The sequence below is a fragment of the Mercurialis annua genome, linkage group LG3 (assembly GCF_937616625.2).
Source record: "Mercurialis annua linkage group LG3, ddMerAnnu1.2, whole genome shotgun sequence".
Lineage (NCBI taxonomy): Eukaryota > Viridiplantae > Streptophyta > Magnoliopsida > Malpighiales > Euphorbiaceae > Mercurialis > Mercurialis annua.
The window spans coordinates 8630830-8702918 of NC_065572.1; the positions used below are offsets into that span (position 1 = coordinate 8630830).

General features: G+C 32.6%; 3 protein-coding genes across 5 annotated transcripts; 1 reads left to right on the plus strand and 2 right to left on the minus strand.

Moving 5' to 3' along the window:
* The first annotated feature begins 5422 nt into the window (after nt 1-5422).
* On the plus strand, nt 5423-6586 carry LOC126671007 (FCS-Like Zinc finger 2). Its single transcript, XM_050364697.2, has 2 exons — nt 5423-5881; nt 6208-6586. Exons 1-2 carry the CDS (start codon nt 5538-5540, stop codon nt 6383-6385), a joined length of 522 nt encoding a protein of 173 aa, XP_050220654.1. The 5' UTR covers nt 5423-5537; the 3' UTR covers nt 6386-6586.
* An 11144-nt stretch (nt 6587-17730) lies between these two features.
* On the minus strand, nt 17731-20205 carry LOC126674049 (60S ribosomal protein L7-4-like). The gene is made up of 6 exons (XM_050368416.2): nt 19969-20205; nt 19726-19823; nt 19585-19642; nt 18407-18486; nt 18211-18313; nt 17731-18112 (listed from the first exon to the last, which is right to left on the minus strand). The coding sequence occupies exons 1-6, from the start codon at nt 20143-20145 to the stop codon at nt 17897-17899; spliced, it is 732 nt and encodes a 243-aa protein (XP_050224373.1). The 5' UTR covers nt 20146-20205; the 3' UTR covers nt 17731-17896.
* Nucleotides 20206-28025: 7820 nt separating this feature from the next.
* LOC126675471 (stromal processing peptidase, chloroplastic) lies at nt 28026-45433 on the minus strand. 3 transcript variants are annotated; one of them, XM_050370117.2, is made up of 25 exons: nt 45090-45432; nt 44746-44986; nt 43738-43967; nt 43089-43290; nt 42607-42654; nt 42374-42481; nt 42077-42265; nt 41690-41983; nt 41477-41578; nt 41105-41239; nt 40224-40448; nt 38957-39160; nt 38672-38842; nt 36930-37079; nt 36385-36522; nt 35924-36151; nt 35685-35837; nt 34710-34836; nt 32905-33037; nt 31520-31640; nt 31352-31432; nt 30365-30466; nt 30049-30199; nt 29648-29793; nt 28026-28431 (listed from the first exon to the last, which is right to left on the minus strand). In XM_050370117.2, the coding sequence occupies exons 1-24, from the start codon at nt 45299-45301 to the stop codon at nt 29702-29704; spliced, it is 3837 nt and encodes a 1278-aa protein (XP_050226074.1). In that variant the 5' UTR covers nt 45302-45432; the 3' UTR covers nt 28026-28431; nt 29648-29701. The 3 variants fall into 3 exon arrangements, with proteins under 3 accessions (XP_050226074.1, XP_050226075.1, XP_055961167.1); XM_050370118.2 differs by lacking the exons at nt 28026-28431; nt 29648-29793; nt 30049-30199; ... (1 more) ...; nt 31352-31432; nt 31520-31640 and adding an exon at nt 32209-32383 and having other exon boundaries at nt 45090-45433; XM_056105192.1 differs by lacking the exons at nt 28026-28431; nt 29648-29793; nt 30049-30199; ... (1 more) ...; nt 31352-31432; nt 31520-31640 and having other exon boundaries at nt 32901-33037; nt 45090-45433.
* Nucleotides 45434-72089: the final 26656 nt, after the last annotated feature.

The window sequence follows — 72089 nt, forward strand, 5'->3', positions numbered from 1 at the left end:
CACCGCCTCAACTTGGCACAAAATATCAAATAACTTATTTTCGCCGTTTTTGGTACAAACAGACCCAAGACTTGGATTTTCGTATCAAATCAGCCCCTCTCTCATTCTTACCCACTCTCAATTCGCGTTTGAAACACACTGTCATGATTAAAATTTTAAAATAATCTTTATTATTTAACAAATTAAAAATTAATACCTAAATTTTAAAAAAAATGGAGGAGAGCTGCTCCTCCTCACCTCCTCAGGCAAGGAGCAAACCTGCTCCTCGTCTAAGGAGTTATTGCTCCTCATTGAGGAGCACTGCTCCTCCTCCATCAGAGAAGCAGACCCATATCATCTGGTTTGCTCTTTCACGACGATTCAACAGGAAAAAAAATCTGATTGAAAAAAAAAATTATGTGAAAAAAGAGGGATAAATTAGAGTATTATTTTATTAGGGTAAGAAGATAATTAGAGTTAATTGTGTTTTTATTAGAGTATAATTAAAGTTCTTTTATGAAAGTATAATTAGAGTTTTGATTAAGTAAAATATAATTAATTTAGTTAATTAAATAAAATTAAGAAACTCGCTCTTTTAAGGGCTTTTTTAATTTAAAAACGTAAACTTTGAGTTTATTTATACCAAAACAGACGAGATTGACTCATTTGATATTTTGTGCCAAATTAAGGGGGTGAATTGATCATTTATTCTATGATGAACACATTGTATATCTACATTAACTGCATTATACAAGTATTTTATAATTATTTTAGATGTTTTTTGGATGTTTTTTTATGAATGTTTAGTGTTTTTAGTGTATTTTCAATTTTTTTTGTATATGTTCATTTTTGTTGATTGTTATGCTGAATGGCTGTAAATGTTTATTATGTGTCTCTTAAGAGTTTTGTGTGTGTATGTTTTCAGTGTTTTTTTGATATATCTTGGCGAAAATAAATAAAAAATAAACTTATTTAATTTTTGTTTATTTTTAGTATTTCTCGATGCAGTATTTTTATAAATATCTTGTTTAATATTTTGGAAAACTGTTTTTCCTTGTCTACTGTAGTTTTTTTAAATATAGTTTTGAAAATTTTCGATTTCCAATAATGTAAATTTAACTTTAACTAGTATTTAATAGACAAACTAGAAAAGGGGTAATAAGGTTAAAAAGGAAAAATGGAGAACATAAATCAGAAAACAGAAATAGAATTATAACATCACATGATGATCGCTCACAAGTTTGTCGTTAACCCAAATACCCAAATTTCCAAAAGAAAAAAGCAAAACAGCTAAAAATATACCATCACACACACCCCATAATTATTCATCATAATCATACAAAACTAATCAAATTCATGAGCTAGAGTTGGAGATGGTAGGGTCTGCATTCGGCAAGCGGGGTCGAATAATTAATATTTTAAGGAAGGTGGGGTCTCATGAGCCGTGCTTTAAAAATCGAACCAGTTAACAAACTTGTGGTTACTGATAGAGTTGTGGAAAAACTGATTAAACCAAACTAAAGTGATGATAAAATTCGGATGTTTAGTTTGGTTTGATTTTAATTCTACTATTTTTTTAGTTAGATTTTAATATTAATCGGATCAAAAAACTGATTGAACTGGCCGATTCAGGTTTAAAAATTAATCTTTTTCGGGATTTTAGTTCAGTTTTATATTAAATATAAAAAAAATTATTAGCTTCGGTTTGAACTAAATACGCATCCTGATTACTGATCCATAGTCTAACGGATTTAATCATTAATCTATCAGTTTGAATTAAAATAAAAAATAAAATTATTTATATAATACAATACTTTTAAGATATAATTACAATAATTTTGACCGTTTTTTATATTTTTAGTCGGTACCCACGTTTCTAAAAATAATTTTATTAGCTGAACCAAAATAATTTTAAAAATGGTTTCTCTTAAAAACATAAAGCCGAACCAAAGCGAATTGATTTATGTTTTTATGATATTTTCGTTGTGTTTTTGTCACTGATTTCATATAAACAAATTGATTTGTGTTTTATGGGGTATTTACACTAAAAACATGCAAAGACACCATAAATACATTATAAAAAAACACTATAGAAAACACTATAGAAAACACATCATAAAAATACCATAAAACACTACCAGAAAATACAAAAATTTATAAAACAAAAACATAAAACATAAACAAAAGAAAAAAATATTTTTAAAATTATAACTTTAAAGCAGGTAGCTCATGCAAATAAAAAAGATATGAGATATAAATAGATTAAAAAAAGGTGTATAAGTAATTATATTTCAAAAAGAAATATTCTAAACAAGTTTCTCATAAAAAGATCTTACAATTAATTTTAGTCAATATAAATGAACTTATATTTTTAAATATTACTTGCTCCATCTAATTTTAAAAATCTTAATTTACGCTATATAAAAATTAAAAAGAATTTATTAAATTCTTTTAACTACCGATTATTATTGGAAGTAGAATTTTCTATCAAACTTTTGACCCGGCTGCAAAGAAGGATAGAAAAGGAGATTTTTTTTTATCAAAAATAGACCTACTCTAATTGTTCACGAGGATCATCAGAAGTTAATTATTCGATTATATATCCAAAAAAATTCATGTTTTTTATTTTTTTATGACCGCATTTTTTAAAATTTTCAATTTTAGTACATTTTAATTTTCACTTTCAATTATAAATATTTAAATTTGAGTGAAAAAGGACACAAAAATACTTCTCATATTGCCTTGTTTTTAAAATTTATTATTAGAACAATATAAAATAATATAAATGATATAGTTGAATTTTTAGTATTTTAATATGAATAATGGTTATAATTAAAAATGAAAATGACCTAAAATTAATTTTTTTGAAAATTAAGGTCATAATAAAAAAAAAGCTGAAGCACTTTTGGGTGATTATAAAAAGTAAAATTTTTCAAATGAATACTTTATTGTTAAATTTATAAAATTAAATATTTTCTCCGGTCTAACTATTTTAATAATTCATTAAAATATAACGGTTTGTCGATTTACAGCTGAATTGGTTGAACCAATCGGTCCGATTTAATTTTTAAAATAATGCTCTCATGGGGTTGAGTAGTGGGTCCCATAAGAGAAGAGGGAAAGTGAAATAAAATTAAAATTGAGGGAGAAAAAAAGGACAAAGTGATGTGTACGTTGGTGGAGTGAAGAAGAAGGTGGAAGAGAAAAAGTGGAAATGAAACCCATGGTTTTGGAAGAAAAACACTAATTAATTATTTTTGTTTATTATTTGGAAAGACTTTGTATCTTTACTCTCACTTTTGGAGCGTGCACCTAAACTTTAACAATATTCTTTTTCTCCAAAAATATCTTCTTCTTTTTCAATAAATATCTTTTCTCTAATAAATATTTACATTTTTTTTGCAAAAGTTATATTAAATTGCATAAGGAGAAATAATACTTTTCTTAATTAGTTTTGGGGTATATTATAAAAATTAGCGTTTGAATTCTTTTTATATCAAAATGCACGTCGAGAAACATTGCTATTAGATTGAACCTCAAAATATTTTAAATTAATATAAAACATTATAAAATATTGGTCTTTTTCTTTAACTAAGCTATTTTTTCTTAGAAAGGTTATTTATTATATTTTCTTCTGCTTTAGTAAAATAACATTTATCTATCTAAATAATAATTTTGTTTAATGTTAAAATAGTTTGTTTTAGTATATTTTTGCTAATTGATATAATGTTGTTTATGTTCTGATACTAAATATATTTAATTCACTTAATCATAAAAATGTTAAATAGTATTATCTTAAAAAACATATTATAAAATAGGCTCAATGAATAGATAAATCCAACATCTAATGGGATTTCAAATTGTATCTAAACTTTTTTAATTGCAAAAAAATAATTTATCTATTTAGCCAGTTGAAATAAAATATATCTAAACTTTTAAATTATCTTGTCTGTAGTTGAAACAAATAAATCAATTAGATTATAATTGTTATAGTTAAAATGTTTGAAAATAATGGAAACTCTCATTCAACATTTGGATTTATTTATTTGGTCAGTGGACTATATAAATACAAGCGGCGATAACCAAATTTCTCAATTTTAATTAAACAACATTAAAAACAGTTATAGTTGTTTACGACATGTGTTTCTATGTATTGTCTTCATAACGAGTATTCTTCTGTATTTTAATATGTTGTTAGTTTCAGACTTTTTTTTTGTATTCTGTCATATCTTATAGTTTTGATTGTCTTCATTAGAAAACAAACTTATGGAATCTCTGCAGTTCGTAAGGAATTGTACATGTTTCAGTTTCATGAGATAGATATAATTAGGAAAGATAATCCAATAGGTGCATATTTCAAATGTCGTTAATTTGGACCCGAATGACAAATTTGCAAATACAAAAATAGATAGACTTGGATTTTTAGCCAAGCTCCGGTCCTGTACTTAAGTCAGTAGTGGGGGTAATATAATTAAAATAATGAAAAAAATAAAGATAAAATATACTCGTGAGCAGTGATATTTTTACCTTTTTTTTATAGGCCATTAAGCTAGGTCACTGTTTTTTTGGAGATGTGAGATTTTATATGGTGTTCCGTCATTAATTCTCGCCCAAGAGGTCTGTTTCGGCTAGATAATTATGTATAGGTAGATGCAATTCGGCTCCGTTTTGTATTAGAAAAACTGATCGAAAATACAAATTATTTAAAAAAAATTAAATAAAAAAATATCTTGGTTAGTATGAAAAAAATATCAATTAGAATATTTTTCTCCTATAATTCGCCTCCTTAATAATATATTGTTTCTACGACCGAACATATTTTGTAACTAATTTTCCGATTGCATAATGCAATTATAATTACTTAAAGTTGAGATACTAAATTGCAAATTTGTATGAAGTTGATACACCAAATATATGATTATTTCAAAAAATAAAAAATAAAAAACTTAGCCCGAATAAATATTTTGTCACTAATTTTCCGATTGCATTAAAACACTAAATTGTAATCTTGTATGAAGTTGATATACCAAATTTATGATTATTTCAATAAAAAAACAAAAAACTTAGCCCAAATAAATATTTAAAATGACAAATAAACCCCTTGACTCAAGTGGTGTAAGAGAACGTTACAATAGACGCGCAGTGCAGGAGCGTAAAGGCTTCTATTTGAGACGTTATTTTCTCCGCCACTAGTGGGGTTAGTGGAATAAAGATCTACCGTCTCAATAACCCACATTACATATATCAATTATACCCCTCATCATTACCTATAATTACTCCCAAGCCATTCTACCAAAGCACACAACACTCAACCACAATGGCAATTCCGTAATTTATCATAAAAACAACGGCATAAAAGTCATAAACCAGACGCCAGTGGATTCACTTGCACGGATTCTTGAAACCTGCCGTTGTTTATATTATAGTCCAAAAAATTGATCATTTTTAGCTATAAAAACTTGCCCATTTCCTTCACTTTATTAAAAAAAAAACCCCAAAACTTCTCACTTTCTCTCAAATTAACACTACAAAAACGCAATCAATCTAAGAAAATTATAATGGATTCAAGTAATTCTTCTTCAAGAACACGAAGATCGCCGTGTTTTATCGAGGAAGACGACGGATTAGCCTCTGTCGCCGGTATGGAAGCTGGAATTTCCGGCCAAAATCACCACCACCACCACCCGTTTTTCTCCAGGTCACTGTGTTGCTACGGGAAGAGAAATAGTATGAAGAGTATGACGTCGCCGTCTTCGTCGGTTGTTTCTTCTCCGAGATCTGTTAGATTTTACGACGCCAGATCTGAAGATTACTATCTTTATCATCATCAACCTCATTTCTTAGAATCTTGCTTTCTTTGCAAGAAACCTCTCGGGGGTAATAAAGACATCTTCATGTACAGGTAATTAATAATTCTTCCTTTTTCTTGTTTTTCAAATTTGAAATTTTAATTTTCAATTATTAAATCATATTTTTAGGGTACTAAATTATAAATATCGCCTGCACGGATTTAGTCTAGCGGTCTAAGTGTCAGCTATCTGGGTGTTTTAGTCGCGGTTTGACCCTCTTTTTAACATACGGAGTGGTTGAAACTGGACTGCTGGCTATTATAGTTTGAATTTGTCACGATGTGGACTTACGGGTCGTCCATATTCGGAATTTTAGAAAAAGTTTGAGATCTAATTTTTGATTTTGAAAATTAATTATTTTGAAATTTGATTTTTGCAGAGGGGACACTCCGTTTTGTAGTGAAGAGTGTAGACAAGAGCAAATTGAAATAGATGAAGCTCAAGAAAAGAATTGGAATTTATCTTCTTCAATGAAAGCATTAAAGAATAAATCATCAAATTCTCCATCTAAAGCTCAGAATTATCCTTCAAGAGCAGGCACTGTAGCTGCTGCTTAAATTACCTATAAATATATTATAGAGTTTTTTTTGCTTTTTTTTTCCTGTTTATGAACATTTCCACTCATAAAAAAAAAGGAATTGTAGAAGTAAAAGTGAGAAAAGGAAAACTTGTAATATTATGGTTTATTGTTAATTTTTCACTACCAAGTTAATGAGCAAGTTGAAAAGAAAGGACTAACAATGTCCATTTTGAGGATTTTGTTTCTTTTTGGTAATTTTTATTACAGTTATTTAAATTTATAAATATATATATGTATGTATATTATGTTATTTTAATGTAATTTTATTTGTTGCCGTGAAATAGGTTTAACTATGAATTATTATTGGTCTAAATACTTAAAAAAAAAACCTACTTTATAGTATTTTTTGTTTATATTTTGATATAGAAAAAAGTTCATTTATACTCTTTTTTTGATTTTTTATTTCGTTTCTATCCTTTATTTAAAAAATTTGACAATTTAATTAGTATAAGAATAAAAACATTAAAAATAATTAAATAGAAAGTTATCTTATTTTTTTTTGATTTGAAAAATTATAAATAGGTCCTTCAATTTAAAAAATATTTAAATAAATTCTAAAAGTAATTATATTTAAAAAAATTATTTAAAAAACTATATAAATTAAAAAATATTCCCAATCCACCACCGTATTCCTCCGATTTATGAACCGCTGCAATTTTAAAAAAAATATTATGTCCTCGAAAGAAGGAGGAACCCGTGCTCCTCCTTCATGAAGGAGGAGAAAAAATTGCTCCTCTTTCATGAAGGAGTTGCCGCTCCTCCTTCAGAAGAAGGAGCGGCGACCTGCTGCTCAAGGAGTGGCCGGTTTTGTATTTAAAAAATATTGATATTTAGTATAGATTAAATAATTATATTATAAGTTTAATTTCTTTTAAAGAAGGTATTTTTGTAATATAAATAACATTAAAGTCTAATTAGAATATAGGTTAAAAATTGAAGAACTAATTTAAATTTTTTTAAATAAAAGAAGTTTAATTTAATGCTTTAGGGTAGAAAATAAAAAAAAATAGAGTACAATGAACTTTTTCCTAGGTCGGGTATAAACGAAAAAATGTTAGAAGGTGAGGTTTTTTAAGTAATTAGGCCAATTATAATTATAAATATAATTTATTTTAATATATTTATTTTAATTTTAAAATTTTGAGTTATTTAATTTTAATTAATTAAAATTAAATAATTTTAATTAATTAAAATTAAATAATTTTAATTAATTAAAATTAAATAACTTTAATTAATTATATTTAACTTTGATAGATTATAAATGTATGAATCAAAAATATAATTCTCTAAATTTTCATAGTTTGAAACTCTTTTAATAGATATTTAAAAAGGCCCCTTATGTTTTGCTCGGAGTTCGAATTAATCCCTCGTGACAAATTTGGCCAAAAACACACTTTGAGTTCATGTGAAGTGTGTTTTTAGCAAGTTTGTCGCGTCCCGGAGGGGTTGATTCAGGCCTAGAGCTAAACATGAAGGGTGTTTTAATTTTTTTTTATATCAAATGTGGATTTTTAGCCTTTGCTATAAAATTCTTTTGCCGATAAAAAAAATAAATAAATGTGGATTTCTTTGTCAAAACCTTTACCGTGAGTGAATGTTACTGTCAGTCTGTGTTACTTTCGGTTTCTTAATTTTTACTTTTACTGGGGTCTTTTTGGCCTTATGACTTATGAGACTGGGAAGTTTCAAGAGAAAATCAGTAAAATAAGTGTAGTGGGGTGGGACTTTTCCTGGTAAGTCGGGGGAAAGTGGTAAATCTTGAGCAATAATAATGTGCTTTTGCATTATCTATCTATACTATATATAAAAATACGGATGGGGGTACAGACAAATTTACCGAATAATCCTTTTCAGTTTAAACTAAATAAAGGTTTTATAGTCATTAACAAATTAGTTATTTAATTAATAACTATTGTAATTAAAGTCCTAATTAGAATAGATAGCTAAATTATCTCCATTTTAGTATTTAGTATGTAAAAGATAATTAAATTGTCTCCAAATTAGTAGGAATATCTATCTTTTAGTTTGATTGAAATACAAAATTAAAATACTGTATTTTGTCAATATATTATTACTTAAATTTCTATTTTATTATTTTTAAAGATATAAATTAATAAAATTAAGTTAATTATGTTTATTATGTTTATTATAAAATCAAAAGAAATTCAATATGAAAAAAAATTTATAACAGAATATATTATATTTACTTTTACAAAAATTCTTAACTAATTTAATATTAATTATAAATAAAAATTGATATAATTATACTAAATTTACTAATATGTTCATTGACGAGTTACGTTACGAGACACGTGCATAGCACGTAATGCGAAACTAGTTGTTAAAAAAGAGCTGGCAATGGTAATTGGAGGCGTGATTTTTTTTTGAGCTTATAATTATAATAATTTATTTTATGAAATTGATATATTTATTAATTGAAAAAAGTATGTTATTTTATTAACCAGCAAAATTTGTCGATTTTAAAATAAATTAGAAAAAGTAGAGATTCAATGAAAACATAGACTATAGAATAAGCAACGTCTCATTTCTTTCTGAATTTTAGGAAGAAAAAAAAATCAATTAAGGGTATATTTGTGGATTTACAAAAAGCATCACAAATTTAATATTTTAATTTGTTTTATCCGTTTACATGAGATGCTGAAAAAAATAGAGTATTTTATACATATTGAAATTGATGTAGTAAAATGTTATTGGACAATTTTAAATTGAAGGGTATAACGAGCCAATATACTAAATTCATAGTGTATTTTTTTCAAAGCTATATAATTGATCTTTGTGCTAACTTCGGGTCAAAAAAATAAACTTTTATTGATAAATAAAGTATATTAAACTTTAATTGTTATGAGTATAATTTTTGGTTCAGTGTTTATAAATTATAAAATTTTAGCCAGTAAAATTATATTTTTAGATCAAGAAATATATGAAAATTCATTAATAATTAATCAAATTATTTATCCGCATTTTTTTAAATTATAAGCCAAAATTATGAATATAAAAGGACTCAAGATAAAAATAAATCCAAAATTGATAACCTAAAACCGAAATAATATAAGAAAAAAGATAAACAATAAACTCTATAATAGAACTTTTAAAATTGAATTAAGTATAAATTAACTATAAATATTAGTGTATTTTGTAATTACAATATAGATTTTAAAATTTAACAAAATCAGTCACAAATTTTTATGTTTTGATAAATTAAAATATCAAACTATTTTTCGTTGAAACAAACGCTGATAAAACATTATAATATACATTGCCCTAAAATTAATATCAATTGTCCTGACATCAACATTATTATTTGAATATAGCTCATTGATTATTTTATTATCTATTTTTTTATTAAATATTCAAAGTCCACAAAAATAGTGATTCAAAGTCTCACAAAATAACAACTCAAAGTCATTTATATGACACATATCATTTATGTGACCGGCATATGTATTCACAAATTGCTATTTGTGCATTTCGTACATGTGAATTTATTTATGGTGTTAATGAGCTTAGTACTTTGACTTAGTGTTTTAAAAAGAGCGTGTTTAAATAATTTTATAATTTTTGTAAAATTCAATTGAATTTTTATAAAATATACGATAAGCCACAAGATAGCCGAACAGGTTATTCAAGCTTTTCGAGACCTCGGAATAGAGAAAATAAAGGTTAAAAAGAATGCCAATGGAATTCACCAACTGTCCATTCCGACATTCAACTCAGTTTAGTGAAGGAAATAAAAGAGAAGAGAAAGTAAACAATGATGAATAAAAAAAATACCTTTAGAGTTTACACATAAGGCGGTTTATAGAGGCCAACCCATGCAACTTTGTTGAGATTCTCCTCTTTATTTGGTCCTCACTTTCTGTTAGCTGCGGTGGCACATTCTGTTATAACTCGAATTGTGTGTCAGATACGTGTAAGGCGGAGACATTCTCGTGTGTCAGAGATTTTTCTATAATTCCCGAAAGTTGTTAGACATATATACTTCCCGAGATAGGTGTTTACCGAGATATCAGCTATATAGTTTATCTTGGTTGCCATACTTATAATACACCGAGATACTAGCTATATGCTTTATCTCGATTACCCTATTATGCATCTCGGATAGCCTCTTGCTAGACACTAGCTATATGCTCTATTTCGGCAGACCTGTCTAAAGTTTGTCGGTTATTCGTTTGACTTAGCGACAGTGCATGTCGGTGAGGTTGCTTCGCCCCTATAATGTGTTATCACCAGTCCCCTCTAGTATATCAAATATTTATATATGTTCAGGTTGTCATTTATAGATAAGCATGGATTGGATTTCGTTTCATACTACCATGTGCTATGTTGTCCCTTGTTTGTTAGTGATCATGTTCCTCGGGTACAGTTTGTAGCTTTGGCGAGTCACAACTATGTGTTTTGTCTTCAACAGATTTACTGCGCTTCCTTCATTTATCAAAATTCTCTCCATATTCCAATTTTAGATTAGTGCGGTCCTTTGACATGTTCAACATCTTCTATTCTGAACGTTGATGCCGATATGGACGACTCCTTAATATTTAATTTATTTGTTTCTTTTGGCATAAGAGCTATTTGACCCTCCACCGTTAATCATTTGAATTGTTCTCACGACCTTACTAGATCTCTCCTCATCTTTCTTTTATTTGGATTTTTCATCTTTATGCCTCTTTTCTCCCCGGTGCTCGCTATATTTGTTTTTTCGTGCGATAAATTTTTAAGCTCGCCTGACTCAATCATTCTCACGATCTCCATTTTAAGTTCTCGACATTCTTCTGTCATGCCTGTTCTCATCATGAAATCTTCAGAATTTCTTCGTGTCTCTTTGTGGTGCTTGCATCTTTGGGGGCCAGTTCACGTTCCTCCCGTTTTCTTTTATCCATATTAGGACTTCAGTCCTGTATGTATTAAGGGGTGTATAGTTCCTCGCATCTCCTCTACTATCATACTTGCTGTATGGGGCGAACCTCCGGCTACCCTCATGCATGTGGTTTCTCTCTTCATTTTTTTGACTTTTGCTTTTCTTTTGGCTTCTCCTGCTTGAATTCTTTGGCCTTTGTTTTCTGTGAATGGTCCTTCTCCCTTCATCTGACTCAAAATACTTATTGGCGATCCCCATCAGAATTGAGAAAGTTGTTGGTTTATTTATTAGCAACTTATCCACCAATTTTCTGAATCTCCCATGCTTTCTTTGAGAGCTTCAATAGCCATGAAATTAAGGTTGCTGATTTTCGTAACCTCTTTATTGTACCTCTCCGCATAGCTTCGAAGGGTTTTTATTTCTTCTTGCTTTCAACTTCTAAGAATACTAGTTGTAGGTTTAGCTGGTATATTGGTCAGATACTTGCTCAAAAACTCATTAGATAGTGTAGTATAATTTTTAATGTACCGAGATTTAACATGTTGAACAATCTTTGTGTGGTGCCCATAAGCATTGTTGGAAGGATTTGGCACATGATAACATCAGTCACGTTATGTAATCGCATTGTCGTATAAAATCTCGAAGTGTGATCTTTAAGATCCCCTAGACATTAAAGGTTGGTAAGGCTGGAAACTTCATGTTGATAGGAATTTTATCCTCCATTATTTCAAGAGATAGGGCGAACGTTTTAGTATCAGGTCATCCAAATCCGGTTGTTTTGCCTTGAGTTTTTTCAAAACTTAGCAAAAAATTTCATGGTCCTCTTTAGCCACATATGTAGCCTTGCTTTTATAAGGAGATTTAGAGGATTCTCTCTTTTCTTTCTCTTGATCTCTTGCGCTTCTCCTCAACCTATATGGTTTGGTTTGATTTGATTTTTACGGTACTTCCTCGGTCCATTTGCATCTTGTAGGAACCTCCTCTTCAATAACTTGCTCTCCGTGCCTACTTCAAGCATTGTTTCTTGGGTTAGCCTTCTTATCTACTTGTTCTTCATGCCTGCTACGAGTATTATTACTTTGGTCTCCTGGGTTCCTTCCTTCATCACCATCTTCTCTGATTAGCACTCTGATAATTAAGTTAGTATTTGATCATAATAATAACTTAAGAGCTTGTTTGATTATTGATGATAACGTGTGATAGTAGGCATACTCATGCTCCTTTTATAGTAGTGAGGGTATACCTAGTAGAGTTCGAATAAGATTAGAATTTCTATTTCTTCGTAGATATACGGGAGAACTCATCCTCATGTCTCGATACTTTTTATTTTTTTGTTTGCTTGGTTCTTTTTAAAAAAATTGTACACTTTGTCCCTCTATAATCATATTTCATAATGGTTCCGTAAATGGACTAAGTAAACAAAAAATAAACTTAAACAAGTATTAAATAAATAACAAATTTTACATAGGACAGTGCAAAAATAAAGTATAAAGACTAATTAAACAATAAAATAAACCAAGAACGAACTAAAAAAGGTAAAAAGTACAGAAATTGAGAATGGGTTCTACCTAGATATTTTTCTAGTTGAATTAGGATTCTCCAATTTTTTTCTAGAATGTCTATCTTTTAGATGATTATAGAGTTTTCTAGATTGACAGAGTCATATTCGGACAAAGAGTCCAAAATTAAATAAGATAAAATCTTATGCAGATTTTTTGGAGTGTCGCTCTTTTTCAAACCTTATGGGGCTCGGCTTAGTAGAACGAATCTTAGGGACTCGTTTTAGTGGACGAATTAATTATAATTTTAAATTAGTTTAATAGTTAATTAGGAAATATTAATTTTTTAAAATATATATTAATTTTATAATAATATAATTAATTAGTTTTATTTAGAAATTGAGTTGGATTATTATGTGGGTTGTCATGTGCTTTGATTGGATTATGAGTGATCAAGAGTGTTGGCACGTCAGCAATTGGTTGAGTTGACAGTAATGTGGCAGACATAAATAGCTACGAAAGATATCGAATATGCTGAAACGAGTTAAATGGACCTATTTGTAAAGATTTATATATAACTGATAAAACTCGCAAAGATTTGATATTTTTTTTGGTGATTGGACCTATATATTTATATTAAATTTCCTTTAAATTTAAAAAATGAAAAGGTCCACTCTAAAAATATCTTCTCTATACTAGACCCATCATACAATTTAATGCATGAATCTCAAACAAATTCTATAATTCAATTTAGACAAAAACAACCCCATCAATCTCATTAATAGAAACAACATACACACAAAAATAAAGTGGAGAAAAGAAGTAGTTCGAAGTAAGAAAGGTGTCACACAATACTTAGTGATGAAGGGAGAGTATCTCACATGGGTTAAGAGCCCTTTTTGAGTCATATAACACTAGATTGATTGCATTCTTTGTCCATAGCCAATGTTTCAAAGCTTAGCATAGACCAATTAAGTACACTTGGAAAGCTACAACCTAACTAACTAACTACTCTTTGGCCAATGTTTTCATTCACTAGGAACATAGCAAACTTTGAGAGGTTAGCTTAAATTGTCTCAATAATTAGCTCTTAAGCTTATCTTGCTTCAATTATTTGAATCATACATAGCTACTTCAAACAAATGAAATTAAAGGATAGAAAAAACAAAATTGGATTGTTATTACACCACCAATTTATGTATATCGAATTTATATAAATAGTTTCATCAGTGTAATATCTAATCAAAGGCCCGATTTGGATAATTTTTGACAGCCGGACCGATTCATTTATATGCAAGTCCAATTTCAATAAATATTTATATTAAATGTAATATTTATTATTCAATCTTGATCCATAAATAAAATTTATATAAATTCGGATTAAATTTTATTGAATCTATATAGGATTTTTATTGAAAACAAAAGTTTAAGCACATGTGCAAAATAGCGAGCATGATATATACAAATTCAAATCGGGTTGAAATTGATTAAAAAGGAGTAAATATCAAATTTTAACTCATATGGGGCGGATCTATATAGGCCGAACGAATGGCTAATCTTTTGAAAGAAAAGAAAAAATCTAATCAACATAAGATCTACATATGATTCATCTTGATCAAGTGTCAATATCAATTTATTGTACATAGATCGATTGGATTTTACAAACATTCGGCAAAGTGGTAGATATACATAGTTAAGGTAGGTCTATGGACCCCACCTATTTTACTAATATATTGATATACACAATCTACTATATTATATCGGATATTAATCTCTCTATGTCACTGAATTATTCCAATATTACAGAAAGGGTATATATTTTAAATCGTTAAAAAATGGTCACTAAGTTATCAAATTATTTCATAGGATATCACTCGAGAAAAAACGCACTAAACATTTTGCGTGTTATCCTACGTGGCATGCCATAATTACAAAAAGATGTATAATTTTGTATCATTTTTTAAAAAAATGGTATAACTCAGTACCCGTTTTGTAATTTGCGATAAATTTAATGACCTTCTGTTATGACGGTGATTTCTCTGAGAAATAATTCGATAACTTAGTGATTACTCCCTCCGTCCCGTTTAAGAAGTCCCATATTCTATTTTGGGATGTCCCATTTAAAAAGTCCCATTACTATTTTTAGAATGTTTTTCTATTGAATACCCTATTTTACCCCCTCTTTTAGTTATCTTAAAATAGTTCTATGGAAAATTCCACTATCATTAATAGGGGCAAAACATGAAAAAACATGAAAAGACAAAGATAATTAATGTTTTCTTAATCTGTGTGTAAAGTCAAATGGGACTTCTAAAATGGGACAGAGGGAGTATATTTTAACGATTTCAAATTTAGTACCCTTTCTGTAATATTGAAATAACTCAGTGACTTATGGAGTTTAATATCCATATTATATTAAAGCTAATATTTTTTATCCTCAATCTCCAAATTGAATTTTAATTTAGGAGTAAAATTGACATTAATCTCGTTTGAATTTCCGGATTCTCATATTAATACTGAATTTTCATAATATTGTAACTGCAAATATTATTAACAATTTATAAATTTAATAAAGCAATCCTAATTTTATTCATTCTGAATTTTATAGGCAAAACTTAGCTAAAAATGAATCGTGTACTTTTATAATGTAAAAACTTATGGCATTTGACTTGTCATGTCACATAATCCTACAATTGTTACGTCGTCTATAAATCGCTAAATTTTTGAATAATGATAATTACAAAAAATTAAATGGTGTTGAATGTCATTGAATAAAAATCGTTATTAAATTGCAAATTAGTGTAAATATTGTGATTTTATTATAATTAATCCAACTAAAAATGATCACTTCACTTTATTTATTATAATTTTTAAAATTATTTGGAATTCAGTTTTTAATCTTAGAAAACTAAAAAAAGTGAACTATCTATCTAAAATATAATTTTCTAAAAAATGTTAAATACCGATATATTTAAATTGTTAATATATATAATACATTCTTATTCATCTAGATTTGATATCTAAAAGTCACATATTATTTACTAATATTATATTTTGATAAAATAAAACAAAATCGGACGGCAATGAATTCATTTTTAATGTGGTTCGATATCTATTTCCTTCAAAAAGTCTTTAGCTGATGAAAAATTCACTTCTGAAATGCACCCGTTAATTGGCAAATCTGCAAAAAATAATTGTGCAGGGAGGAGGGTATTTGGCCGGTTAAAAATAAAGGAGAAATGGAAATGAACTGTTCCCATTATTTTTATTTGTTTTATTAAAATTCATCTAAAAATAGAAATGTAATTACTCCTATAATAAGAATCACTCATTCCATCTTACACCCACGAGAATGAATATTTCATTCCTATGGAAATTATATTAAAATTAAATTAAATTAAATATTTTTATAGCAAATATATAATTATTAAAAAAATATTTTCAAATATTTATTTTTCAAAATATATAACAAAAAAATATAAATTATAAATATTAAAATGCTTTTTAAAATTTTATTTTTACATCTATTTTTACATTTATTTAATATTATATATTAATGTAAAAGTAAACAAAATTAAAATTAATTCTAATTTTTTAGTAGTGTATTTTCCGTCCAAACACAACCGAGTCGAATAACAATTTTTTTTTTAAATTGTACCAAAATTTTAAGAATTTAATTTTTACAAATCGTATCGTGCTAGATGTGTGGTCGATATTTTTAAAATCAAACAGAACCGAACAGAATAAAAAAAATGTTTTTTTCAAAATCGAATAAAAATTTTGAAAATGTAAATGTTTCTAATCGAATTGGGCGGTCAGTTTTGGCTGTTTTGGTAAAACTAAAATTTAAAGAGCCTAAATTTTTCAAATCGAACTGAACTCGTTGATACGGTCAGGTTTTCAATTTGGTTGATTATTTTAGTTTATGTTCAAAACCAAATTGATAAGAAACCCCAATTTTTTATAAAATCAAACTGAACCAATCTGGTTTTTTGATTTGGTTTGATTATTTCAAATTGGTTTATATTAGAACTTAATTGGAAAAATATTATGTCCAAATCCAAAACAAACCAAAAACCGATTCTTTATAATATCGAACTAACCAAAGCGATCTAATTCAAAAGTTTATATTTTAAAAAATTGAATGGATCAGACCTAACCAATTTTTTTTTCAACAACAAACCAAACCACAAATTTAGGAAACTAAACTTTTTTTCATGCCAAACTAGGCTCATCAGTTCGATCAAATTTTTAGTTCGGCTATTATAATTTAACTAAAAATTATATCGAAAATTAAACCGAAATGATAAATTAATTATTTAGCAGTATCAAACAATACCAAATTTAGTTCGACTTTTGCAAACTCATTTTCATTCTCATTTTCATCGGTACGCTAATTTATTACTTCAAACAACATATGCAAAACAATTATTTCATTTATATTTTTTTTCATTTATATTTTCATCGTAGTTCTCATTTCCGGCCTTCAACCAATCACCCCTCAAGTTAAAATAACCTTCCTAATAATCAGCCTTTGCTTATCATATAGATATATAGTTCAATACAAGTCCACAAACAAAGGATCAATTCACCCCCACAACTTGGAATAAAATATCAAATGAGTCATTTTTAAACCATTTTTGCACAATTCAACCCGCAACTTAATAAAACCGGATCATTTCAACCTGCAACTTAGCAAAACCGGCTCAAATTCACCCTTCCGACAGAAAAAAGAGTGGATTGTCTTATTAAAAAAGATTAATCCTAATTTACATACATATATTAATCAAAAACTACATAAAATAAAGTTGAATTTCTGATCATCTAGTTTAAACAAACAAAATCAGAATATATATGTATTTCCATTCAAACAAATTTTTAAAGCAATTTTAATCAAGTCAAATTATACTTTGAAACAACACTAATGACATAAAAAGCCAAGTTAAATTCGCACGAAAAATGCATTTACTACTTGATGAAAGTATAGTATAGATGCCAAAGAAACAGAACAAAACCACTAATTTAAAACTGCAAAATTATGTCTTATCAACTCCGATGCAATCTTACAGTAAACAGCAAGTCTCAAAAATGCCAACAAAGTATCACAAGAAATCTAATTCATCCTTCTGATTAGCTCATTAATGAAATCTTCTCGGTTTCCTGCATCACCTCCTTCAACATAATGGTTTCTCTTTTTCTTCATGCCTCCCAAAGGAGCCTTGAGCTGAAAAGGCCATAGGAAGTTGTTTGCCTCCTTGAAGTGTGGTCCGACAGTCAATATTTCGTGGATCAGATCCTCCACGCAGATGATTTCATGCTTACCTAGAACCTGCAATAAAGAGTTCGAAGGAAGAGACAAATTTTCATCAGTAAACATATCCCGTGGATTAATTTTACCAACTGAAAATATACATTTGGCCAACAAACCTGCTCAATAATTGAATTGTCAGTTAATGCAATTCTCTGCTGGTTCACTTTTCCATAGCCCCTCTTGTAAATCAATTCTCTGACGCTCTTCAAGTTAGGGTATCTAAATATCATATACAATAGGTTACAAATTTAAGAGCTCACAAACTAGGTACGTAATGAAATCCAAGTAGCATAGATGAGAAAGACAGCATACCCATAAGTCACATATGGCTCAACCCTATGCAACATATTTATTGTTGCCTTGTTCACCTTTAGGAATACACCATTGAAAATCTGAAACCAGAAACCAGCATGTTTAAAGTAACTTATAAAGCAAATGCTAAGAAAAAGCAAAATGAAAGATGCTAAAAATTACAAAATTGTTCACACTAAAAAATGCCTATATACGTTCAACACAGGCATTTTAACAAGATTATTGGGAGGACTGCATGGGAACACATATCGGATGTGCTTAAGGTATAATTTTCCTTCACCCAGCATGCTAACAAAATAAACAATCAAAACAACTAGCATCTAGGAGACCAGAGGGAGGAATAAATTATAGTTTTCTCAACTCTATTCAGTTTGTTGTAACGGCATCCAACGAAAATGTCCAGCTTGTCTCCTCCACGCTAGAGACAGAGGAGCTGACCATCTAACTTAATGTCACTTCTTTCAAGCCAAGAAGCCAACATAATTGCAACACAAGCAAGGACATTTTCCCTAAATACAAAACGCCCACATCTTTAGTGATGCACTAATGAGCTGCAGTAACCACCTAACCTTGTTCTCAGTTCAATAATACAGTAGAGATAATATGTTAAAGACGTGAAGTTCTAAATTATCCTTCATCCAAAAACAAAACAAAAAATTCAGAGAAAAACATGAGTTGAACTCAGAAAGCATAAAATATCAATAAACTTCATTTCCCAGAACCACAGCCCCTCATATCCCACCAAAAACAAAAGACGAAATAATTTATAAAGTCATCTCACAAACACAGGCTACTTTGACAACATGGTTACTTTTGAAAATTGAAATTTCTAGACGACCATGTCATTATAAGGAACTATAATAGATGCATTGCCATGCCATGCCATGCCAAAAGGACTCATCATTAATAAGCAAATTCAATCTATGCATTGACAGAGTTGTCAAATTGACTGAAAGGATGCATTGCCATGCCATGCCAAAAGTAATCATCATTAATAAGCAAATTCAATCTATACATTGACAGAGTGGTCAAATTGACTGAAAGAATGCGTTTGAACTCAATGATTCATGATAATTTCCAAGCACATGTTCAAATAAAAAGCAAACACGTAAATATTATCATTTCTATAGAGAAACTTAGTATCAAACTCTTAGTAAAGAATAAAGCACTAAAATCACCTGTCTCAAACGCAAGAGCTGCAAGATCTTTTTGGTCTTTGGGTCAATAGCATTGATACTGAAAATCACATCAAAAAAATCCCAATCAATATCTCAACAGAACAATTCAACAACACAGCCATATTACAAAAGATATCATACCCACGAATCCTGATGATAAACAACAGCTTAGCTTCAGGGTTAACATAAAACCCTCCTTTCAACTTAGCCTCACGCTTCAACTGAATCAGCTCCTTTTGCTACACCATTAAAAAAAACAAGCCAGACATCAACATTTGACTCTAAATAACAATAAAAATCCCATTAACAATGCTATTCAACACTAAAAATACTTTAAAATCCCTAAAAAAACCGAAATAAACAAATGAAACCCTAAAGAGTAACCTGTTGATCATACTCCTTGGCGTAAAGCTTAGCCCGATTGAAAATCAATTTGCGGCTTTCTTTGGCTTTCTTCTTAGAAGCTTCGAGCTCTTGCTTCTTAGCCACTGCCCATTCCTCGTTCCTCTTGTTCTTCTTTAAGGCGGATTCGGGAATCATTTGCACTTCTTCACCGCCCATTTTCAGTGTGATTTGAGATCTGGAGGTGGCTTTGAGAGCTGCGAAATTCTTATAAGAGTGTCAATTATAGGAAGGGGAATTAGGGTTTTTGTGGTGAAATCTACTGTTGGATTCTGGTTACTCACGGGCTTTGCAGAGAATCGTTGTGGGCTATAGCCCATGTATTTGCTAAAGAAGGATAAACAATTACAAAATGACAGCACAATTTTTTTAATATCGTATTGTTTTTTTTTTTTTTGATAAACTACAAAAGTATTTATAAAATTACTTAATTTTCAAAAATATAATCTAAGTCCAAAATTTCTTTTATCTACAAAATAAAAGAAAATTCGCGCTTTATGCTTTTATTTTTACTTGATACATCAAAAATACATATCTATATTCTATATTCTAAAACTGAAGTTGAAAACCTTATATATTATGCAAAAAAAATTTAAAAGTAGTGAAATTATGAAGATTGCATCGTGTAGTTTTCATGTGGGGACGGTAAAATAAATATAATCAACTTCTCAATCTTATCATGAACAACTACTATACCACAGGGTGGATATACATGCTTTTAAACATAACATGGGTTTGCAGGCCTTGGAAAATTAGTGTCTTATGTATGGGGTCAATAAATAAATTGTTGTTTTAATTCGTCAACTTTCTCATTCCATCTCTAATTTTTAAAATTTGTGGCACTGAAACAATAATAAACTTTATAGTTTTTTCTTATGCCTACGAGTGTAAACCGAGTTGTTAAATTCATATTTTAAGGATTAAAATATACCTTTATTCACCAAAAATTAAGGAATGCCTCTCTTTTAGCATGTGCTGCTTTAATGTATGGTTTTTGGATTGAGATTCCCTCAAGTTTAAATGAACTTGAGGGGGTTATGTTCATGATCTACACCGTTCATTATAAAATGAACGGTGAAGATTAATTTGATTAAAATTGTATCTTTTTGATCTACACCGTTCAATTTACAATGAACGGTGTAGATCGTGAACATGACCCTCTCAAGTTCAAAATGAACTTGAGAGAATCCAAATCCATGATTTTTATGTGGCCATTATTTTTCTCGTTTTCCGATGTATGTTTTGTATCTTCTTGGCAGCATACTATCCTTTTCAATTTATAAATTGGCTAACATAGCACCTATAGCCAAAACACATTGCGTACTGAAATTATTATGCACTAAGATTGGCTTTGCTTACTATTTAAGTTTCATATTACTCTCTAACACTTTTTTCGCCCATATTTTTCTAAACGTTTCACCAACAAAAATCATTTGAACCAAATCAATAAAAGGTATCATTCCATTTTAACATTTACTTTTTGTCGAGTGGATCGAACGATTTTCTTTCACACAATATATAAAACTAAGACGCAATTAAGATTTGCTTATATAATATGCGGACGACCTTTATTTTTAATGTTTAGATTTTATTTGTTCATTTACCAAATACCTATATACGTATTTTTTTGCGAATCATGCTAGTTGAACATATTCGTTTAGGTTTGTTTTAAACAAGATGCCGAAAATTGTTGTTATATACTCTCTCCGTCCCAATAGAGTTGTCCACTTTGAGAAATTTTTTTGTCCCAAAACTCTTGTCCACTTTCAAAAAGTAATTAACTTTTACACCTAATTTTTCTATATTATCCTTATAAAAGATCCACTAATGAATAAATTAGAAGTAAATAGTAAGTGGACCCTATATTAAATAGGGGTATGACAAGAAAAGTAAGAAAAAGTTTATAAAATCTATAAACAATAATTGTTTTTCTTAAACTGTGTGATAAAGGCAAAGTGGACAACTCTATTGGGACGGAGGGAGTATTATTATTTGCTTGCGATAACGTTATCAAAATTACAGTTGTCTCGACATTTTTATAAGGTAGTTAATCAGGCGTGCAAATTCCTACGGGATGCGACCGTTGTTTTCATACAACTACGCCAGTGACTTGGTCAGATTCTTTGAATTTTTTGACCGAGATTTGAGAATGAAACTTTTAGGCCCTGTGATCTTTTGGCAAACATTTTTTAAGATACTATTCTTAAAACTGAATATATATTATGTCATATGTATTTATATAATTTAATATATAATAGTAAAGTACAATAAATACTTTATTCTATTGGTCAACAAAATACTAATGAATATATATTTAATATTTTTTATTTTATTAATCTATGTATCTATGTGTGGGTATTTAATAAATTATGGTCTTCTACACTATTATATTTTACGTGCAGCAATTTATACAATAGTTGAGTTTTCATTAGTTATTAAAGAAAATATATCTATATGTAGTATATTTAATAAAAAAATTGAATTTAACATTTATATTTTTTAATTCTAAATAAAACATTTTTGTAATCTATTGCATTATCCATTAAAAAAAATTCATTTGAATACACCAAATAATATAGAATATAAAGTTATATTTGGACTTTGTTAAAATATTGTCACTATTGTTTTGTCTAGTATTTAAAAGGATAAAAAATAACGGTAACATTTAACGGTAATAAAATGACTACTTTTTTTAACCATATATACTAACTTCACTATTTTTTTATTTCACACTTTTCATCATTCCTCTTCTACATTTTCATACTTTTCACATCACAACTCAAAATGAAACTGTTTATGTTTTTTATTATAATTACAATTGTTTTGTGGCTCATTAGTATATTAAATTTATCTGCTAACAAATTTAATGCCTTTTAATTTTTTTATACTTAATGTTCTCCCATTATTAACTCTAGCAATATTCATCGATTATGGATACTATCTAAATTGTAAAAATAGAATTAGTATAACAATGAGTGTTTTTTATTATATAGTTTAGTACTATCATTTTCTATGTATGTGTTTTAGGTTCTAAGCAGATTGCATAAAAATTGCAGAATTACAAGTGATGTGGATAAATGCGGTGATTTTCCACCTCAAAAAACTGAACAAGCAAGAGTTAAAGATTGTACCTAAATAGTTGCATTTTGCTTTCTTCAATGACATCATGTATCTCTTCTATTTCAAATTATATATTGTTTTTAACAATCTTATTCTATATCTAAATATTGTTATTTTTAATTAAATGTACTGAAAATTACATATATATTATTTCGGTTAGTAATTATCATTAAAAAATATGTTTCCCGAAACAAAACGAGGGTTATATACTAGTCTAATATAAAATGGACTGTAAAAAATTGTGTCTGCTAAATGAATTTTTTTAAAATGTTAAGAGTTAAGAAAATACATTTTTGAGAGTTTTTGGCCATTTTTATGGTTTTTCAATTTTTCAAAAATATGTTGCTTGACAAAATACGTATTCTCTCTCTCTGTCCAGTTTAAGAAGAGACAAATTGATTTTGCATCAAAATTAATAAAATAAAACAATATTTTATTTTATCATATCTACCCCTATTAAGTAGTATAATCTCACCTAATAATAGAATAAATGTTTGTAAATTGAATTGCATTAATATGTGCTTAACCTTTTGTATAAATTGAAGCTAGCAAAAAGAGTTTGCTATTTTTCGAGAAGTACTTCCTTAATTTATTTACCTTCAACCAAGTGTGGCCTTAATTAATGTGACCATTTTCTTCTCAAACTTCAAACCTTTTGTTTGTATTAATTTTTCAATTAGTGCAACTAATTTTTTTTGGCCTCTTTAAATAAGTACCTATACATAATTAAAATATTCTTAAAAATACAACGTTAAAGTTTGTTTTTAAAACATACAATTTGTATTTTCTTTTTGCAAAAATAACTTTTGTTATTCTAAAAAGTATTGTTTTAATCTCAAAAATACAATTTTGGTTAACCAGCGACATACTAGAAGGTTACTAAGGTTATACTAGAAAATAATTTATATTATAAATGCACAATTTATCACTAACGGTATTCTAAAAATAAAATTATATTTTTTTTAAAGTGCAGTATGTTTAAAATACACAATTCAAGTTTACCAACAGTTTACCAGCGATTTATTAACCATATATTTAAAATAAAAATTATTACAAATTTACTAACGGTTAACCAAACGTTTGCTGACAGTGTACTAAAAACAAGATTATTGGTGTACCATTAGTACACCATTGGTTAACCAACAATAAAACCATTACAAATTCAAACCTTCATTTATATTAAACTAGTTGAATTCTATTATAAACACCTATTGCTTTAACCACCGCAACAACCACCATCAGAAAAAACCTCAATCGTCTTTTTTCAATCCTAACATTATTGGTTAACCAACAACAAAACCTGGTCTTAAAAATACAAATCAAAAACTATTGTTGCTCATGGAGGATCTGATCTCCGACTTCGATTTGTTCATCATGGCGCAACATGTCCTCCATCACGACGACGGTCCAGCAGAGGTATGGCTGATCTCCTCCCTCTCCTTATTTCTGAATCTGAAATCATTTTAACTAGATCTATAATTTTATTAATTTCCTTCATTTCTTCCTGTTGGCTATAGGCCCTTATTTTTTATCTCTTGTTTTGATGACAACTAAAGCCCACTAATGTGCTAATTGAATTATTGCAAGGCCCAATTTCTAGAAGCATCTTGATCTTTCTTTTAGCAGCAAGGATGAAGGGCAGTCTCGTAATTAGCTTGATCAGTGACAGCTCAGCTCCATCAAGATGGCAGTGTACCTTGTACTACAATCAGCCTACCAGCACTATCAAACAAACCTGAGCTCAACCTGATTGGCCAGATCAGCCTAGAATAGGCTCCTCCTCTTGTCACCTTGTACACCTTGCATAAAGGATAAGAATTGAAGGAATATCCTGATGTGACTCAGCCCTACTCTCTAGAAGATTCATGGAGTCTATAAAAGGCAATCTTCTCCATTTGCAAAGGTGTGGAAAATCAAGTGAAAAAGATCAAGTTTCCACAATTTCAAGAGCTTCCAATCCTCGGTGATTTATCTCAAGAAAACTAGGAATAGTTTGAGTGAGAGTTCATACCATCTTTCTGTAATCAACTTGTGAGGAATAGATTAGGTTCTGGGTAGAATCAGATTTATTCTCTTAAGGGTATTAGTTTGCTGAAGCTATCAAATCAGCTTGTAAGTTACAGACTAGCTTCTGGGTAGAACTAGGGTTGTATTCTTATTGGCTTTATCTCTAGCCCGTAATAGAGATCTAAGAGTGAAATACTTAAGGATGGGGATCCTCAAGGAGTGGATGCAGGCAGGGTTGCCGAACCACTATAAAAATATGGTGTTCAGTTTTATGCTTAATTAGTTTCTGCTTTATTAGCTTCACCTAAAACTGTTTTTGAAAGAAAGCTTTCCTTTAAAACTAAACGTAACTTTCAATTATCTTAGTTTTTATACTATGTTAAAAAGGTTTTCATAAGTCTATATCACATTGCTCTCAAACTGGTCCATATTTGATTAGCTTGTAAAGACTTTATATTCATCAGGCCGAAGCTATTTCATTAGCTTTACATATTAAAGTAAAAGTTTTTTCTCAATTCACCCCCCCTCTTGAGCTATTGCTGGACCCAACACTTCCTTCTTCACCAACCGCACCACTCAGATTCATCCAAACAACTCCAAATTCAAAGAACAAACATCAGATCTTATTTCTAATGGAACAACCAAATGATGTGCGATGGCGAAGGGCTTGCGACGGCGGCAGACTTGAGGTTGGTGGAAATCCATGGCAACATTTGAACAAAACAAGAAATTGAATTAAGACAAATTCTCTAACTAATTTGAACCAAACAATTAAGACCACATGCCTGTTATAAGAGCGAACAGCCGCATCTAGCAAAAAAAGGGAGCAGCGACTTCGAATAGCATAATACAGCAAAAGCGGTGGAATGGAGCGGAAGCAAAAACGGCAAAAAGGGGGCAGAGAGCGGCTACGATGTTTGGCAGCAACGGCGCCGGTTGGTGATGAACGGTGGCTAGGAGAAGATGAAGATGACTCGCGAGGAGAAAGGAAGAGAAAATGGAGAATTGAGATCTTATATTAGGGTTTGCAGTGACTATTTTTGTTTTTAATTGCAGAATAAAGCATAAGATCGTATTTATCAAACACAAAAAGCATAAAAATCAAGCAAAAGAACATAATTATCAAAAACAGAAATAGTCACTGTATTATTGGGAATAATCTCACCTTTTTCCCGATATTGTCTAAAAAAGTCTATTGTTTTCAAAGTTATCATTCTGGCATAATGTATGAGTACTTTTGAGTAAACCAAAAATTGTTAGATCATTTAAGATTAGAAATCAGTTAAAAAATTTAATGAGATCAACTCTTTGATAAAATTGTCACCCAAACGTGACACGGACGCTACATCTAATTCTTACAATCATAAAATAGTTTTAAAAATAATAAATAAAAACAATAGTCTCAAGCTATTTACCAGCATTTTATCAAGGCTTAATCACCAAAAAATGCCAAACTTATACGTTTTGTGTCAATTATAGCCAAACCTTTAAAAATCACCAGATTTATCCAAAACTTATATGTTCTGTTTTTTTTTTAGCCATTTTTGAATCGAACCGGTTTTTCTGACACCATGTCGTCCACGTCACCGCCAACTAAGCAATTGGCTGGCATGTCAGCTGAAATATTTAAATAAAATTTGGCTATAACTGACACAAAATGCATAGGTTTGGTATTTTTTGGTGAATAAAATTAATTTTAAAATTAAATAATTAAATGATTAATTATGTTATAATAAAATTCATATATATTTAAAAAAAATATTTTTATTTAAGCTAATTAAAAATTAATTTATTTTTTACTAAATTTAAATAATTCTAATAATTGTTTTTACATATTTGAGGGATATATAATTAATTTAAATTCTAATAAAAACAAAAAATGTCATATTCATTTTAAAATTCATTTTTTTTAAATTCCAGTCGTTGGTTCTTTAACACCGTCGCCGTTTGAGACCCAATTGTTCGTTTTCCGACGAACAATCTGAGAGTAATATACACAACAAACATACGACAGTGTTCATAATTCAACTATACACACATAAACATAAAATTAATCACTGAATAGACTATTTATTTAAAGGACGAGTTTAATTATTTTCTCATTTTTTTTTAAAAAAAAAGTGAAGCTCATTGTGGTGTAATCAATATATATCATGATGTTTATAATCATAAACGCATATGTCATTTTACTCGGCATAGCCAAAAAATTACCTTTATTTACACATAACTAATTTATTTATTACCTAAACCAGTCATAACAAGATCTCAACAACATTAAAAATAATAAACCAAGTTTAAAATCATCATGAACATTAAATCCTTTCACCCAAATTTAATTCAATATAAATTCCTAAGTAATACATTAATTCTTTTTTTTAATTACATATTCATTAAAATATATTATAATATAAATTTATTAGATTTAATTAGGTTTAATAAGAAATTAAAATTAATATTAATTAATATTAAATAGGAAATATTAATTAATTTTAAATATATATAAATTTTATAAATGATATAATTAATTTACTAATTATTAAATTTAAAAATTGGCATGAATTTAAAATTTGGTTTATTCACCGAAAAAATACCAAACCTATATTTTTGTGTCAGTTATAGCCACACCTTATTTAAATATTTCAGCTGCCATGCCAGCCAATTGCTTAGTTGGCGGTGACGTGGACGACACGGTGTCAGAAAAACCGGTTCGATTCAAAAATGGCTAAAAAAGAAACAGAACATATAAGTTTTGGCTAAATCTGGTAATTTTTAAAAATTTGGCTATAATTGACACAAAACGTATAGGTTTGGTATTTTTTGGTGATTAAGCCTTTTATCAATTAGTCAGAACCAAGATTCAAATAAACAACAGGAAATGAAGTTGAAAATTGAGATAATAACGACAATGCAAATTAAAGAGAAGATTCGTTTAATCATTAAGCTTCCTAAATAATTTAATGCATTACATATATTGCTTCCATATGTTAGACAAAATTTGTACATTTACAATTTTGAAAAATGGGCAGCTCGTATAAAAGTTATGAATATAATGTGATCAAATGATTTTATGAATATTTGTACACTTAACTGTACGTAGATTCAAACTCTCTGCAGTAGGTGAACAATAAATGACCCTGTAGATTTTTGTTTGAGCCAATTGTATGGTGAGAAAGGAGTAAATAGACCAGTTGCACGCCAGTATCATACACCATTTTTTTATACATTGATGTCGAGTCGCAGCTCCAGTAGTTGAATCACTTTTGAAAAGTTCAGCTCCTATGCCTCGGATCCACAGTTTTCCACCATTCTAGAGGGGAACTGGAGTTCACATAGAAATGCAACAAAAAATTAACGACAGAAAAATAAGAAAATATACGTTTCTTTGGAGTTGGAAACTCCGGCAACCTGTTAAAACATTAGGATTAGGTGTAATTCAATAACATAACTTGAAAAAAAGGGTAAATTTATTTGGCTATTACCATAATTTGAAAAAGAAAGCTAAATTTATTTGGCTATTACCATAATTTGATACCCAAGTAACAAGAGAGCATCACATAATACAAAAATGAGATCGTAGCAACTAGCTAATGGTATATTTTTTTTTAGAACCTAGCCTTCCCGATTTTATGAAAAAAATTATGTATTTCTAACCGAATCGACTAAACCCATCAGTTCGGCTCATTTTTTGGTTTGCTCAGTTTTTGGTTTGATTTGGTTTTCGATTTGCTTTACACCAAAAGTGGATTGATTTTTTATTTTCAAATATCAAACCAAACCAATAAACTAAGTTTTTCTATAATTTCAAACCGAACCAAAACTGTAGTTTGGTTATTTGGTTTTGCACACTCCTAATGAGGGCACAAAAGAGAGACTGTCTGTGTAATTCCATATCCAGTGTCACACATCCTAGATGTTATACTAACTAGAATCCAGCAAATAGACCCCAGCTATAGAGCAGAATATCTTTCCAACTGTTAATATGGTTTAATGACTAAGCTCAAAGTTGTCCCATAGGATTCTCATGTGAGCAACACCAACATTGTTTTGATTAGAGAAAACACCTTATTGAAGTTTAAATCCACTACAAATAGCACCACTACAAAAAAAAAACTACATGATTCAGGTAAATATAACGTTCGACATACAAAAGACTAACAGAATGAAATTGCTCGAAAGAACAGAGAACAGCATTAACAACACACCCTAAAATATGATGCTAGAAACTGCTAAAATCTAAGGTCAAAGAGACGGCCAACTTCAACTACATCTCAGCACATGCAAGTAATATCTTATTTCAGTATTACATTGAATTCTTAGTCCATAGTTCAATCCCAACTACAAACATAACTTTAGTTATATTTTCCCTCTACTAAGAGATTTCCTTAGGCTATTAAAAGAAATGGATCAAATATGGATGCGGCAAACAAAAATTGGAAGTTATCTCGATACACTTGTTTGCCGATGTTTCATTAAGCCTCGATATGAATGCTATTTCCATTAAAACACATACAGTTTCATTAAATAAGATTCATACCTTCTGAACCTGAGTGCGTATAATTGCAGATGATTAGAATGATATCTAGGAGAGTCAAGTTGTCGGCCTTGTCATTGTAGATAAACCGCGCCCTGCAGGTATAACTCCTGGATATCCATCATTTGTGTCCTCCTCTTCCAAAGGAACTGCAAAGCATGAGTTTATCCAATTGGAAGAAAATTATTACGAGACCAAAAGTTTCTCTCCTAAAGTTAATCAATCCACATATGGTGCATCCAACAGAAACATAGAAAAGGAAAGGGTTAATAGATCAGTTTATCACTTCATGAAACAAAATTTTAAACCCCATAATATCAGTTAAAAAATATCTTATAACATTGGTAATATTAATTCATATATAAGGAGTGCCAACAAGCTAAATAGAAAGAGAGTAATTTTACCAATTATCTCATCACCGGCCTGGCTGCCTGCAACTCCAATGCATGAGTATAAAGAATCTTCATCAACTTTCAACTGTTCATATGCAATGTAGATGTCTTCAATAGTTGCCGCCTCATACAGTGAAGTGAGGTCTTTAATGCATGATATGTCCTGCAATGCAGAAGCATATAAAATTTGTTAGCTGTTAGTACTTAAAATAATATTTTCCATAAGAAAAGTACTGACATTTAATGAAATATATTTTAAAAAAAAATTTGAATAATGATGCAGAGGCTGAGAGTAGAAGTTCAAAATTCAAAGATACTAGTTCTCTACCTTTCTTGAAACTGAAGAAGCTTGTAAGTGAGCGAGCAATCCAAGCCAATAGGCATTTGACTTAACTTCAGCTTCATGTCTCATTAAAAGAGTCCGCTTTGCCTGTGAAAGAGGAATTTATGATTTTCACAACCAACAACACACAATATGAAGAAGAAAAAAAAACGCATAAACAAGAGACAATACTAATACAAGAAAAATGACCAACAACACTAATTAAACTAAGCAAACAAAAGAAATTAAAAGCTGAAAATAGGTATGTTCAAATCTGGTTTACTTCGATAATGAAATTTTAAAGGCACAATATTTAGAAGCATAACTTATACTTTTTTCCTTCAAATTATCAATATTTCACTTAAAATATCATCTCATCCTATGAAGCACCGACACTTCTCGGAAGCGTCGTATGAAGAGGGCGACATGCCAGGAACATGTATGTGACATATGGCAACATAAGTGTCCAAACAATTTACGGTCAAAAGGAGAAAACACGATGAGAAGACTCCAAGGAACACGCTGGGAGTATTTTAATGTTCGAGACTTATTATTGAAGTTAATTTTAATGAATTAAGTTTTTTTTCAGCTTCTTATTTTACTTAAATTTGAATGAATCACAAATATGAGATAATATGTAATTTATTGTGTATTAATATACTTTTGATATATATTTAAAGATATAATTCAATTGCCATATTCCCACTATGTTCGTGCCTCATTTTTTTTACAAAAATACCGTTCAACGTGTCAGTACACGTACTCGTACCGGTGCTTAATAGTTCATAAGAATCATAACCCACATAAACCAAATTTGAACACCCCTAGCTGAAAATAGACCCAATTCTTTAATTATAAAATATGCTATGAGCAAAAAAGTACTACTTAAAGTCAAATTTTTTATTTGATATGTTTGTTTCAATATATTTTTTACCATAATATCTTACAATATATAAGGATATGAGTAGTACTCTAATAATTTTGTAAACTAACCCTGTCCAACTCTCTTGGTGCAATCTGGTTGCTATGCAATCCTCTTAAGACACTCTTGCAGGCATCAACAGCTTTGTGTACCTGCATGTTTATCAAACCCAATGTTCGTGAAGCATTTGGAATGACAAAAGAACAATTAATGGGAAATAAAGGAAAATGAAAAATCACCTTGCTCGGAGTTGATGTCACAGATATCACATACCATCCAAGATTAAGCCTATCAAATAGGCTTAACTCAAACGAGACATCATAAGTCAGTCCAAGAGAATCTCTGACAGTGGTAAAAAGCCTGCATGAAGAGCATTCATGAACAACACAAATTTTTCTTAGCTCAGATGGTCACTAGTACTCTAGAGTCAAAAAATCTTATAAGACTCGTGAAAACAGAAATACTAATCGTTTTATATGCCTAGAATATCAACTATATATAAACTATGAAATTGTACACTTCAAAAACATAATGTTTCTAATTGTCAATGTCAAATGATAACATCCAATTTATAATCGGAGTATCAAACTATGCATTTGCAATGAGCATTTGATACAAATTGTTAGTAAAGCAATAATATCTGCAAAGCATCCATAGTAAAAGGATCCTTAATATCTTTAACTCTTTATCATTCTTGATTTTAACCACGTTAAATGAACTGTATCACATGCCACATCGTATAAGTGGCTCGGTGACCATTACTTTCTTAGTATACAGCAAAATTTGCTCAACTACAAAGGTTATGGCTATAATTGGATAGTTATGTTATTTTAATGTGGTTTAGTATTAATTCAAATAAAAGAAAATTTTAAAATACACGAGAGAGAAAATAAGCCAACCAGGGAAAGGGAGATTTCCATGAATGTGGAACCCCAACCCCTGTTTGGAGAGAAATTGAGCACGATGAGGGACAAATCTCTGTATCCACCCTATTCTGTTCCACCATTGGTCATGGACAAAAGGGATCATGAAACCACTGGTTAGGACTTCAAAAGTTTTGCTACATTCAGTGTGATTTTATTTTTCCTTCTCCCATCAAGCATCTGAATAAACACGTATTCTGATTAAGCACATTAGGCCAAAATACATGTCAAAGCATGTATGCAAACCAGACATTCCTACGTTTACATGCACATGCGAATCACATATGAGCATTAATATCTAAAACCAAGGTCCTAAAAAGGATCATTGCAAAGTCCAGATCTAATAGACTACTAATAGGCCACAATGACATTGTACATTACTACTTTTCAAAGACTGCGGATAGCAAGGAATTGGAGACATTTATGAAAAAAACATAACACCTTGAAAATAATATCATTATCTAAATTAGTCAGATTTGTGTTAGAATTCTTAACTTCAGTGATGGAGTTCACAGTTTTTGCAGAGATTGTGTTTTAAAACTATCATTTTACTTATCCTCTATGATTGCGTTGATTTATAAACTTAAAGTTCAAGCTCATTTTAATAGAAAGAGCTCAAATGGTCAAATATCATATCCGCTATTGCTAAATTACAAGGATTATATAACAGAGCTTGTAAGCAAAGTTCTTGAAAGAATTACCTTGAATTTATGATCTCTGCAAGGATCCCCATTGTTATCCCAAAGAAAAGAGGATGACCGCGAAGTTTTCTTTGCCCATCTTCCCGAACATCCTTCCCATGCATCAATGCTTCCTCAGACTTTGGAAGTGCATCTGCAAAATCATCACCCAGCTATGAGATATAAGTTGCATGTAAGCAGGAAGAGAAAGACATGTCAACTGTCCTGACATAAATAAGAAGAAAATCAAAATAATCTTTTCAAAGTATTTGGATATATACCAGAGCAGCATTCATTAATCATGTAAACCAAAATCAATTTCATATATAAAAGTCAAACCAGTGGTGTTTAACTTCTCTAAATATGTTATTGCAGTGGTTGTATTTACATTTCTTTTAAATCACGGTTATAACTTCTTAAAAAAATATCAAATGAGTGCTTTTAAATGTTTTTTGGCTACTAGTGTACTAAATAGGCAAAAGCAAGCCTTATATTTGCTCGCATTCTGCTTTCACATTGGAAAAAAAAATGGTAGTAGCATGTGTGCAAATAAATAAATAATACACTAACATACATAGAAATTAAAGTAGCAAACTACATTGGCAAATTCGAAATCTATTTAGTCCTAAATAGGTGCCTGAAGACTATAAATTGTTAAAGATACTTGTTTGACACATTTAAAAATTGAAATACTAATTGAAAAGAAATAGAAGTTCTGATATTGAAATAACATATTTAGAAAAAAGTTCAGACACCACTTTATGATGAAAAAATATATGATTAACAATTATATTTTTCTAATTGCAGGTTAATGTTTGCTATTTTATATAAAAAACAAAGCCTGAAATTATTTTTAATTGTTAGCAGAAACATTTAAAATAAACTTTACGTAGCTCTACAACTACAAGCCTTCTCTTTTGTGAAGTGAAGCATCATTTCTCACTATTCATTGTATACCCGTATATAATGAAAAACGAAAACCAAATTCTTTAGCAAAATATCCTAAAAAAATAAAACTCTATAATATCACTACAAGGGTTGTATACAGTGCTGAACATATCCACAAAATAATTTTCTTTCAGAAAAGCAATGATGATACAGGCCAAGCTCTGAGGCACCTAATTCCTCATAGTTTTCTGGTAACTTGCTACATAGGGCTTTGTCTCCAGGTCCACCCTAATTTGGTAACAATTTAGGCTACCACACAAATTGAAAACAAAACATAACTTTTCAACTCTCCATATCCCCAGCCCTCATGATATATATTCCATATCACTGTCCTAAGTTAAAAACACATGCAGTTGAACAGCCAGGAAACCTCTTATGAGATGGTACATTGTAATTTTGTTGCAACATTTTTCATAAAAAATAAAAATATAATATGACAGGATGATCTGAAACTCTAACAGACACGTAAAGCAGAGACGAGAAGGTGAAAAACCAAACAAGCCCGGACTGGTACAAATAACAGGATTGGTTGTCACAGACTCGGTCGTTGCTGGCTAATTCTTGAAGAAGTCAATATTAGAAGTATATTAATGTAGGATTCCTTCCATGAAAGCTAAAACATTGCATGCGTTGCAGTCTTTGTCAAAGGGGCTTACCCGATTATCAATTTTTTTGCCTACAAAATCAACTTGGCAAAATTCTTGTCCAAACTAGTAGTTTAGAAACGTAGTTTTCATATAAGATGATCTTTCAAAATTTCTTTATTTCAGCTCTTTTAATACTGTGATTGACGGAATTACAGGACGTAAGAAATCCCCAATGGAATGAACATAGAAAACAAAACGTTTTATTCATGTTATTATAAAGCAAAATTTTACCTGGCACAACTGCAATGTCACTGATTGACTCAAACAGGTCTTTTCCATCAACTGTGAAGCCCCAGCGATTTGGTGCAGGACCAGCAATGTATGCACACGCTCTCTCATCTGTATCCTTCAAGAATACCTGTTAATCCAAAATAAATCAACTTTTCCCATTTTGTCAAAATAAAGGCTAGCAGCAAAATTATAAAAATTGAGGAAATCAGTAGGAAACAGAGTAAGAATTTCATATAAGCCAACCCGAGCAAGCTGATTGCTACGTGCTTTTAGCCCACGGTACTGTTAAAATGATACTGAGCTCAGGGTTAGCATAATTTTTACATAGAGTGAGTCAGTCCAGAATATGCAGGACCTGATCTTGGGTCAACCTTTGGACAATCCTTGATAAGAACATATTAAGTGATTAAATGTAGGTCAGAAAATAAATGTCTGTTTAAGAGACATTCAACGGAAGAAAACATACTTGATAAAATCCAAAAACTAATGACCTAGATTGTCAGTGCACAAACACAATAAACACCAATTATGAAATGGAAACTATGAATGAATAAGAATGATCTATGCTTAGACCAAGTTAAGAGACCACATAGAAAAATTTAAACTAAGTGCCCATATGAAATAATCAGGGAGATAAAGGTAGATTATTAATTCAAAAAGAAAGGATCAGCTTAGCAGATCAAGTAGAGCCAGCCTGCATATTCACATTACTTCGCTCTAAATGTGCAAAATCATGGATCACATGAAGTTTATACCAAAGTGGAAAAATCATGTATTCTAGGTCAAGCGCATGAAATCAGGCCCAACTTCAAAATAACTCTCCCCAAGCCTTAGTTACGAATATTTCTACCATTGAAGGAGATGGCTCATTCGAAGCTCTAGTAACCTCAAAGTCCATCAGTATACCAGGTATTACAAAAGTGAATTCCAAATATAACAAATGTAATTTACAGTTAGGATAGATCAAAATCTCACTTGTTGCGACTGTAAATCCGTTGGTGATGGTCGAAACACGACTGGGTTAAACTTTTCTGCTCCACCCAGACCTATTGTTTCTCTAACTGTTCCCAAGTAATTGATAATACAAGACTCGATTTCCTCCTCTGAGAAATCTCCAACAATACTTACCTGCAGATGTGGACATACACCACAGTTAAATGATAAGAAATCTTGCATCCTGAAGTGACAAATCAGAGTTGAATACACATACATACCTCCATATTACCACCTACAAACTGATTCATCACTGCATCCTTTACGGATTTCAATGTTAAATTTTCTAATGATTGTGGTGTTGGCTCAATAAATCGCTCATCGCCATTCAACATTGCCGTCATAAGTTTGTGGGCAGTAGCACGCTCCAAGCTCTTGGGAATGGACCGGTAGTATGACAAGTATAACTGCCTTGCTCTATCAAAGGCATCATCCAGCCAGACACTATGCTGAGACACAGAAAAATAAGTTCTCAGCTGATGAAACAACAGTGAATGTCAAAATTATAAAAATGCAGCAATAAAAGAAAAAAGTTGGGCATCAGAATGTCCGTTGCATTAAAACTACTAGAATGACATGGTGAGATACTGCGACAATCAAAGGAATAAAAAAATGCTGACGGCATGTCAGAAAAAAGCCACAGCTATTGCATACATTGGCATACAGTTGAAAAGCATATTACCTCAAGTACCATATGGAGTAGTTCAAATGCAGCGCGCATCCCATTGTCTCTCAAAGTAAAACGAAATTCCATACAAATAAATTCCTCTGTTGACTCCAAAGAGCAATTTATCAAGTGATTCACACAAAACAGTTCCACCTGAAGAAGGATATAAGAAAGATATGAGCCACAATGATCATCTTGGGAAAGTAAGAGAACTAGGCTACAGATGGCATTACTAATTTAGAGTACTATCATCACAGAACAGTGACTTGCCACAATGTAAAAGGAAGCAGCAGTAATAGAGAATATAATCAGCTAAATCAATGCTTTAAAAGTAGTGCATAATAAATCAAATTTTGAGTGTGATTGTATCCGCTTGTCATAATTGGCAACTGTATTCCTAATATTTTATATTCTTTTCATGTTTCTTGAGAAAAGGAAAAGATCAAGAATTTCTTAAATCAGCACAGCTCTATTTGAACCAAAAACTCTATGTTGTAAGAAAGAAAATTGTTCAAAAATAAAGATGCATTCTTCTTTAATATTCAGAAGTGTTCACTTACCTGCTCTCTTGAAAAATCACCCACGCGACCACCCTCACTGAGTGTTCGAACACCCACAATAACAGCACCTTTTGACTCTGTAGTTTCAGAAGCTCGCCCTCCACCAACTATAAGTCGCATTACGCCTGCTCTGGATTCGCTTTCTGAAATCTGTACAATAATGGATTTATAAATGACTAACGGTGTATGATACTTTAAATTTTTAACTTCAAATGAAGAAATATTAAAGCCATTTGCAGCATATATCCCTATCCATATATAGAAGCAATGAAAAAGAAAAATTCGAGTTTAACCATATAGTATATGATTAATGAGAATGTGTAAAATGAACTGTTACAGCCTGTAAATATGTGTAAATTATAAATCAGTTATAGAACTTTACTATATGGATTAATTAGGAAGCTTAATAATAGAAGCCAATATGTCTAATTTCTTATTATGCTCGAGCAATACTCTGTATATTTATATGTGTTATCATTGAACAAAAACATAAAATTTCTCTCCCTTTTGTGGGTTTACATGAACCAAGGTCGCGTTTTTCCAGAAAGATGAACGGCAAGTTCGCAAGCATAGTCGTAAAATGGTCTAATGATAGTTACTGAAGTCTATTTAGATCTGCATATATAGAATCAAAATTCAACAAAAGGCAGACAAGATTTGATGTAAACAAGTGTTCACTACACAATTACCCTTCTTCTGGTGGCCTATTTTTCAATACCTTGTGAAACTGCAAAGGTTCTCCTAGTGTTGTAACTATTTGTTGGTTACAAGAACTGATAAAACCAGTAATTTGAGGATTGTAACCGTACAAGTGCGACGGCCTATCAAAGCCATCACATGATGTGTTTTTTGCATTTTTATAATGATGAGATAAATAGACATTACTTAAAAAATCACTTACATAAAGTCTTTGGGACATAAATTTTTCAAGTTGTTTAGCTGAAGATCATAAAGCTTTATTGTCAATTGAATTCCATAATTTCAAAGAACAAGGCCTTTGCAGTTTCACAAGGTTCTTTGCTCAGTACTTACTAGAAATTTTCACCAATCTCAATCATCGACACGTACTCCAGACATAAAATTGTTTTTCAGTCCTAGCTTCTTCGCCTTGATCTGCTTTTCAATTTTATAGTTGGAAAGTGTAAACGTCTTCAGTAGGTTTGGAATTTGCTATCCTAGTATGTAGTACGGAAACGAAAATGGCGATGCAGTTTTTTCAAAATAAAAGAAATGAAAATGTGGGGGAACATGTAAATTAAAAATATAGACATATTTATAAATATTAAAAAATTAAAAAGTTCTATATATATATCAAATTTTGTTTACAAAAAATATTTTCATTTATGATCATTAATAAAATAAATTATTACGATATGATTAAATTTTAAGTTTATAATAAATAATAAAAAGGGTAAAATATGACCTACAATAAAGAGATTGTGAATTATGGATGACATTAATAAGGTCTGTGAGTAGCTAATTAAGTTTTTTTTTAATTTATAGGTAAGTCTTTTGAAAATATTTAGGAACGGATTTTCTAATAAGAACCGGGAATGCTTTTTATTATTTACAGAAACGGACTCGAAATATTTCATATGAATTTCCGAGAGTTTCGGAAATAGACAAATGCAACTTTCGCGAAATACTAAGAGAAAATTCAGCAGCATAATAAGGAACTCAGGGCAAATTAATTTATTTACAGTAAACTAGTCAACAACTGTATAGAAATACATATCATATACCTTATAATTTACGGCAATTCCATTTGAAAGACGACATCGAGTGATTCCTGTCTCTTGGTCATGCAATTTCAAAACATTTACTTCTGGAAGCAATGGGACAAAAGAGGGTCTGCGTTGTAACTTTAACTCCTCTAATTGTGATGGAGATATGAGTTCCTTTGGCACTTCAAGCTGGAACACAAAGCAAATGTGAATTTAGCATGAAGTTCTCTGGTTTGTCTTTTCTATAAAAATGTCAAACAACTTGATTACAAAATGGAAGCTAATGCAAAGACTAATATAAACCTCTGGCTCAGCCTCAATTGGTCCATCCAATCCAGATTTTATAGCCGTCGTGATCTCACTTGGGGAAATCTTGAACTCGGTTTCACCCACTCCTTCAACATGCACTTTATTTGGGACACATGCAACAATAGCTGCAGGAAGTGGTGCAGTGGGATTTCCAAAATCTGAGATAAACTCGAGTACTTTTGCACCAACAGAATTAACCTATACCATCAAAAAGAGTAAACAAATAGTAAGTTTAGAAAAAACAAAATAAAAAAAAACAGATTAATAAAAATTGATTCCTTTTCAGTCACAAAATTGTGAGCTTCATAAAGGACAACATGTTAACTGAACAAGCAAGCCACATTGTTAGAAGACATTTCCCATCTACATTAAACAATGTTTATTAACTTAATTTTCAATAATTAAAACTAAAATACATTAATAAACAAATCCAAGATGCAAGAGAACCGAAACATTTAAACTATGATTAAGCCCTCAACAAATAGAGACATATAGGCACTTGAGCTTTTAAATTTCTCTAATGATTTGAGCGATAACACATATATTGAGAGCATATGACAGTGTGAAACCGTATGCGACATCCATACTATTTAATAGCGTAAACAAATCCCAACTTACTAGACCTATTGGTCTACTGCATTTCCATTTACACTTAAACCGCTATCACTATAGTTGCTAGAATCATATATGGTTCATATTTGATGTAACCCTATTTTAACTTCATTTAAACATAAAACAGCCCCTACCACGTTTCCCAATTAATGTGAATGGGTAAAAAACACTGAACATAAAATAAACACAACCAACTGATAGTCTCATGTATGCATTTACATCATTTACTCCTACCTCGTAGGCCATATAAGTTTTTCACAAAAAAGAAACAATTTAAAGTTCATTATTGGTATTTTGATGCAAAATACTATGCTGAAGCATATGTCGCGTCATTTTATGCAAAAATACTATGCTGAAGCAAATGTCGCATCATTTTATGATATGCTCCCACACCTGACTTCAGGAATTATTTTTCTCCTAAGTAAGTTTCAAGCATGAAGTATCAAAAGTATGCAAAAATGGTACTAGTAGGTGATTCCAAGTCCTGTTAAATGCATAAGACTGTGCTATCCAAGATGAAAAACACAAATATACACAGTATGCAGCACTAAATTAAAAAAGTGTCTGTTGACCAACCAGTGATAATGAAACTGAAAAAAAAAATGAAACAAGAACTGAAAGGTAGAGGCATTTTATGATTGCAAATTACCTCCTCAAGAGTAACTGTCCCAGCAACACCAACCAAACTCTCGTGGCCCTGCCTTTGATCCATAACAGTATGGCCTAGTGCATCACTCTCCATAATAAACTCCAAGTTGTCGACTGAAGACACATTATCAATCATAGCAGCAAGATGTTCGCTATCTTTTAGAAGAGCGTCCATGTAACGAGTTAGTTCACCCTTTGTAACACCAAATTCTTTAAGTCTTCGAACCTACACGAAACAAGAAAGAAATAGAAAAAAAAATATTCATAATATCATTGTGGACGATCAACAACATCATGCCAAATAATAGATTTCATAGTGGTAATCAATTTTGTCAAGATAAAACAATCAACCATAACTCTGGTAGTTGGCCAATAAAGAGCCAATAGAAATAACTACTTGCTTTCCCATGTGCAACCATGAGCATAAAAGATTATTAAACTTGGGACTTTAATTTTTAGATAGAAAGAGAATATACCAAAAAATGAATAAATTAAAAAATTATAACAAAGAACAAATATCCTACTTAATGAAACCAAATGCATAAGAACAAAGATTTAAATCACAAAGCTCACCAATTCCTTAAAATACAATGACAGCCCAAAGCTCAAGCTTTTGAAGGAGCTACGAGGATAGATTAACCCCCAATGATTGCTACAACGACACATCATACCAAGAACTCCTATAACTGATTTCCATATTCTATTTTCTAGAGCATTGACAGGCAGCATGAAATCTAAAAAAAGCCCTTAAAATCCACGGCTAAACATCAAAAGACCAATTTTTACAACTCCTGAAAATATGATGAGAAAACCCGACCAATGAATAGTAATAGCAAATTTTCAGTGAGAAAATTGCTAAATGAGGAAAGAGAAAGCACAAACCTCTTGAACAGCAACTTTAATCGCACTCTGCCAATTCTTGGGCTCTGCAGTTACAGTAAGAGTTGTGACAGTGCAACCTTCTCTTCCAGAATCACTGTGATCCAATTCAATCGAGGTAAAAGGCGGATTTGAACTCTGAAAATTTCAATAAATAATAAAAAAATTAATGCACTAACCAATATATAAGGTAGAGCATAGAGGTAGCAATTAAACCTCATACTTGTTTTATTTCCACTTACACTTGTTAATGATATAATAATTTCCATTTAGAACACCAAAATATCAAAACGCGAGAAACCAATATATATCAAATATAAAGTAGACAATCTATTGACAGTAATTAGTGAAACCGTATGCACAAAAACGGCATACCTTATAACGTGTGTTAATGCGAAAATGCAATGCAGACAGAAATATCCTCTTCATCAAAACATTACGCAAGTCACCATACGTGTGGACCTTACTCACTGGAATCTGTAATAAAACCCATTAAGCCAAAATCCCAAATTACGTGCTAATAAACTTAACCGAAACTGCAAAAAAAACATTTAGAACAGGTTTTGACAATGTAAACAGCAAATATACCTTGCAAAACATATTAAATGAGAAATGCTGAAGTAACTCGTGCTGAAATATGTGTGGCGACTTCATAAGGGCATTGCTTCCCGGGAGTGACCAATTGTGTTGCACAGGTGGACGAACTGCATGCCTTTCCCTTTTCAAAATTTTAGATTGATCTGTAGAGACTTTTTCTGGGGATGAACTTCCAGGCAGCCCAACTGAGAGTTTAGGAACAAGAAAACTAGCCATTGCACCAAATGCACTAGAAGCAGGACTTGAAGTTGTCTCATTTTCAAGGCCAGTTTGTGCAAAGACAGTCTGCATGACAACAAATGCGATAACTCTTGGTTTTTTCTCTCTTTCAAAGATGAAGCATTATTGAAGCACAAAAAAAAAGACTTCTACACATACTTCAATCTGGTGGACGGTCTTTGAGATGTTGCCAATGTCTCCAACAATATACAAAGTAGCATTTGCTGGAAAATACCACCGCTCGTGGAATTTCCTAATTTTTTCTGCATCCCACTTCTTAATTTGATCTTCCAATCCAATAGGAAATCTTTTGCTCAACTTGTTTTCAGAATGCAAATGCTGCAACAACTGTATTTTAAGAAAAACAAGTATTGTTAAAGAAAAAATACCACTAACTATCAATATTAAACCGCTAGATTGTTCCAGCTTCAACAAAGAAACAAAATTAGGCTTTACCTGACAATCTACACGATATTCTATTGTGTTCATCATTTGTAACTCCGATAGAATAGCACGTCTTTCTTTCTCGACTCGAGAAGAAAGGAACTTCGGGTGGAAGGCTATCTGTTCTTATGAAACAAGCAATTACGGAGAGCACGCCAAGAGTAAGGAAAGGCATTCTGGATACATATGACAATATCATAATAATAAATGACCACCCAACGATATTCTATTGTGTCCATCATTACCTCATTCAAAGCATCGAGGACAGATAGAAGTAGATCATCGTCGCCATCCTGATAAAGATATTCAATCTTTCATCAATATATACAAAATGTCTTCCAGTAGACCAAATAAAATATGTAACAAATAAGTAAAGAAACGCGCTTAGATTAGATATCAACACATCAAGAATTCATCTAAGAAAGAAAATTTTATTCTTAGTGCCACTGAGCATACTAAAAACTTATATTGTTTAGCTTATGAACAAACATACTTACGATAGATATTGAATTTGTATTATATTGGTACACTCTTAAAATCCAAAAACGAAAAACATATCGGTAAATAACAGAATATGTATCATATTTGGTGCTTCATGCATGACCAACAGGAATAGGCTACTTTTCACTTGGAATTGAGTAACGAAAGATGAACATGATAAATTTTTTGACATTACTGTCCAATTTCACAAGCATTCAAAAGATATTACTTTGCGAAATAGCAAAACCTTTGCAGTAGTAGTAGGTGAATGGATGTGGAAAACAGTATGGTGGAAATCCGTGTAAGCATTAGATCTGGCCCCTGTCCCAAGAAGTTTTTCACGTTTCTTACTTCCAAGGAATGCAACATGCTCAATCATATGTGCAATTCCTTGCTCATCTTCTTCCTCGTCTATTGACCCTGCATGAACTTCCATATGTGCCTCAAATCTGAAATAGAAAAAGATGTTTTGAATATGAAAGAGAGATAAGAAGAGGCATCGATTGTTGGACCTCATAAGAAGTAAGCACCTACCATATTTAACTGCTCAAGCATATACATATGTAAATATTTTTTTACTTAACTAAATCTTTTTACTTCACTTTTAACATTTAGGGATGCAAACTTTTTTCTATGACTTCAGTATCTTCACTTAAATATGTCATACCTCATCTCCACTTTTTAAAGTCTAAATTAATGCTAACCAAGAATCATTCTATGATAAAAAAGAAATATTGGCAGCCTAAAAGAGGGTCTCACTACCTTTCAATTGTTACATATGATAATGATAGAACACTAACATGATTGAATAACACAAAAATTTAAAAGGCACGTATCACAAGCAAGACCATCCTTAAAGTTAACATATAAAGTACAAAGAAATGCATAAATTTTACCTATTTGGTGGAACTTTATTTGGTAATATAAGATAACGGAGGCCATTTTTCAATTGCCCTCTGTACAACTTCGGGTGAATTGGGAGTTCAGTGCTTAAAACTTCAGCTAATCCCGTTTCAGGATATAAATCTGACTCTTGTCTCTCAAGAATACCATCCGGGCAGACTGTACTTGCAGCATGAGGTTCATTTGGACCAACCGAAGCGCAGGGAACATGAGGATACTTCACCTGAAAAATAGTTCACATAACAATCACCAGACCATGCCATACTTTAATGTGCAAAGACGAGTATGGGTCAAGTTAAAGCTACTCAAGCGGCAAAAGCAGAAAATAGAACAAGTTCTTTTGTTGCAATTGTTATATCTTACAAAAAATAACACGTAAGCACTACAGATAGAATAAAAGCGCGCAAAATCAAGCAAGGATTTTAAGCTCGGGAATCTCAAGATTGAGAATTAAGCTACCAGCAGTGCAGTCAATCTACTTCAGGTAATCAGGAAGCTTGAGCTCAATTTTAAACTGCTACATAGATACAGGTTTAAGCTTTGCAGTAATGTTTTAACATGAACAAGTCATTAAATTTGAATGAAAATCACACATGAGAAGAGTACTACTGCAGAAGTTCTCAACCTAGCCTGAAAACTACGCGCATGATGTATTGAAACAGCACTATTTCCTGTCTAAATAAATCTTCCACCTTTTTAATTGTAACTACCATGTATAATGTACAATAAAATTGTAGTATCCAAATTTTATGTTACTTTTGGCATGACTTCCAAAATAACATTATTTTTTTCAGTCGATAAAACTGAAGGACAGCAATTAAAAGCACGCTGAACATGAGAATTCGTTAAATAAAATTCAATTGAATTGAACTCTTGCATTTTTTTAAGACTTTCCAAACAAGCATAAAGTAAATAAGGAAGGAAGCAACATTTAACTTGTTCACAAACAACAACACATAATTCGGAACAAAATGAGCTTGAGAGTAGAATAGATTACTAACCGAAACAAAACCAGGCAAATGAAAAGCAGATTTGTCAACAAAAGCTCCGGGAACACGTCGCGCAATACCGGAATGCTTTCCACGACGACTGTTATTAGAAAAGCAAGTGATGCATTTATTATTCTGCTCTAAAAGAGAAGTAGCAGCCGCAGCCGCAGAACTACGTCGTTTCCAAGCATTATTACTCTTTTTTCTCTCAAAACAACTCAATCCTGCTCCATCACTACCTTGATTTTTCCACCTGAAATACAAATGAAAACAAAAACAACAAAAATACTCATAATCAAACATAATTTAATTCAATGAATTAAATTAAGCGAATTGAAAAACTAAACAAAACCTGCCTCTTAGGATAAATTGTGATGGATTTCGAATTAGTCCGATGATGAAATTGAGCCAAAGGAGTAGAAACAGCAGCAGAGAGCGGCGGCAAACACGGCGGTTGTGCAGGGCGGAGCCGGCGGTAGCTTGAAGAAGACTGGATTTGAGGTGCGCTCATTAGAAAGGAACTTGAAGTGGTAGCTGCTGCTGCTGCTGCTGCTGGATTTGAAGACATGTTTAAAAAAAATTTCTCTACTCAAAAATAATTTAATTACTCATTTAAAACTGTAACAACGACCATACAGAGAGAGAGAATTTGTTTTCTAAGCTTTTATCGGTATTTCTCAGCCACTCTGTTCGTTAGATTTTTTTTATTAATTTTCTAAGTTTGCCCTAAAATAAATATCAGCCTTTTTTTTGCGTGGAAAATAAATATCAAGCTGATTATACAATAATAAGAGAAATTTATTTGTTGCTATTTATTTATTTAATAAGGTCTAATTATTTAAAAAACCTCCACCTTATAATATTTTTTCGTTGATACTCTGACATAGGAAAAAATTCATTTGTACCCTTTTTTTGATTTTTCATTTTCATCTCTATCATAAAGAGTTAATTTGACCTCTTTTCATTTAAAAAAATATTCAAAATGATCCTCTATATTTAGCTTATATTATAATTAAACATTAATATTATTAATCATTTATAATATTTTCATCCTTTAATTAATTTAATTGTCAAAAATTTAAATTTTAGGGTAGAGATGAAAACAAAAAATCAAAAAAAGGGTACAAATAAACTTTTTCCTACGTGAGGGTATAAACGAAAAAATGTTACAAGTTGGGGTTTTTTTTAAGTAATTAAGCCATTTAATAATGATAGGCAATATTTAATTTTACAAGAGGTGAAGTAATTATAGAAAGCGGGCAAATGTTACGGTGCTACGGCGGCTCTCCATTATGTTTGCGTGGCTTTATTATGTCACTCCATTTTTATGGTGAAGGTTATAGAAATCAATAATTTGTAGAAAATGTTTAAAAAAATTAAATTGTGGAAAATGTAATTTATTATTGAATAACAAGTTTTATGAAAATTTTACATTTGAAAAATAAAAACTAATTGGGTTGTTTAGTTTTGAAAATAAATTTCTATTTTTTTATTTTCCAAACTTAAAAATACATCTACTAGTGTATCATATTTTAGTGGTTTAATCACTCAAAAATCCTCACCTTTAACCCCTTTTACTATTACATCCTAATGTAGGAATTTCTCCAATTTTACCCTAATTTGAGGTTTTATGTTTCAATTGTACCCCAAAGTGTTAAATTAACATCTTTTTATTTAAAAATAATTGTTTTTTATTTATTTTTATTAATTATCAATAACTTTATAATATCAAAAACAGTCAAAAAATGTTATTTACACAAAACAAAACGAATTAGATTTACGAAAAATAATCAAAAAGATCCGTCTAAAAAACTATACATGAATCTGTTCTTCGAGAAAGAACGGACCCAAATATGGGTCCGTTCTTCCTCGAAGAACATACTAACATAGTATGTCCTTCAATGGAAGAACAAATCCAGATGTGGTTTTTTTGGTCTGGTTTATAAATCGGAAGCGGCTTTCATTTATTTAATTTTTAATAAAATTAAAAAAAATATTCATTTAGGACTCATTTGAATGTTTAAAGATTAAGGATTTATTTATATTTTCTCAAACATAAAAGAATATGTTATTGTCCTTCTATTTGATGTTTTTGAATTTTTCATCCTTGTAATAATTGAAGTGACAAAAAAATTAAACTGGGGGTACAATTGAAATATAAAACCCCAAACTATTCTTAAGTTAGGATGTAATTGTAAAAACGGCTCAAGGTGGGGGTTGATTAAGCCTATTTTTATTTTTATATGTTAGTTGAAAAATTCATATAAATTATATTTTTATTAAAATTGTCCATTAAAAAAATTTCATTATAATTATTGTAAACTTGTCTAATATAACATGTGTATATATACAAGCAAATTACTTTGGCGTGAACATTTTAAAAAAATATTAAATAAATCTAAATTGTTACATTAGTAAAAAAAATTAGGAAGATAACAAAGTGTTTAATTTTATCATAATTTGGTTGAGTTATTTGTCATACTTGTTGCTATGTTGTGTTTGGTGTATTTAGAATTCAAGAGTTAGGCGTGTTTGTTTGCCGTATCGATTATTAATTCTCGATTAATTGTTAGAATTACCTACTCTTAGGCGTTCGGTGTCGGAAGAGTTGTAGCAGTGGGTTCATGCATTCAGCAGAGACTGTGAGTTGATTTTACTATATTTATATTATTAAGTAAATGGTATTTTTTTGTCAAACTCTCTATCTAAAAATCTATCTCCCTTCTCTATAACTAAAACCCAACAAACTTAGTTTAGAGTGTGTGACTTTTTGGCCGGAAAACTACCTCATTCACCATCCGTTTTTTAATTTCCGTTTTTAGTTTGTTTTTATTTCAAATAATTACTCCATAAATGAAGTTTGTTGTGCTTTGTGGATTCGTTTTTGACGTTTTCTGAAAAATCTTGGCTTTATTGAGATTTTTTGATTTGTATGTTAAGGATTTATGATCCAAAGAAGAAACTTTGAATTTTGTTGGCTTGCATGTTAAAAACTTCTTATTTAAATGATGATCCATAAACCATTAAATATTGAAGATTTTTTTCAATATTTTTTTTAGTTGTTTGTTTTTTAATATTTATTTTGATAGTTGTTGGTTTACTAACTATAAAGGATCAAATGGTTTATCGGCAATAGACGATCGAGAATCAAGTCAGGACGTCGCCCCTACGGGACTTTGTTTTTTGTTGCGTGCCAAGATGGCACCTTAGCGGGATTTCGTTCTTAATTTTTTTTTTTCGATTATTATCTTTTGCTTGCATTTTTTGTTGTTTCATATTTTCTTATTAGATTAGAGTTTTTAAAAAACTATATATTTGCTTGTTGTTATGTGGCTTTCATATTTGTATTTTGATCTTCTTATTCAATGAATTTATCTCTGTTAAAAAAATGGTACTTTAATATGTAAAAGTATTTTATTTATCGTTTTCGAATCGGTTTTCAAAATAATTGTATGGAAACTTGAACATACTTTCCTACTAGGCGGCAATAGGACTGTGTGCGCACCGATAAGAATCAATTTAGGAATATGGATATACACGTATAATGGAGGATATAATGTTGTTGTTCTCGGTCAATTAATTTTTTGGGCCATGTTTAATGATAGTACTCGGTGGATTAATTTCGCAGGCTATACGCTAGTGAAGTATTCGGTTGATTAGATTCTCGGCTTCACAACTTGTGGATTGAGCGAAATTAATGATTGTCACAACCCAACTCTAAGAATCAAGAACGATGCTAGAAAATTGGAATGGTTGCTCCGAAATTCGTAGCAAGCCTGACTTTCTCTTATCAAAATTTAACATAAACGGTTAAATTTTTTTTTAAAAACCACCTTTTAAAAATACTCATAAAAATTGGTTATAATTTTTTCGCAGAATCTTTCAAAACTTTTTTCAGTTTTAGCTTTTAAGAAAACTCATTGTTAAATCAAATCGTTCGTTTCTAATCACCGGTTATCGTTTTAACGCGTATTTCTCGAATATCGTTTTTTGCAAAAACCGATAACATGCATTCATGCATAGAGCCACGCTGGGTCCCATATCATAAACATAACATAATCGCATTCAGTTTACTTTACACCGTATCTCAAAATTTCTGGTACTACTACATATACGGATTGCAACTATTTTTCTTAACGTAAGCATGTAGTCAAAACATGATATAATAATGCGATGAAAATAAAATAGAGTTGTAGTGTGGCATCATCGCTATACTGACATGCTAAGGCGTATGTCTATCTTATCTATCTACTGCAACGCTACTGAACAAAATAGACAAAATACCACAATACAAACGAGGAGACTTCGAGAAGCAAATAAAATGAAGGCTCGTCCTAAAAGACAACTAACGTTCTTGAAAAATAATTCCACAACGTGGGTCAGATATACTGGTGAGTTCACAATTTATTAACACATATTAAATCAAAATATCGTAAAATACATATCAAAATACATGATGCTGGCTAAATCGCAAACGAAACATAAGTCCTTGAAATCATATATAACTGTACTATCCTATTAATTCTAATTGTAGTATAACCTATGCTTAAACTTATCATAATAGACTAGACGACTGAATTCGTACATTTCATCGCCGCCAGTCTATTCGTCCAAATGTCTTCAAAGTTTTAAACTGTACTTCGACCGTCGTTTTATACTTAAGATAATAAACTTGACAACCGACCCGTACATTCTGTCGCTGTTAATTTATTCGTCCAAAAATCCTTAAAGCTCTAAACTTTACTACGACCGTCGTTCAGGCTCATCTCATTCCTCTATTCAGATATCAAACTCGCTCGTTCCATAGTTGCTAGTCTTTAGATCAATCAGCTTAACTTATTCGTCATATCGTCGTTAATCCGTTTAGGGTTCTAGATTGTCGCCTCATATCTCTCCCGCTATGTCTAGGACGTCACCTCAGACTAACCATTCATACTCATTCATACTCATTCATAACCATGCCGAGAATACCCATGCATAAACTAAGTCGGCTATATCTTTAAACTTGTGATCACGTAGCCCTATTACCGCCTAATAGGAAAGCACGTTTCCTTGAATCATGACCAAATCATAACTTAAAATATATACTTTTATATATATACTAGATACTTTAAATACTTATAATAATTATATTCATGTATTAGAGTAATATATTTTTATTACTTTAACACGTGCAAGTAAAAATGCAAACTCACATACTGTCGTCCACAATTAATATGCCACGTTGTTCCGTCATTAGCCCCTCGGTTTATTTTCAACTGGTGCTCCTTTGGTACATTCTGTCACATCTATATTTAGGAATTGTGTTAAATCGATTTCATCTGATAGAATCCTAAATCTAGAATTGACCTCTAGATAAACACTTATAAATACGAGATCATATCAAACAAACATCACATCAAGACTTTTCACAAAACATTTTTCTATCGGTCATTTTACTTATCTTATTTGATTTATAATTCCTTCTCGTTCTCGATTCTTCAAAAATCATGGACACCCTTACTTCTCGGGTCCAATTCAGAAAAACGCTTGAAATAAATTCAAGGTTCAATCCATAACCATGTCCTTTCATAATTATACGTATATAATTATTTATCTTTTGTAATACCCCAAAATGTTTAATTATCTAATTGGACCACGTGTCCAGTTTTGATTCGCCAGAGCGGCGATATCAGAAAAATTTCTGAAAATATAAAGTAAATAAGTTTTAAGTAGGTCGGTTTTGAGAAATTAATTATAAGAAAATTAAGGTTATATTCCAATTCTAAAGTTAGAATTGGAATTAAAAAGAGAAAAATGTCAAGAAAAGTCCAAAATAGGGCACAGGGACCAAAGTGGTAATTTAGCCACTTTGTGTCGAAAATAGAAATATTGGATTTTGACGGGAAAGTGTTAATATCGAGCTTTGTATTATTTATAGGATATAAATAATACGTATAAGTCGTAATAAAAGAGTTTATCGATTTAGCTATGGACTAAATCGTATGAAAGAAACGTTTGAAAGATAAATTGTAACAAGTAAAGAAAGAAGGGATCAAAGTGGGATTTTTACCTTAATATATAAGGTTTTGATTATGAAATATAATCAGAAGAAGAAGAATCGAGAGAAAGCGAGAATCATCGAGCGATACCGTCGTTTCGCCGCCGTTTCTCCGTTCGACGTCCGATTCGAGCGATTCAAGCGGCAATCTCTTCAGAATCTTGTCCTCTATCGATCCTAAGCTTTGTTTCGAGGTAAAGTTCTTGAAATTTGATGCTAAATTCGAAATAACGGACTGTTTTGAGTTAGGATCGAGTTTGGATTGGAATTTGACGTTTTTAAGGTTATTATGGCGTTTTTGAAGAAACGGAGTTGTGGGTATTGAGAGTGGGTGTGTGAAGCACGTCGGAATGATGGTAAAACTCCGGAAATCGCATTTTTCGGGGCTGTGCACGTAGTGCACGACCGTGCACCACGGGTGCTGATAGGAGTAGAATACTCCTAGTATTTAGATAGTTTTCGCATCGCTTTATTGCGTTTTGACATGTGTTTTTAGGTGTTTCGATACCTTATTATGTGTGTTGGCGTTTCAGGTGATTTAGAGTGTTTGCGGAACTATTCGGGCTAAAAAGAGTGAAGAATTAAAGAAATATCAAAGTCGGAAGCTAAAGCAAAGAGTTAAAGAGAAATCAAGTTTTTAAAGCATGTCTTGGAAGAGAAGTTCATGAGCAAAAGAGAAGCTGAGAAGCAAAAGAAACATGTGTAATTTAACACATGTCTCGACCAAGACATGGTGCTTCTCGACCAAGACATGAAGGACCATTTTGCACGAAGGGTCATCAAAGAAGCTTCTCGATCGAGAAGCTCTACTTAAATGAGCTTCTCGACCAAGACATGGGAAAAAAGCTGAAGACGAAATTTTGTTTGAAGATAGAGCTTTAAGTGGCCCACTTCCCTTTTTAGCCCAACATCTCTTGTACTAGGGTGTTTTTATTCCCCTTTTTATCCAGACTATATAAGGCACTTTATATTTTAGGTCAAAGGGGATTCACTTTTGTAGACAACAATTGGAATCAATCAATTCTTTCCCTTTTTGCTCTCTATTTTAGATAGAATCTTCATAGTTCTTGGTGTTCTTCATTTAATTTCCAGATTTTGCTATATTGGGAAACTTATTAAATACAAGTATTGATCTTTTAATTCAAGCTTCATTATCTTGTTCATGTGTTTTAAGTTCAATTATTACTCCAAGGTATTTATTCTTTACTCTATGCCCAATCTTTACTATTGCTTAATTAGTTATGCCATGATGATGATTAGTAGCTAAACCCCTTGTTTGGGGGTTGTTATGATTGCCATGATTGATTAGATAGGTGATTAGGGTGAGGGTTTATGGGTGATGTTGGTTGTTGTGCTTCTTGAGCTTAATGCTTAGAATAGGTTGGCCTCTTATTCTTTGCTATGTGGTTTAATTAGGAGAATGAGAGTTAACTAATTAGACTATACCTAGGGGAGTGCATGCTTTAGACCTAGATGCATTAGCATGATCTAGGGCTATTTTGGTTGTGGAGTTTGCTTGATTAGTTGGCTTTATTAACTCTCTTGAAATTTATGAGCACGAGAGTGGATTAGATTTCGGGATTGTTAATCAAGTTTCGACTCTTTCAATTCCGGCTCGAGAGAGCGGAATTGATTCCGTAGAATAGCTTGACCCGACCTAAGTTCCCATCACCTCAACCCAAACTACTTAGATATGACTTTGGCATGACTAGCAACCTCTAAACGCCTTTTTCCCTATTGTTTTATTCCGTTTATTAATTAAGTGCTTTAGTTTTTAATTGCTTAAAGTGTTAATTTCGCTAGTTTAAAATTCCGTAGCCATTACTATAATTCCAATTGATCGTTGCTTTCCGAATTGAATTTCCAATTACGTGTTCGCTCACTTTAAACCTCTTGTCTTCGTGGGATCGATTCCGTATTTCCGGATTACTACAAGTTAGTATTTTTGCTAACAAGTTTTTGGCGCCGTTGCCGGGGACAAGGTTGCGTTTAATTGATTGAAAGTATTGTGAAATTCGGTCGAGTTAGCGTTATTTTCTGTTTTTGGTTTATTGTTATTAATTATCTTTCGTGGTTTACACTCGGTTTTCTTGTCTTTGTTTGTGTAGGGAATTTGATTTTCGTGTATGCACAATACGCGACTAGCAAATCTACCACTAGAACCGTTCCAAGATAACCTCGGTAACTACGAAAGGGGTGTAAGAAGAAGAGCCCGTATACCCGAAGTTATGAATAACGAGGGAAACAATTATGATGAAGAGGGGAGGTTCAATCCTCTAATGGATGGAGGGGAACAACAATATCCACCCGCTCCTCCATTAGGGAATGTGAACCGACCAAGGCAACAAGACCACCTAAGGGATGATCGACCCCAAGCGCACGCACAAGTGCCAAACCAACAAAGACAAACTTTGGGTGAGTTTTTCTTGCCGGATGTGGACAATGCAACTTTTGGATGCTTCGCAATGCCGGTTCAAGCGGCAACTTTTGAGATCAAGCCGAGTACCATTCAACTTTTGGAAAATCGTTGTGCCTTCTTTGGGTTGAGTCATGAGGATCCTAATGAGCATATCGCCAAGTTTTTGGGTGTTCTAAACACATTCAAGCTTCATGGGATAACGGCATTAAACTTCGGATGTTCCCTTTTTCCTTGAGGGACAAGGCTAGCATTTGGTTGCACTCTCTACCTAATGAGTCCATTCACAATTGGAGGGAGTTGGCTCAAGCCTTCCTTAACAAATATTTCCCTCATGGCAAGACTACAAAGTTGACTAAAGACATACTTGAGTTTGTCCAATTTGAAGGAGAATCACTTCATGAGGCATGGGAGCGGTTCAAGGATTTACAACGAAGTGTACCCCATCATCGGCTCAATAGAGAGCATGTTATACAAATCTTCTATGATGGGACGAATGTCACTACCCGAGCTACTATCGATGCGGCTTCGGGGGGTTCACTTATGCAAAAGACTTATGAGGAAGCCCTTGAATTGGTGGAGAAATTGGCCGTGGTTAGTAGTACTTGGGGTCCTATGGAAAGAAGAGCGCCACCTACTCAAAAGTCACTCATGACTCTTGATCAAGTGAGGGAGATGGAGTCCATAAAAGCCGCAAATGCTTCGCTTCAAGCTCAAGTGGATGCTCTCAAGAAACAAGTCGCTCCTATGCAAAGAAACGCTCCGGTGGCTTATGTTCAAGTAGGTTGTGAATTTTGTGGTGATTTTGGCCATTCGGGAGGAGAATGCCTAGTTACGGGTCAAGCCTTGAGTGAGCAAGTCAACTACATCGGGGGACAAAGGCAAGCTAATGACCCCTACTCTAACACCTACAACCCCGGATGGAGGAATCATCCAAACTTCGGGTGGAGAAATCAAGAAGGGCAAGGCAATGCTCAAGGGCCTAATCAAGCGGGTCCAAGCTTCCAAGGTGGAAATAGACCTCCCCAACAACAAGGAAATTACCATCACAATCAAGGTCATGGCAACAATGCGGGTGCTAGACCTCAACATCCTCCCGGGTTTCAACCTCAAAGAAACATGGATGAAGGGAATATGCTTGCTAAGTTGATGGATGAGCTTAGAGAGATGAAGCAACTTCAAAAGAATCAAGCCGCCACTAATCAAATGCTTGAGACTCAAATCTCTCAACTTGCTATCAATCTTCAAGGTAGACCACAAGGGGGATTGCCATCTACTACGGAGAACAACCCTAGAGAACATGTTAAGGCGGTAGAGCTCCGAAGCGGGAGAAACCTTGAGAAAGCCAATGGAAAGAGGCAAGTTGTCGAGGAGGATGAGCCTCAAGTGGTAATTGACATAGCAAGTTCAAGTCAAGAGTTGCCAAAGGAATGTGAGGAAGTGGTTGTCGAGGTTGAAGAGCCCTATGTGAGGCCACCACCGCCGCCACCGTTTGTACCACCGGTTCCATTCCCAAGCCGGTTAAGGAAAGCTCAAGGGAACGAAAAATTTCACAAGTTCCTTGAGATTTTCAAGAAATTGCAAATCAATCTAAGCTTGGCGGATGCACTTCGGGAGATGCCCCAATATGCAAAGTTCTTGAAAGACATAATTATGAACAAGCGTAGTTGGGAGCAAGATGGGACAATACCGCTCACGGAGCATTGTAGTTCCATAATTCAAAGCAACTTACCGACAAAGCTTAAGGATCCAGGGAGTTTTTCTATACCTTGCACTATAGGAAATATGAATGCTATAAATTGCTTGTGTGATCTTGGGGCAAGTATTAACTTGATGCCATTGTTTCTTTTTAGGTCGTTGTTTGGTGATCAACCGGTAAAGCGCACCTCGATGGTATTGCAACTTGCCGATCACTCTCTCAAAAAGCCGTATGGGATAGTGGAAGACGTACTCGTGAAAGTGGATAAATTTATCTTTCCGGTGGATTTTGTGATCTTAGACTATGCGGTAGATAAAGAATGTCCTATGATTCTTGGTCGCCCTTTTATGAACACCGGGCGTGCTCTCATTGATGTTCATGCCGGCAAGCTCACCTTGAGAATTGATGAGGAAAGTGTGGAGTTTGATATGAAGAGAGTGATGCGGAATACCATCGAGGAGGAGGATTGTATGAGGGTGGATTTCGTGGATAATCTTGTGAATGATCAACTTGAAGCAAATGTGGAAGCAATGAATAAGGGAAATGTGCGAAAAATTGATGATTTTGAGCTCCCAGACTCATGTCTTGGTCGAGAAGCCAGAGACAGTGTATGTCTTGGTCGAGAAGCAAGGTTTGAAATTGCTTCGTGCAAAAATGACCTTCATGTCTCGACCAAGACATCCTCTTCTCGATCAAGACAAGGCAAAAATTTGCCATGTCTTGATCGAGAAGCTCATGTCTCGACCAAGACATGCTCTGTTGAGCCCAAAGTTGATTTTTCAACCGTTTCTAAGGTCACTTTCGATTCTAAAGAGCTTGATGATGAATACACGGAGGAGGATGAACCTAAGCCGGAGAATTTGAACAAGAGTAATGGTGTGACTCCACCATCTTCCGAGCTACCGCCAAATGTGGAAATGAAACCACTTCCGTCTCATCTCCGGTATACTTTTGTGGGGGAGAATGAGACCTTGCCGATAATCATCTCGAACAAGCTCTCCAAGGAGCAAGAAAGGAGGGTTGTACAAGTGGTAAAAGAACATGTGTTAGCCATGGGGTGGCAAATCTCCGACATTCGAGGAATAAGTCCTCAAATTGTGATGCATAAGATTAATCTCGAAGACGAGTCAAAGAAGTCGGCTCAAAGGCAACGAAGATTGAATCCGAATATGAAGGAGGTAGTGCACAAAGAGATCGTCAAGCTCCTCGACGCCGGTATAATTTATCCGATTTCGGATAGTGAATGGGTTAGTCCCATACAATGTGTGCCTAAAAAGGGAGGTATGACAATGGTGGAGAATGAAAAAGGTGAGCAAATCTCCACAAGAACGGTAACCGGTTGGCGAGTATGCATCGATTACCGGAAGCTCAACGAGGTAACCCGAAAAGATCACTTTCCGCTTCCATTTATCGATCAAATGTTAGAAAGGGTAGCGGGACACAAGTTTTATTGTTTCCTTGATGGGTACTCGGGTTACAATCAAATATTAATCCTCCCGGAAGATCAAGAGAAGACGACCTTCACATGCCCCTACGGTACCTTTGCATACCGGCGAATGCCCTTTGGACTATGCAACGCACCCGCCACATTTCAAAGATGTATGACCTCAATCTTCAACGATATGATTGAAGATATTATGGAGGTGTTCATGGACGATTTCTCCGTGTTTGGCGATTCATTCGATGGTTGTTTAGCGAATCTAAGGCGGGTGTTAGCACGATGTGTCGAGACTAATTTAGTACTCAATTGGGAGAAATGCCATTTTATGGTGGATGAGGGCATCGTACTCGGGCATCGGATATCGGAAGCGGGAATCGAAGTGGATAGAGCAAAGACGTCGGTTATAGAGAAACTAGTCGCTCCGGCTACGGTTAAAGGGGTCCGGGCATTCTTGGGCCATGCGGGGTTTTATCGGCGTTTTATTAAGGATTTTTCATCTATTGCAAGGCCCCTAACGAGTTTGTTAGTAAAGGATGCTCCCTTTGATTTTACCAAGGATTGTCATGAGGCCTTCGAGAAATTGAAAGAGGCTCTTGTGACCGCACCTATTATCTCATCTCCGGATTGGAGTTTGCCCTTTGAGCTTATGTGTGATGCAAGCGACCAAGCTTTGGGGTGCGTATTGGGTCAACGAAAGGACAAGAAGGTGCATGTGATATACTATGCTAGCCGAACCATGGCGGGAGCGCAACTCAATTATACCACTACCGAGAAGGAGATGCTGGCGGTAGTCTTTGCTCTAGATAAGTTTCGGCAATACTTGCTCGGCTCTAAATGCATTATTTACACCGACCATGCCGCCTTGAAGTATCTATTCACAAAGCAAGATGCCAAACCAAGACTCATCCGATGGATCCTTCTCATGCAAGAGTTTGACATAGAAATTCGGGATAAAAAGGGCACGGAAAATGTGGTGGCGGACCACCTATCGAGATTTGAAAATCCGGAGCCTATTCCTATTGGCATGGAGATTAATGAGTGGTTCCCGGATGAGACACTTATGGTGATTCGGGAGGTAGAAACACCATGGTATGCCGATATAGCTAATTTTCTTGCCTCTAATGTCATGCCTCCGGATTTGACACACCATCAAAGGAAGAAATTCCTCTCCGATGCCAAGAGGTTTCTTTGGGATGAGCCGTATTTGTTTAAGGAATGTGGAGACGGGATGTTGAGGCGATGTGTCGCTTTGAAGGAGATGATGCCCATTTTGGAGGCTTGTCACACATCCGATTATGCCGGTCACTACGGAGTGGCAAGAACCGCCGCTAAGGTGTTGGAGAGCGGATTCTTTTGGCCCACATTATTCCGCGATGCCAAAGACTTTGTGAGCCATTGTGATAGGTGTCAACGGGTTGGCAACATCTCAAAGAGGGACGAGATGCCATTGACCTCCGTGCAAGAGGTAGAGATATTTGATGTATGGGGGATTGACTTCATGGGGCCGTTTCCAATGTCGCATGGGAACCTATATATCTTAGTCGGCGTGTGCTATGTTTCGAAGTGGGTAGAGGCGGAGGCCTTGCCTACAAATGACGCCAAAGTGGTTTTGAAGTTCCTCAAGCGTTTGATGAATAGGTTTGGCACTCCAAGGATTATCATTAGTGACGGTGGGTCACATTTTTGCAACCGGCAATTCGATGCTTTGATGAAGAAATACAATGTGCACCATCGGGTTGCTACCCCCTATCACCCGCAAACGAGCGGGCAAGTTGAGGTCTCCAACCGAGAGTTGAAACGGATACTCGAGAAAACGGTGAATGGCACTCGTAAAGATTGGAGCTTGAAGCTTGATGATGCATTATGGGCATACCGCACGGCATTCAAAACGCCTTTAGGGATGACCCCCTATCGCATAGTGTATGGTAAGGCGTGCCATTTGCCTTTGAAATTGGAGCACCGGGCTTATTGGGCGATTAAAAAGTTGAACTTTGACCTTAAGGCGGCGGGGGAAAAACGTTTGTTGCAATTAAATGAATTGGAGGAATTCCGGTTCTCGGCATATGAAAATGCGAAACTCTATAAGGAGAAGACCAAGCGTTGGCATGACGCACACATTTCCCCCAAAAGCTTTGAGGTAGGAGCTTATGTTTTAGTGTACAATTCACGGTTGAGGCTATTTCCGGGCAAGCTTAAGTCCCGATGGAGTGGGCCATTCAAAATTCGGAGTGTGGCAAGTCACGGAGCCATCGAGCTAGAAAACCAAGGAGGTGAAACGTTTAAGGTCAACGGACACCGTTGCAAGCCTTACTTGGGGCCTTTGACGGATCAAATTGGGGAGCAATGTTACCTCGACCCACCCACTTGAGTTCGCCATGTGATAGTCGAGCTTTCGACTTTAAACAAGCGCACTCGGGAGGCAATCCCGAGAGGTTCGATTTCCTTTCTTGTTTAGTTTTCATCTTGTTAATATTTTAAGTTTAGTATTTTTATTTGAGTTATTTATGTCTTTTTGTTCAAGATAACTTCGGGGTATTTGCCTTGCTTGTGTTGTGTAGGATTTCATATTTGAAATTTTTGAGAGAAATGTCAGTTTTATGCATGTCTCGATCGAGAAGCACTTTTAAGTGATGCTTCTCGGTCGAGACATGAAGGCAATTTTCAGACGAAGCAATTTAAACATTGCTTCTCGATCGAGAAGCATCACTTAAAGTGCTTCTCGATCGAGAAGCACACTGCTGAGCCTAAACTGAACTTTTTCTCACAAATTTCAAAATTCAAATGGGTCAAAGGCACATGGATTGATGACGTGGCAATGATCCAAGCCATTCACAAGAAGCACACTTCACATGGATCACCAAAACAAGAAAATCTCAGCCATTGAAATCAAAATAAGAATCTTTTACCTTATAAGAACACCTAACCCTTCATCTTCTTCCCCACTTTTACTCAAATTAGAAAATCAACTCCATAGCCTCTCCTCCCTCTCAAGAAATCCGGCCACCACTCTACCCACCCAAAAATCCTACCACTTTTCCTCACCAAATCATGAAGAAAGCCACCAAACCTAGCGGGTCTCGCCAAGCCCCAAGTTCCGCTCAAGAACCACGACCACAACGTGCTTCACGCCGGAAAGCAGCCGCCGCCGGACCAAATTCCACCACGGCCTTAACTCGCCAATTTAATGCTCCCTTTGAAATCCGTAGTGAAGAAGAAGGGAAAAAGTATGAAGCTTTGAAGGAACGCGGTTTGGCAATCCCATTCGGAATTTGTTGGAATTCCATGAGGGAATTGGGTTTAGAAGAAGAAGTGAAGCGTCACTTGGCGGTGTTGGGTTTGCAATTCATGGCGGAACTCTCTCATGACGTCTTTGAAGAATTGGTGTATGAATTTTTCACCACCTTGGAACCCCTTCCTCAAATGCCGGGAGATATGCAATTTCGATTGCGGAATGAGTGTTGGAGTCTTAGTAAGGGTGAATTGACAAGGTATTTCCGATTGCGGAATTCGGGTTTGAAAGCGACACCATCACAGTTTGATTGGGATGCGGCATGGCGTGAGTTATCCGATAAGGAGATGTTCCGAGCAAGGGTGTCGAAAGTAAACGACATAAAAGATACGGCTTTGGTGGTGGTAATCAAGTGGTTAGGCCACACTTTTGGGGGGCGAACCGAGTACAACAAGGTGGGCGAAAGCGAGTTATTCATGTTGAACGCGATTATGCACCCCGAGGTGGAAGCATATCAAGTGGATTCGGCGGAAATGCTATATCGGAAGTTGCAAGCGGTCCCGGATAATACCACACCTCTTGGGTTTGCTTCACTCGTGTATTTTTTGGCACAACGCAAAGGGTTAACCGATACCTCCGACTACACCTACACGGCTCCGAGAATGATTAACACGGAGCATTTGGAGCGGGCTAAGTATGTTCATAGCGGGGTAGTCCTTCCTTACTACAAGCGTCCGGCTTGGATTAAGGAACATGGAGCGGAGGCGGCTCGTCGAGCGGAATTTGGGGAGGAAGCCGAGTTTGTGCCCGAGGACATCCCACCGCCGGCTCCGAGAAGGCAAAAGGAGCAACCACGAAGGAAAGGAAAGGGAGTCGCGCAATCTAGCGCTCAAGGAGAAGAAGAGGCACCACAAGGAGATTTTGCGGAAGCAAATTATGGGGGGGCCGAGGCCCAATGGTCCGCTTTTGACCATCGATTTAATGAAATGGCGGATTACAACCGCCAAGCTTGGGCGGAACAAAAAGAAATTTTGGAGCGGATGGAGAAGGCCCAAAGGCGGGGAATGACACGAATTGAATATAAGCAAGGGCGGTTGAAGGATAAAATCGAGCGCCAAAGGAGGGATTTCCGGAATTATGTGAATGGTCAAGGCATCATTGAGTGGATTGACACTCCACCTCAAACTCCCCCTACCCCGGAGTTCGACTAGCGAGATTTGCACTTTCTAACTCTCTCATACAATTTCGTGCTTTATTTTATTTCTATGCTTTAGGGACTAAGCTAGAAATAGTGTCAGGAGGGTTGTGAAATTGTATCTCGTGTTTTATCTTGTTTATTGCTTTATGTCCTTTATTTTATGTCGTGTGTTTAGGATTGTTTAGTTTTGATTAGTTGTTTTTGGCACCTCTAGCACTAAATCATTGGCTTAGCATGTTGAGAGCATGATTGGTAACTTTGGTGTACGTATGAAATGTTTCAACAATTGTTATGTCCCGATCAATGAATTTATTCAAATGCGTTTTCTAGTTTAATCAATCGAATGTCGATGCTTGCCTAATGAAATGCAATTTGTATGACATGTTTCGATAAGAGTAGGGTGAATTTGAGTATTGGCTTGTGTGAATTTCGAATTTTAAGAGGTTACTTAATGCGGATTCATGATTTGTACCAAAAAGTTGAAAAAATTTTAGTTGCGAAAAATTCAGTTTTTGGCATGTCTTGATCGAGAAGCACTTTTAAGTTGAGCTTCTCGACCAAGACATGAAGGCCACTTTTCGACGAAGCGTTTTTAAAACAGCTTCTCGATCGAGAAGCACTTTTAAGTAATGCTTCTCGATCGAGAAGCACACTGTTGGGGCAAAAAGGAACCTTTCAAAAACTGAATTATTTGGCACACTTTGGCACTTTTTCATAAGAATTAAGTTTTTAGGCATGACACCACTTTTATTTGAGCATATTTTGAGCCTAATTGTTTTTGTGAGTGTCCTTTGCATGCCTAATTCCTAGAACTTGCTCGGTGTCCGTTCGAGACTATATGGTTGAGTGTCGATAACTAGATGAGTATGGCATTAGGATTACCCCATTTTCTTAAAACCACTTAAAAGCCTACCCTTTACCTTTAGATTACACCCTTTGAGCCTTAGCCAAATTGTTTATTGGTTTCACCACACTTTCACACATTGCATCCCTTCAACATTTTACCTCTAAAAACACCCCAATTTGACTTAATTAACTTAAAAATTGAAAAAAAAATTTGATGCTAGCTTGATGATGAAAAAGAAAGAAAATGTGAACAAGTGCTTAAAAGGAAGAAAGAAAGAGAAAACAAACTTAGATGCCAAGAAAAGAAAAGAAAAGAAAAGAGAACAAGAAAAACATGAAAAAGAAAACAAAGAAAAAAAAACAAAGGCTATCAAAAATGAAAAGTTCACAAGTGCGGAAAAATTTCGAGCTAGATCGAAAGTTAGTAGTGTTTTATAAGTAAGTCTTCAAGTCAAGTTGTAGCCATATTTATCCATTTTTTTTTTACCTACCCCTAACCCTTAGCCAAGTTACAACCCTTAACAAGTCCATATGATAGTTGTTGATTACCGAACTAAGTAGTGGAGTCCGGGACTAAGAGCAAGCCTATGGTGAATTTGCATATGTATTGAGCTTTACTATCGCACCCGAAACACTTGAGTGTTAGAGTGATCCCTTGTGAGGAATGATGCCCTTACTTGATGCTTATGAACATAGTGCCATGATTTGCTAATTTTGATTAACCAATGTGTTGCATTTCCCGTAGATGATGGTAAGCTCGAGATCGTTTGACATATTGCCATATCATTAGTAGTCTCATTGTCATCGGAATATGTCATTACAATTGCATTCATCATTTGTTTGCATCGCTTTTAGTTGATGATATTAGACGGTTGCATATGTAACTTCATTGATTGGGAATTCATTGTTGACATTTGTTCATAATTGCCAAGGTTGTTGATTGTGTTAGTAGTAAGATTCATTTCTTGCTTGAGGACAAGCAAGGGTTTAGTGTGAGGAGGTTTGATAGGAGTAGAATACTCCTAGTATTTAGATAGTTTTCGCATCGCTTTATTGCGTTTTGACATGTGTTTTTAGGTGTTTCGATACCTTATTATGTGTGTTGGCGTTTCAGGTGATTTAGAGTGTTTGCGGAACTATTCGGGCTAAAAAGAGTGAAGAATTAAAGAAATATCAAAGTCGGAAGCTAAAGCAAAGAGTTAAAGAGAAATCAAGTTTTTAAAGCATGTCTTGGAAGAGAAGTTCATGAGCAAAAGAGAAGCTGAGAAGCAAAAGAAACATGTGTAATTTAACACATGTCTCGACCAAGACATGGTGCTTCTCGACCAAGACATGAAGGACCATTTTGCACGAAGGGTCATCAAAGAAGCTTCTCGATCGAGAAGCTCTACTTAAATGAGCTTCTCGACCAAGACATGGGAAAAAAGCTGAAGACGAAATTTTGTTTGAAGATAGAGCTTTAAGTGGCCCACTTCCCTTTTTAGCCCAACATCTCTTGTACTAGGGTGTTTTTATTCCCCTTTTTATCCAGACTATATAAGGCACTTTATATTTTAGGTCAAAGGGGATTCACTTTTGTAGACAACAATTGGAATCAATCAATTCTTTCCCTTTTTGCTCTCTATTTTAGATAGAATCTTCATAGTTCTTGGTGTTCTTCATTTAATTTCCAGATTTTGCTATATTGGGAAACTTATTAAATACAAGTATTGATCTTTTAATTCAAGCTTCATTATCTTGTTCATGTGTTTTAAGTTCAATTATTACTCCAAGGTATTTATTCTTTACTCTATGCCCAATCTTTACTATTGCTTAATTAGTTATGCCATGATGATGATTAGTAGCTAAACCCCTTGTTTGGGGGTTGTTATGATTGCCATGATTGATTAGATAGGTGATTAGGGTGAGGGTTTATGGGTGATGTTGGTTGTTGTGCTTCTTGAGCTTAATGCTTAGAATAGGTTGGCCTCTTATTCTTTGCTATGTGGTTTAATTAGGAGAATGAGAGTTAACTAATTAGACTATACCTAGGGGAGTGCATGCTTTAGACCTAGATGCATTAGCATGATCTAGGGCTATTTTGGTTGTGGAGTTTGCTTGATTAGTTGGCTTTATTAACTCTCTTGAAATTTATGAGCACGAGAGTGGATTAGATTTCGGGATTGTTAATCAAGTTTCGACTCTTTCAATTCCGGCTCGAGAGAGCGGAATTGATTCCGTAGAATAGCTTGACCCGACCTAAGTTCCCATCACCTCAACCCAAACTACTTAGATATGACTTTGGCATGACTAGCAACCTCTAAACGCCTTTTTCCCTATTGTTTTATTCCGTTTATTAATTAAGTGCTTTAGTTTTTAATTGCTTAAAGTGTTAATTTCGCTAGTTTAAAATTCCGTAGCCATTACTATAATTCCAATTGATCGTTGCTTTCCGAATTGAATTTCCAATTACGTGTTCGCTCACTTTAAACCTCTTGTCTTCGTGGGATCGATTCCGTATTTCCGGATTACTACAAGTTAGTATTTTTGCTAACAGGTGCACGAACGTGTACTAGAAGTACACGAACGTGCACCTAGCAAGGTACACGAACGTGTACCTGAAGTACACCAACGTGCACCTAGCAAGGTAAGTACACGAACGTGCACCAGTGAGGTGCACGAACGTGCACTTGGTTGCACGATCGTGTACCCACCGAAGGGCACGCCCGTGCACCCTGACTCGCCCCTATGCGTATGCAAACTGTATTTGACTTAGATATTTGACGTTTTGAGTAAATTGACTCTAAAGGACGGGTTTCGGACTTTGAGAATCGTTAATCTCGAGATTAGCCCGACGTTTTAGATAATTAATAATAATGGAAAAGGTCAAGGACGTTAAGCGATTCTCAATTATGAGAAATGGTATTCGCTAAGTCGTCCATACGACTAGAGATATTGAATACGTAAATAAGTACAAGAATGAAACTAAACCCTAAAATTTAAAAGTATTATACATATAGGAATACGAAATTCACATCTAACTATTAAATATTAATTATTTATCAGATGTGTCAGCAAATAGTGGGATCAGTAGAAGCGGACTAGCGAGAGCGCACTATCAGATCGATCATATCATTACTTGGATAGCGGTCACTGTGAGTTGCACTTTACTTTCGTGTATTATCGATTAATATTATTTTGATATCATATTATATATATATACTGTTTATATGCAACGCACTATATATATTTGAATTGTTGATATGCTACATGTTTTGATTAAATTTTATGTACGAGAACCTAGTATACGATCCAATGAAACTACCTACCTATTGGGTGTCAATAGGCTGTGTGATCACCAGTAATTGAGTCAGTCTAGCGTGTCTGACTATGAGATATGATTTGAGATGTATGCATGATTTGATTATGAAAGCTATGATATGGATGCGATACGAGAGTGAACTCGGTTAACCTGAGCCCCGTATCTAGTAGGTTGGACCTACCAGTGGATTGGACCCACCACTTTGGGATTAAGAGATATGTCCTGACTGACGTGGTAGAGTGTAAGCATTCCCGGGTCGGACTATTGGAATCAGTATGATTTGAACAATAGAAAATTATGTATGTTTCAGGATTTTAGTTTCGAAAGGATCGAGTACTTGTTCATATGCATTTTTATATTGAAATTGACTTGAAATGCGATGCTATGTTTTTATAATAATACCATTAGCAAACTGCGAACTCACTCAGTATTTTCCCAAATACTGACCCCTCACCTTTGATGTCTTTCAGGTGCTTAGTTTGTGGACTTAGCTAGAGGCCAATTTTGAAGTCCAGAAGTCAGTTGTGTATGTATAGTTTTGACTTCTGTGAATGCTGCAGTAGTGGTCCTGTGTCGACAGAATAGTAGCCTAGACAGCAGTTCATTTTGATTGTACATATTAACTGCTGTCAATGTTTTATATGTTTTTGATTGGCTACGTGTGGTATATGTGATCCACGGCACCAAATGCCGGTGAGATGTTATGAGACACTAACTGATGTATATAGTACCGCGAGACCAGTTCGTACAGGGTACGGTAACCAGAGCCCGCGAGGTTTTGAACAGTTAGTGTATATATATGATTATGTGTTATATATAAAGGTGTTGCTTCCGTTGTTTAATGTTAATTGTTTATTATTTGCGAAAAATTATTAGTGATTTGAGGCTTACTAGGGGTTCCGGAGCTACCACTCCCGTTCCCTAGCGCCGGTTGCGGCTCAATATTTTTGGTCGTGACATCTTTTATCTCTTTAATTAGTTTCACTAAACTAATCAAATTATCATATTTCCCATCTATCACTTTACCCTTATTTCATTAATTACTGAACTAATTACTAATATTTTAATTATTAAAATTCGGATTTATTTTTAATCTCGTGTCTAATCATTCTATTAAATAATCATCTTGATTTGATTAAGAATAATTAAATTTTACTATATTAATCTTAATTAATTCCATTAACTAATTAATCTTTTATTAAGCTAAATTAATTAGTAATTAGACTTTAATCATTTAACTCTTTAACTTTTATTGTTTTAGGCTTTGGGCTTATAAAAGTTTAAGTCCATTTCTTTATGAAAAAATTACATGTAATCCCCCAAAATTTCAAAATTTTATGTTAATGACTCAACTTTTTTTTTCTTGCAAAAATCTCTCAATTTTAAAACATTCTTTTCATGTCTACCTTTTAATGGTTGTCATTACTATTTTCTCCCTATAGTGTATTTTACCTATTTTATTTCCAATACACTCAATAATTTCTCCTAATTTTACATAAACCGAACCATTTCTAACTGAACCATCACCGGCCGAACTATTGTTGGCCGGACCACCACGGTCAACGCCGGTCAACGGTCGGACCACCGCGGTCAACGGTCGGACCACCGCGGTCAACGGTCGGACCACCGCTGGTCAACGCCGGTCGGACCACCAATTGTTGGTGGTCTGACCATTTTTAATGGTTGGACCAATACTTATTAAATAATTAAAAATTAAATAAAACATCATATTAGGGTTAAGTGGATTTGAACCCTTGACCTATTACAAAAATAACCAAGTGCTTTGCCATTAAGGTAAAAGCTTATTGCTGTCAACATTTGCTCTATAATGTATATATATATATATTATATACATCTGATTATAAATATATTAGAATGAAATTATTTTTATAGTGTAATATAAACTAAATATCAATTTAAATTAAATTTACTATTAAATTAGTCTAATTTAATTTATTTAATAAATATTTACACAGTAAAAATATAAAATATACATATATTTATATTTTACACTCTTTATTAATACATGAGTAAGACTAGTAAGATATTTCACTTGTTAAAATTAAAAAATATAATGGTTTGTTGGTCAGACCCGAGGTGGTCGTGGTCGGATACGTGGTGGTGGGACCCGCCGTGGTGTGCGAAAATTCAATATAAACCTAATAACGACTTAATGTCAACTCAATGACAACTTAATGTTAACTTTATTATTTATACTATTAAAAATAATTTATAAAATGATAAATAAAGTAATAGTAATTTAAAAGCAAACTATCTAAGATTCTATTGACATGAGTCGAAAGTAAATTTAAAATAAATGAACTGAATATGAACTCAATGTCAACTCAATATAAACTCAAAGTAAACTTAATGTGAACTTAATATAAATTTATGTCAACTTAATGTAAATTTAATGTTCACTAAATATCAACTGAAAGTAAATATTTTGATAAATAATTATAAATTTTAAATGAAATTATTTTTTATTATAATAGTAAAATTATTTTTTTATAATTCATACTTTAAAAAATAAACTAATTGTAGATTGAAAGTAAATTATTTAAGATTTTTCGCAATGATTTATGTAAATTTAATGTCAACTCAACGTCGAATCAATGTAAAAATGATGACTCAATGTCAACCCAATATAAACCTAATGTCAACTCAACGTCGAATCAATGTAATCTCAATGACGACTCAATGTCAACTCAATATAAACTTAATATGAACTCAATGTCAACTCAATATAAACTCAAAGTAAAATTAATGTGAACTTAATATAAATTTATGTCAACTTAATATAAATTTAATGTTCACTAAATATCAACTCAAAGTAAATATTTTGATAAATAATTATAAATTTTAAATGAAATTATTTTTTATTATAATAGTAAAATTATTTTTTTATAATTCATACTTTTAAAAATAAAACTATTTGTATATTGAAAGTAAATAATTTCAGATTTTACGTAATGATTTGTGTTAATGAATGTCAACTCAACGTCGAATTAATGTAAATTCAATGATGACTCAATGTCAACCCAATATAAATCTAATGTCAACTCAACGTCAAATCAATGTAAACTCAATGATGATTCAATGTCAACTTAATATAAACCTAATATCAACTCAATGTAAATTTAATATAAATTAAACTTAATATCAACTCAACGTCGACTCAATGTCAAGTGAATGTAAATCTAATATCAACTCAATGTAACATTGATGTAAATTACATGTCAATTCAAAATAAATGTTTTAGTAAATTATTATAATTTTAAAAATTAACTTAATATCAACTCAACATCGACTTAATATCAACTTAATGACGACTCAATGTCAATTCAATGTAAACCTAATGTTAACTCAATATAAATTTAATGTCAATCCGAAAAAGTAAATTATTTTAATTTTGAAATGTAACTTAATATCAACTCAATGTAAACTCAATGTAAACCTAATGTCAACTCGATGTGAACCTAATGTCAACTCAATGTGAACCTAATGCCAACTCGATGTGAACTTGATGAAGGTTACATGTCAATTTAAAGCAATTTTTTTAGTAATTTATTATAATTTTAAAAACTAATTTAATATCAACTAAATTAACTTATATAATTTATTTTGAGTTTATATCGAGTTGATATTAAGTTAATCGTGTTTCTAATACATTAATTTATAAATTTATTTTAACTTAATTTACTTTAAGTTAATACTTAATTTACACTAGTATTAATTTAATTAGAATAAATTAATTTAAATTTTAACAAACGTAATATTTTATTATTATTTTATAATAATATATTATTTATAATCAACCATTTTAATATGTTTATATTTAGTTTAAATGCTTTCTTATACATTATTAAAGAGTATATGTATATATATTAAAGAGTAAATAAAGACAACAAACATGTATTGCCTTGATGGTTAGACACATAGACAAAGAGTGAGAGGTCATGTGTTCTATTCCTACTAATAGGAAATTTGTATTTTATTTAATTCTTTTAAAATCTCACCACTATAGTTGACTGCCGTTGACCGCCTTTGACCGCGGTGGTCCGGCCGTGACCGGGGCTGACCGCGGTGGTCCGGCCGGTCGGACCAAAATTTGGTCGGTGGCGGTTGGTTAGTTTGTCTAACCAAATCCACATTTGTCATGTGTTATCATTTGATTGATTCTAACATAGACCAATGAAATGTTGACAAATAACAAGGATAATATTGTCTCATTTTCTTTTATTTTGGGTTATGAGGGATTTTTGTAAACTTTTTATTTTTTTCGAGAGATTTTCGCCAAAATCAAAATGGTGAGGAAAAAGTGAAACACCATAGCATTTTTAGGTGATTTGTGTAAAAAACCTTTTCTTTATTACTCATTGACTTTTGGCTTGTCTTTTCAAAAACAAGCCCACATACATAACTCTTAAGTTCATAATCATATAACGAGACACTTATCAAATCTAAACATGCATTTCCATCAAATAATTATCTTAGAAATTTACTCCCTCCGTCCTATTCTAATTGAGACAATTTCAATCGCACATTATTTAAGAAATTTTTATAACATTACTTTTATATCCTCACATTACATTAAATGCATCACAACTTTTTAAAAATATGCTTTCTAATTGCATTTATTGAATAGGGTAAAAAGAGAAAAATAGTGTAAAAATTACTCTATAAATAGTAGTTGTTAATTAGAATGGGACACCCAAAATAGAAAATATGTTCAATTAGAATGGGACGGAGGGAGTATCAAAATCCCACTTAATATTTTTCATAAAATATTCAGTTTAATTTTTCTTTTTAAAACTCAAAAATCATAAATTCATATAGCATGCTATAATATAACCAAATAAGCACATCATCCAAACACTTGAAATAGTCATAAATTTCTCACATAAAAATTATTAAATTCCCATTTAATTTTTTTTAATCGAATAATCATGTATCATATAGCTTAAAATTATCAAAATCCATAACCCAATTTTTATTTGTATTTTTTGTATTAAACATAAACACCACAATACCAAAATCAATAAAAATTACATCTAAACAATATGATCAAGTTCACAACTCAAAATTCCAATAACAACCAACATAATTATTCATAGTTTGAAGACCAAAAATAAATTTACATGTCAACTTTAATGAGAAATTTAAAACCCAACAAACAATACCCAAATCTCAAAATTTCATAATAGAACAACCATGAAATTTTCGGATTTTATAAGATTAAAAAATAAAACTTTATTTCAAAAACTCCTAAAATTCAACACTTTGATTTAAGCAACAAAACTCGAAAATAAAAAATACTCATAAGTTTGATAATCTTTTTAAGTTATAATCTTTAAAAATTACAACTTCAATTTACTCCATAAATTTTCGGATTTAAAGATCATATAAACATTTTAAACCTTTTATTTACTTTAACTCTTAACTTGTAGAAATACTTATGATTTTTAAATATTAAAATCAACCCATTTTTTTATCATCTTTTTAAACAACATTTTGAAATAAAAACTCAACCTTTTTAACTTTAAAAATTTGCCCACACAACCACCAAAAACATATGAATTTCCATACAAAGAAGCTAAAACATGTATTTCAATAACAAATAAAGTGTAAATACCTTATTTGAAATTTTGGAAAGTTGAAGGATAAAAAAAATGAAATTTTTTAACTTTGTGGATGGTACGGTTTTTGAAAGAAAATGAGAAAAAAATGCTTTCATTTTAGTTACTCTGCAAAAGAGAGAAAACATTTTGTTTTTTTTTTATTTGACTATATGAACCAAAATGAACATTCGGCTTGGAGTTAAACTTGGTCTTCAAATTCTCATTGTACACATTACACATGTTCATACATGTGTCATCCTTTTAAAATTCATTTAGTCTCTACACTTGACACATGTTCAAACATGTTTCCACTTCACAAAGTTTCTTTTGTTGTCTTTGGTTTATACACTATATTATATAGAATAGAGCTAAAAATAATAAATACTATTTTGACGATTTTCTAAATTAATAAAATATCTTCTTCCGATGTATTCTTAATATTTATTAAAAGTTCAATTTTATATTTTATCTAATTTTTAAATTCCGTTTTAAAATATTTTGCATTTACGAAAATACCACTGCATATAACAAATAGATTTTCAACTAGCACAAAATCTATTTCTAACGCGAAATCACATAATTCAAATAATTTGACTCGACCATAACCTTAAATCGTCAAATTTGACTTTTCTAAGCCCGGCTTATAAGTCAACGTGACTAACTTTCATCGTCTGATCTTTAAAATTTAAATTTTGGGGTATTACAATGATGTATTCGGTTGATTAAATTTTTGGGCTTCATGTCTTTGATTATGGATCAGATTGTGGATTAAGAGTTCGATCGTGATGTACTCAGTAGATTAATTTCTCATCCTTCACAATCACTTGGATTCAATGATATTATAGGATATCCCGAGTTGAGGTTTAGAGTTCCATTGATTTCAGTATTTATTTATATACATTATATAATGTTTACAGTTTTTAACTTAATATTTAAATATAGTATTATGAACTTACTCAATTTCGATTCACTGCCGTCCTGTTTTCAAATTTTATCGTATAAAGTACGAGTGAACTTCCAAGAGGTTCAATTTTTCAAAAGCAGTCAAATTATTTTAATTCTAGCCCGCAGTAATCACTAGACGTCTTTGTCGTTAGACGACTTAGTTGTGTTTATTTTCTTTATCGCATGCAGTACCCTGATATTGGATGCTTTAATACAAGGATGTTTCCATGTTTATTTATATATTGATGTTGGTTTTATCTCAAGCATATTTTATTTATGTTGTGAGTTAAGAGTTGGAATCTCGAGTTGCCTCCGAGTGATGTTTATTTGTTCAAATCTTTGCATGATGTTATGTTGCCATGCTGGTTGGAGTCTCGGTTTGCCCCCTAGCAATTATATATTGTTTCCGCTTGTTTGATAATTGTCGTTTTTTAAGGCTTGCTACCGGTTCTGGAGCAACCATTTTCATTCTCTAGCGTCGGTTGCGATGCCGTGAAACCAGGTTGTGACATGTAACTCCCAACTTCTTATTTGCCCACGTTCTCCTGCACTATTTTGGTTCATCCCAAAACAGTTTTCACGTTACATGGTCTCATGTTACATGCTCATTACTTCCCTCT

Excerpts from the sequence above, each read along its gene's own strand:
- LOC126674049 (XM_050368416.2), bottom strand. The coding sequence starts at position 20,145 with ATGGGCGGTGAAGAAGTGCAAATGATTCCCGAATCCGCCTTAAAGAAG. Across the intron at positions 18,314-18,406 it reads GAGCCATATGTGACTTATGG|ATACCCTAACTTGAAGAGCG; the intron begins GTATGCTGTCTT and ends TATGATATTTAG. Across the intron at positions 18,113-18,210 it reads ACAATTCAATTATTGAGCAG|GTTCTAGGTAAGCATGAAAT; the intron begins GTTTGTTGGCCA and ends TCTTTATTGCAG.
- LOC126675471 (XM_050370117.2), bottom strand. The coding sequence starts at position 45,301 with ATGTCTTCAAATCCAGCAGCAGCAGCAGCAGCAGCTACCACTTCAAGT. Across the intron at positions 41,240-41,476 it reads GCATTAACACACGTTATAAG|AGTTCAAATCCGCCTTTTAC; the intron begins GTATGCCGTTTT and ends TGAAATTTTCAG. Across the intron at positions 35,838-35,923 it reads TTGTAGGTGGTAATATGGAG|GTAAGTATTGTTGGAGATTT; the intron begins GTATGTATGTGT and ends CCACATCTGCAG.
- LOC126671007 (XM_050364697.2), top strand. The coding sequence starts at position 5,538 with ATGGATTCAAGTAATTCTTCTTCAAGAACACGAAGATCGCCGTGTTTT. Across the intron at positions 5,882-6,207 it reads AAAGACATCTTCATGTACAG|AGGGGACACTCCGTTTTGTA; the intron begins GTAATTAATAAT and ends TGATTTTTGCAG.